This window comes from Scomber scombrus, chromosome 20 (assembly GCF_963691925.1).
Source record: "Scomber scombrus chromosome 20, fScoSco1.1, whole genome shotgun sequence".
NCBI lineage: Eukaryota > Metazoa > Chordata > Actinopteri > Scombriformes > Scombridae > Scomber > Scomber scombrus.
The window spans coordinates 8,842,259-8,914,347 of NC_084989.1; the positions used below are offsets into that span (position 1 = coordinate 8,842,259).

General features: G+C 39.0%; 2 protein-coding genes across 2 annotated transcripts in view; one reads left to right on the forward strand and one right to left on the reverse strand.

The window, feature by feature from the left end:
- Positions 1-28,397: 28,397 nt before the first annotated feature.
- On the reverse strand, positions 28,398-58,696 carry LOC134002310 (receptor activity-modifying protein 3-like). The gene is made up of 4 exons (XM_062441649.1): positions 58,439-58,696; positions 39,306-39,335; positions 38,715-38,874; positions 28,398-30,774 (listed from the first exon to the last, which is right to left on the reverse strand). The coding sequence occupies exons 1-4, from the start codon at positions 58,488-58,490 to the stop codon at positions 30,519-30,521; spliced, it is 498 nt and encodes a 165-aa protein (XP_062297633.1). The 5' UTR covers positions 58,491-58,696; the 3' UTR covers positions 28,398-30,518.
- A 2,417-nt stretch (positions 58,697-61,113) lies between these two features.
- zmp:0000000991 (mucin-2) overlaps positions 61,114-72,089 on the forward strand; it is a 14,226-nt gene continuing 3,250 nt past the window's right edge. The window contains exons 1-5 of the mRNA XM_062441638.1: positions 61,114-61,322; positions 66,162-66,235; positions 66,366-66,507; positions 68,494-68,554; positions 69,284-72,089. The exon at positions 69,284-72,089 is cut by the window's right edge and continues 3,250 nt beyond it. Coding sequence (XP_062297622.1) covers positions 61,216-61,322; positions 66,162-66,235; positions 66,366-66,507; positions 68,494-68,554; positions 69,284-72,089 — 3,190 coding nt within the window. The 5' untranslated portion in view covers positions 61,114-61,215. The remainder of the gene's footprint in view (positions 61,323-66,161; positions 66,236-66,365; positions 66,508-68,493; positions 68,555-69,283) is intronic.

Below are 72,089 nucleotides of genomic sequence, written 5' to 3' on the forward strand. Positions count from 1 at the left end.
TAGGTACATCATAAATTCACAACAAGGCATGACATGTATGGCGTATCAATTTAGTGTGGTGCTGGTGCTTAAATAATCATTGAAATTAGACAATGAACTAAGTGGGCTCTTTAAATTTGACCCCTGTAAATGTGTCTAATGAAGGTTTTTCCTTCAAATGCTGCCTGCTGCCTCCTTTATGAAATGTTATGTTAATCACACTCATTTATTTTCCATTTGAAAATGGGCAGACTTTAATTAAAAGTGTTTGGACTGATAGTCATTACATTTTCAATTAAACACACTGAAGTAAAAATGACAAATGATGATGACAAATTAATCATAAATATATCAGTCACTGAGGAGCACTCACTGGAATATTATAGATAGATAGATAGATAGATAGATAGATAGATAGATAGATAGATAGATAGATAGATAGATAGATAGATAGATAGATAGATAGATAGATAGATAGATAGATAGATAGATAGATAGATAGATAGATAGATAGATAGATAGATAGATAGATAGATAGAGAGATAGAGAGATAGATAGATAGATAGATAGATAGAAGAGTAATAATCAGGTACACAACAAGACAGAGTGACAATGAATATCAATACAATTAATTCATACAATATAAGTGATGAAAGACAATATGTAGTACAATGGTATGTTCACCTGTCACACAAAGGTGAGCTGCAGTGTTATGGTGAACAGAAAGAATGATGTCCTGTATCATTCTTTATGACAGCAGAGCTGAATGAGTCTGTTGGAAAATGAGCTCCTCTGTCTCTGTAGTGTGTCATGGACAGAGTTGGATAGATTGTTCATGATGGAGAACAATTTGTTCAGTGACCTCCTGTTCCTCGACAACTCATATGTCTCTGGGTTTTAACCAATGATAGTTATGGCCTTGTGAATGAGTTTGTTGATCCTGCTAGCACCTTTGGCACTGATGCTGCTCACCCAAGCAGACCATGGTTCTTGTCCTCCTAAAATGTTCCGGTGCTACTGACCACAACATCAGACAAGGAGCTCCCCAGCTGCACAATCTAAGGCTTATCTGACCAATAGTAAGCAACCCAGGAGACATTAGGCACACTGACACCCATCCCGAGCAGCTTGTCACTCAGTAGAAGTGATTACATGGTATTAAAAGCACTGGAAAATCAGAAAAAAATATGATTCTCACAGTGCTACCACTTCCATCTAGGTGAGAGTGAGCTAACATGAAGCCACACCAACATGAAGCTGTTTAGAAAACTGAAGAGGGTCAAGAGAAGATTTCACCAGTGGTCCAATGTGGGCCAGAACAAGTCTCTCTAGTACTTTAATGACATGTGACATTTGGACAACTGGTCTGAAATTGTTGAGGCCAGATGGGCTGACTTTCTTATGTTTTGGTACTTAATTAAAATGTTATCCAAAGAACTGGTCTCCTTTCCTGCATCAGACTCAGGTTGAAGATGTGATGCAGGATACCAGACAGCTGGGTAGCACAGGACTTTAGGTTATCCCTGTGGAGGCTACAGTTGAAGGGATGCAGGCAGGGGTGCTCAGCAGTAGGAGGTGGGAGGGGGGAGCAGGGGTTGAACTGGTGTCTGAGAGTGTGTGACTAGTCCATGTGTGAAGGCCCAGCAGGGAGTCCTCTGCTGAACCTGTTAAAAACATATTCAGCTCATTGGCTATGTCCAGGCTGCATCCCTGCTGTTGGTCTTTGATGTTGAAGCCAGTAATCTGCTTCATACCCAGACCCTGTCTGTGCAAGTCCTTGCACTACCTCAGCCTAACCTGGACTTCTTGCTGTACCCTTTTCAGCTCTATCCTTGTCACCCGACCTGAAGGCTCTCTTCTTTTTATTCAGTAGGTCCTTTAGGTCACAGCTGATTCATGTCTTATTATAGAGAAAACAGCGTACAGTCCTGGATGGGATGGTGATATCCTCACAGAAATGTATGTGGTCAATGATGCAATCATTGATGTTATTTATGTCATCCTCATGTGGTTGGCAGAGCATGTCCCAATCTGTGGTTTCAAAACAGTCCTGCAGAGTCTCACTGGTCTCCTGACTTCACTTCTTCACAGTACGTAATATTTTCCCAAAGTACACTTAGGGCCTGATTTACTAAAGGTCTGCATGTGTAAAAACGTGTGCAAACTTTACATCACCCGCAAAAATGTGCAAGCTGATCTACTAACGCAGCGCACTGAGGTTTGCATCTTTCAACTGTGCAAGATAATACACGCTGTTCATTTAGTACGTTTGCCATAATGAATATGTGATATGGGGCGTTTCAACCCCAGTGTGCAAAATACAGGAAGGAGAAAATGCAAATATGTTATTTAGCACGCGCATTGTGATTTACCAAACCTGAAGGTATTATTTCTGACGCTAACTGCGTCTATAAATAATACCTTTGAAGGGCAGGTATTAACTGGCTGCGCACTGGGCACAGATGACTTTTGTCACAGTGGAGAGGAGGAGACGGAGGCACAATGACAGAATACGCACAGGATGGACTTTTTCTACCTCTGTTAATATTTTTGGAGTGGAATATTTGTGGTTTTACTAACAGCTTTGACTTCGTCACAAATACTCTCCCATATGTTGGTTTCTCTGGTAATATTTGTTTTTGTTATAACTCAATATATTTGTTAACCTCTTCTACTAGAACCTGATCACATTTCATTTTGCGCTTGCAGCTTTCTGCTCGTCCAAACTCTCCATAAAGACACGCTAAACCCTCATTTAAATACTGCTGTCTCCACCCTGTTGCACCTGTTTTCTTTTAAGCAGTGAGTAGATCACCCACAAAACGCACGCAAACAAACGCGCAATCTATTGCACTGTGCACGCAATTTAGTACCCACTATTTGGGATCTTAGTAAATCAGGCCCTTAGTCTGTACCTGCACTTAGTGTGTTTGCCTGTTGAAACCGTCTCTTCATCCCATTCGCATCCCACATTGTTCAGTGTAGTCTTCCATCTGCTGGAACAAAGGCATTTTTTGTCTGGGCTCCTGTAATTAAGCATGTTGATCATAGGGTTATGAGTGCTGATCCTCACTCCCTTTGTTTCCTTGGGGTTAGACTGCGGTCAATGCAGTTAATAGCTTTGCAGCTTTAATGTAGTAGCACTGTACAAGCGCGAAGTTGCCACAGTGGAGATCTCCCTGAATGATGTTCAACATGGTCACTGACACAGTTTGCAATTACACAGCAGAGTTAAATGAACAGAGCTCTAACTGAGTTCGATTAAATGTCAGATACATGGTCAACCAGTTTGGTAATGTAGAGGGAAAATATATGTTTACAAGTACTGTGGCATCCAGCTTATTAGGTTTTTGGAGTTACGTTTGGAGCCAGTTTAAAAAATGTAGCACAAGCCCTTGTCCTAGTTTTTAGAGGCCAAATTCAGTTCAGTTACTTATAAACCCACTTTGATACTGGGTCATGTAAATTGCTATCTGCAAAGCTGTCTCTTTGAGTCACGTTGTAACAAAATATGGTGATAAATAATGCAATGGTAATTACATGGAAGATTTAACATGGTGCAGCATGTTGAATATTGCTTGTTGCTCTGTTTTGTTTTGTTTTTAGTCACAATTGAGGCTATTGGGTAGACTGCCATGACATTTGGTATGAATATTAATATCTGCCTCAGAATGAATTGGAGTAACTTTGGTGATCCAGTGACTTTTCCTTTTTTAATGACTGGCATTATCTGGTCAAAAGATAGACTTTGTGTTAATGCTAATTAGGAAATGTTAGCAAGCAATCTCACCAAATCCAACAAACTTTCAGACAGCAGCAGAGCCCAGGCAGCCATAAGCCAAAGGAGGTCAATCTTCAACTTTCTGTAGTGAGTGGGAATTATTAATAGGAGTCAAAGATATATCATCACAAATATTAAGACCAGGATATTGTATGATGCATATTTTTGCACATTTTGTATCCTGAGTTTCAGTGAAGGCTGTGCAGCATTTATGTGAAGAATATATGCACGTCAAAAGCTGCATCCAGCATCCAGTTTAATTGTGAAGGCTTTACGTTTCCTCCATCTACACATATCTTGTGTCTGGTACATGTGCAGTCATTCAAATTTCATATCAGCAGCTCAGGAATTGAGTGAAAGCAGCATTCAGTAGGTCAGATGGGAACACACACACCTATACAGGTGTGCACACACTGCCATATATTTAGTTTTCTTTCTGTTTTTCCATCTGTGCTGGCAACCCCACTGTGTTGTTTGGAGCAGAGACACATCTGGAGGTTTGATGCTGAACTGATCTTAAGCCACGTCAAGCTGAAAAAACAGCATTCACACCATGGGCTGAGCGTGTTGTATACACACATATCTTTGGCAATTTCATCAAAAGGAAGAGTTCTTGTTAAAAGTTCAAATGTCAAAGACTTTCAAATTGTCCTTGATTGATGTGGCTGCTTAGCCCTTTAAAGGTCAGTTCTTCCTGATAGCCCTTGAGGATGAGAAACCTACAGTCACTGTACAGTAACAATGATTATACTGTATGCAGTTAGTCAGCTGAAGCACTCTCCAGTCTGGCTCAAAAATCTGAATGATAAGGTGAAACCTGACAAATTGGATTTGTTTCGCCATTTTCAACTCTCCGACCTAAACATGTGTGCATCCACATTGCTCTGAAACAACTGGAGAGAAGGGAGAATATTTTTACCCAGCTTTGATTTTGAGATTTTGAGTAAAAGGATTATTTTTTATTTGCTTTTTGTCCTCCTTAATTCATTCCAGTGTATGAAATGCCTTATCGTCTCCTTTCAGTAGCTTTCAATCCCTCACAGTAATTTCCGTCCGAGTGTGAGGAAAATCCTAACAATGAATCAAAACCAGTGGGAAGCAAGGTCCTTTCAGCAAAACATCTGGCCAGCATCCCAACATTAAGAACCAGGCGCTAACCCTCTCTGCAAAGTCAACACATTGTTGATACCCTAAGGTGGAAACTGACCAAATTAACAACTCCAGGAACTCTGCACACACTCAACAATCAACACACATAATCAAAACTACTCAGCACAGTATCATTTATAATATAATCAAAAAGCTGCTCTGCTCAAAGATCTTGGGACAACAAAAAACTGGATGGTGTCTTTTTCCATTTTGGCATCTAATACACTGTCTTGCTGTAATATCCTACTGTAATGTCCAACCATTTAACCATTAATCAATCTTCAATGCAACTTTGCCTCCAAACAAAAAATAAAGAGAGGTGTTGGGGTTTTGATGCCTTAAATTACTGTTAGGTTACCTCGGTGTGTTGGGAAGTGTTTTTGGCTCATTTTTTGGGCTCATTTATCAGGTATTTGTTTATTTTTTAAAAGACACAATAAAGAAAATATCTGGGAACTTATGTTATACTGCATATAATTTTCATATTACATTAGATAATTATGAGAGTAGTTTAAGGAACTCCAATGCTTATATAGAATCATATTTACAAATATGCTTTGCTGTAAAAATGTTCTATAGATTAACTGGATGCTGCATTTTGTTCTTTTTTCACTTTCTTTTGCAACAAACATACAGTAAGTCTTGCATGGAAACATACAATCCAAAAAATTTAAACTACTCTGTTAGGGTTTTTTTTAAGGAAATGGGTAAAAATAAATAAAGATTCCCACAGAATCCCAAAACCGATGTCAGAAGTATGATGAACGACACCTCAGGTGACAGCAGAGGACATCTAAGATCTACAGCAGCATCAGACAGACAGCCTCCTAATCTAAATGCTGCACAGTTGACAGAGTGTGAGTGTGTTTCTGGGGTTATCAAGTGGTCTCCTCCCATCACTGATGCATACTTGACATGTCAGGAACTCGACAGTGATATCTTGTTGGAGCAAAAACAACTGCCCTCTGTGCCAAATATGGTGAGAGATGCTTCCACTATCCTGAACTGAAACCTTTACCCTAGTTTGTCAAATTCTAGCCTAACAACTAAAGACTGATTAGACAATTACATCAACTCTCATTTTACAGAAGCTAAACAAATATACCTAAATCCACGTGCAAATTACGTTTTAGGTCACTCAAAATTGACCTTTTGGAAAACTGGGTTAAGATGTTCAGGAACTAAGTTTTCAGTTCATGTACAGTATATAAGGATGTTTTTTGGCATGTCAACTATCTCCTTTGTTTTTGTGCAATGGTTGACGTGGCCAAAATAGTGCTCGAATACAGGACTTTTTATATGTTCAGTTACTCTTCCACTATATTGAGGAACCAGCATCAGAATGTGCTATGGAGGTCACTGCTACATAATCCAACACTCTACCTTTGATATTGAGCAATAACTCCACTTCGCTGTCACACTAAATTCCCAGTGTCCTTGACGCATCATTGCAGGTACCCTAACAGAAATACCTTTTTTCAGGCCCATCTTCCTTCAAATGAATGTCTTATATGGACAGGATTTATTTTTTTTTGAGAATGAAGGAAGAAAAAACTCATTTTCAAAAACACCCAGATACAGGTGGACTAGGCCTAAATCATGAATTGCTACTCATCATTGTGAACAATGACAACACGCAAGACTGCAAGCACTGACAGCTTGAAAAGAGCAGACACACACACAGAGTCCTGACCCCTGTCATAGACTGCTGACCTGTCCGGGTCCTGTAAATCCCTTTCGATTCCATCTGCCCCTGACCCTGAGCGGTATAAGCGGATGTAGAAAATGGATTGTTAGATGAGGGGAACATAAGCACAGCACCCATTTTGATACACAGAAATACACACATGTACACACACATACACCAAAAAAATAAAGAAGACCCAAGGCATTTCTGGGCTGCAAATGTAATAATGTCAAGTGGTGCTTGGCCTTGCATAAAAACTAAGACTATCCAGGATTTGCTGTGTGTTTATTTATGTGTGTAGCATATTGTGTTGAAATGCATCACATCCTACAGACAAGCAATGAACTAACAATTTGTTCTTGTTAGTTCATTTCCTCCCACTGAAATAAAGATCTTATTGCATATATTTGATCCCTTCTCTGCTCATCTCATCAGCCTTTTGTTTGTTGTTGTATCCCTTGGGTGTCTTCAGTCCTCCATCTTCCCTTAAATGAGTGCCTCATCTCTGGCAACATTTCCAAGAAAGCTTCTTTAAAAGCTCTGGGAAGCCTTCACACACACAGAGGCGGTTTCATGGTTGACAGAGGAATACAAACACACATATACACATCACAGGGAGTGTATCCCATTCAATTTATTTATCTTCTTCTTCTTTCATTTTACCGTGCATGTCATTTATTTCAGTACAAAGAGGAGTCACAGGGATTCATATGTAAGTCAGTAATTTTTCTCAAAAAGAAAGCTCTATGATATTTTCCCTGGTTTATTTACATGGAGGTTATTATTAAGGCTCTACCTCAATGTGTCGCCCTCTATTTGCATTGAGGCTATAGCTTGTAATGCATTATGTAGTATAATGTCATTGCGTCGGAAGGGAAATGAAATGGGGATGTTTGCATCAGCTTGAGCTCTCTGCACCTATTCTACCGGGATTTTGTGTCCTTTAAAGAATATTAGTTTTACTAGGTGGACATAAAGTGAAGAGTGATTGTAACGGGTGGGGGAGGGCTATGGCATTAAAAAAAAAGCTGCAAGGTGAATTAAAAACAAGCAGTCCACTCTGTGATAGTGAATTGAACGAGTGCTGCAAAGCAAAAACAGGTTGATTGTCAAGATTCATTTGTTTCCACCACCAATGTAATTTAGGTCTAGTTAAGTTTAGGCAGCCAAAACTAATTAACTAAGGTCAGAGAACGACTGTGGTTATGATTCAGAGAATTTAAGACCTGATCTTCCCTCCCTAATCCTGAGAGCTGAGTGATGACACGGCCTTCAGGTAAGAGATCCAGTACCTGATAGAGTGTAGCATTAACACCAACCTTGACCACAAAGAAGACAACTGGCAGAGGGAAGATCAAGGAGCCTAAATCTAGAGAAAGCCAGATCACCAATAGGATAATGGTGTAAGGAGGAAACAGCTCAAAGTTCCTGTGTCGGCTTTGACACCACAGCTGATATGCATCTCTTAAAAAATGTATATACATATCAGGGCAATGGTGCTGATGTGTTTAAAATGTGCGTAAAAACATTTAATGAAATTCAACCAATACTTCTGTGAGGTATTTCAGTCTGGACCCAAGCAGTGGATTGACTGTCCAACCAATAATCATCCTTAGAGACAACTTGCTAAAAATGAAATGTCCATAATACATTACTTCATATTACTGAAATAAACTTCTTCTTGTATAACAGTTTACTTGTGCAACAGTCCATTTATTACTGTAGTCTATATACAGTCCAGACTGTAAGTATCTGGACCATTACACATGTCTTATTCCTCTGGCTGTGTGCTTTATTTGAAATCAAATAATGAATACTACATTAAAGTGCCAAGTGTCCACAAAAAATGTTGTCGTATGTCATATTTGACTGTTTATTGCCTGTTTCAAGTTAGTTTAACCAGTTGATATAACATAGCAGGTGTGGGTGGGGTGGTCTAGGATTTTTATGGTATAGTGTGCTATGCATTTCCTGGCAGTCCAATCTAATTCAGTGCAACAGAACATCTGTGATTTGTCATCATGATAATCCCAGTGATATATATTACAGTATTTATGTCAAAATAAAGATCACACGCTGGAGAAATATGTAATGTTTTAATGCAAAAGAGCACATATCCATGTGAAGACCAATTGAACAGTTTTAACTTCTATTATCACAAATCATTTTCATCATCTTCAGATATTATTCCAGCACCATAAGTCCCTTTTATCACAAGCTTAGTGTTCTAAAAATCTCATAATATACAATGTCGTGTTGGACTCATAATAACACTGAGTCATAATCTTTCTGGCAAATCTCCCTATTCACAACACAATAATCCCCACAGCTCTAGATTGAAGCAACATGAACGATGATGTTTTAAATCATTGGATTAAAGAGTAGTGCCGTTCCTCTGATCCCCGCGGGTGTAATGGACGTCTCCGTCATGACGTTTTGGAAAAATGAGCAACAAGGATCGACCTTCGGAAGAATCCTATAAACTAAAACATGTTCGGTGTCCAGATGTTTCCACGCACTTTGTTTATTTCTCTGTGTGAACAGCATGGAGCAAAAGCTCAAGGGGCTACAGAGAGGGTCCCTGGAGTTCTACTGCAGACATATGTCTACACCACATCTCTTTAGAGTGTCTGTAGCTGCTATTTGTGTAGTTTCTCCTCTTGTGAAATGTGTTTAAAATATACATCTCTCTTGTAGTTGTTGCATGCTGTCATACAGCCCTCTCTCTCTGCCAGCAGACCTTTAAGGCATAGCACGCATTTTTTTCGGAAGTGGGGTTGTATGAGGTTCTTATCCATGGTCAACGCCTGCAGTACTGCTGTGGACGGGTCCAGCAGCCAAATGTATTTTAGCAAGTTAAAAAAAAGGGCCACTTAAAGAAATGAGTATCAGTTTAAGTGTGGGCTATAGAATATTTTCACTTCTTCACCTTGCCATCAACCCTTTCCTTTGGCACTACATTTTCTCAACCGTACAAATTCCACACTCAGCTGTTTGGATCAGAAAGTGCTGTTGTGCTGTAATACAGTGCATGGCATGGGTAGTAAGGATTGATTTTTTAAGGTGGGCCTTTAAGTGACTAAAATACGTTTTGCTGCTGTCCCCATCCACAGCAGTCCGTTGCTTAGCTTCCGTGGCCGTACTTCTGCTTGCTTCTCTAAACTGAGGGGGTGCCAACCCAGATCTACTGCAGGTAATGCACTGAATATGGATAAGCACCTCATACAACCCCACTCCAAAAAAATGCAAGCTATCAATTTAAGTATGGACACACAGCAGAAGTCACAATCAGGGAACTGACATGAAGGTCAAACATTCTGCGGAACGAAGACAAATTACAGAGACAGCTAGAGATGGTATCTTCAATATAGTGTTAAATAGAAAAAGGGAAAACATTTGTTTAAAAAATATATCTGTTGTAGCCTGTGTGTATCCAAATAACATTATATGAAGCTGCAGTTTAATCCACAGTCGATGTCCAAACCTCAGAGTTTATCTTAAATATCACATTTTAAAACTGTCTTTTACATCTTCCAGTTAAAAGGTAATTTTATCTTTTGACAGATAGTGAGATGAAGCTATTTTCTGGGAAACTGCTAATGTCAAACTGAATTAACTGATTTAGGAATGATAAAGAATTGTGTGTGTGTAATTTTGAATGAATGTGGCCCAATTATATGTTTTTTATATGTACATGTACAAGTCCACTGTGTCTAATTTACTGTATTTGTTTTGGGTTAGGGTTTTATTAGTTGTATTATTGCAGTATTATTAGAAGTATTATTGTAAGAATATCCACCCCTGGGTTTTCCCATTGTTGCACTTTCCTTCCTTTTACCACTCCAGTCTACTACTATTTAAAAACAGCATTATGTGAAACTAGCGCACAATGTGGCCACATGAACTGTACATACATAAACTCACACCAACACAGCCCCATAAGACCTCCGTGGCAGGAGAGGAGCAGACAACAGACTGCTTGGGACCCCTGAGGACGATCCATGGGGATCCATTGTATTCCTCTAATTTCGTCATCCACAGGCAGGATGCAGGACAGTGGTCAAACCAAACAGCATTATCTGTGTGTATAAACAACAAATCTCCACAGGACCTTAAGCCCAAACACTAGATAACGCCAAACATCCTTCCCAAGAACTGTAATACTGTAGGGAGAGGGGGGGCAGGGGGGTATGGAAGTGTCTAAATAAATTAGGATCCAGTTTAGGACACTTAAAGTCCTGCAAATCTGTGGCATGTTATAGAAAACTTTCATAATTATTGTGTTTGGAACATTTGAAATGTGGCTTGGTGCATACTGCAGCTGTAAATAACATAATAATGACACCAGATATGAGTCATAATACGGTTTCATTGTTGCAGTGAGTATTTGGTGAAGTCAGAAGGCAGATGCTGTTGTGAGCATTATTGTGGGGTCACATGAGTATTAACACCCCAATAAGCTCAGTGTAATCACTCACTCACTAGTTATTTGTATTTGCCTCAGTTCTGTCTGACTGCACGTTGACCTGTCAAAAATAACAGAACTCACCAATGTTCAGCCAGTTTCAGAAAGTGGAGGTTGACTTACCATTCAAGAAGTAGTTCTCTAACAAGCAACAGAGTAGAAGTTATGTTAGGTATGTCTTGTCTGCTTTTGTCTGCTTTTGTCAAAAAAAAACATCTAAGTAAAATTCTCCTTGCCCGTTCTGGGCTGGCATTTTATGAGGATACTTCTTGGAACCACACAGAGAAGGAGGCAGGAGCCTCATTTACTGAATCATACATTAGGCCTCTTGTCCTGAAGCAATTGTGATTTGTCCCCCAACAGGAAAAGTCTGGGCCAGCAAGGTACACCGGCTCCTGTGATCGTCTTAATTGTGTCTCTTAACACCAACAGAGGTCCAATTTCACACAATCCTAGAACATGAATGACAGTCCCCATCTCGGTTTTATATCTAGGACACAAAAGTACTTCTGCTCATCCTGTTTAGTCTTTCTGGTGTAAAATAAGTTCTGTGGAGGATATTAAACTGTACGACTATTATAAGAAAAAGACTGTGCCTCCCTACAAATCTATTCCATCTATTTACCATCTGTAGAACAGACATTAGGGCTGTCAAAGTTAATGGCTATTTTGAATGACAAGTTCAGCTTCAAAGCCCTGTCAGAAGAGTCTGCTGACAAGACCAAAATTAATTTTTTAGTTACTGTCGATGTGAACTCAGTTACCACCAGAACACATCTAGTCTAAAACACGTTAGTTAGGGAAACACACAGCTAACATTTATGCTAATGCATCTGCCTTGTTAGCCCCGAATCATCCTGCTTGCAGAACACCACGCTTGATTGAGTGCGAGTAAAACCCATGAACAAACCAACAAGCAGCAAGCTTTCAACAACAAAACATGTGTGTCTACAGCCTGCAGGCCAGTTAACATTTTGGGTATGTGTGAAATAATTTGGATCGCATCCGACAACTGCGCTTGAATTGCCATCGAGAGCAACCACCGTATCGAAGATAAACAAACTGTATGATGACCAAAGAGCAAATGTAATTTTCTTTTTTATACTCCCTCTCCACTGTTTCCTGCTCAATTTATTTGTTTTCTTTTGTATTATCCTGTTTATCCCATAGCACGAGGGGATGTTTTTGTGAGTCTTTATTTTTCCAATGTGAGGTTGGACACAATTACATCCAGGGAGTAATCTTTCACCAACACTGAAGTAATGGAACATTTAGCTGGCTAAAGCGCCTTTTTGTTGCCTGGTGAGCTTGAGTTTGCCTTGGGCATATTTTTAAAAAACTAAATGTTCCACCTGAGAGTTTCTTACCATATGTGTCACTGTTTTGTGATGTTAATTGATTTCCATCACGAAATTCATACATTTAAATAAAGCAAGCATATCGTATCCACTTCCAGCACTTGATAAGTGTATTAACACTTGAAAAATTTCTCTTTACAGTTAATATTAACAGAAAGAAAATGTGTGATTAATTGCGATTAACTATGGGCAGTCATGGGATTGTAATGAGTTTAGGCATCCTCCCTGTGGTGTACAAATGTCGTGTCTAGCCTGTAAATACTTAAAGACGTGTTTGGAGAAGAGTAACTGTGGACCTCAAACACTGAAAGGAACAAAGTGACTCATTCTTATGCAGGTTGCTAAATGTATGGACACCTGACCTGAACCACATCATCATAATCCCATCACGGAGCGCAGCAGGGAGAGAGGGATTATAGTGAAAGGAGGTTTGTTTATATAACCTCGCTGCATCCTGGAGATATCTCAGTCCAGATTCTAGAGAGGTTGTTTATGAGGGGATGTGAGGGACTCCTGCTGTCATCTTGGGTTTGTTTTGTCATTCACCTGTTTGTCTGTCCAGTCCCTACAGGTGGTCATCAGCAAAACTGGGAACACCTGGGGCCCAGTGTACACATATTATAAATTGGTGGCTGCAGCTAACAGCTCTCTCTCTCTCTCTCTAATTCTCCCCACAGGCACCTGTTTTAATTTTGGTTATGTTGCCTGAGTTTCTTTTCCTGCACCTTACAAAATGCACATATCCTTCACCACACACCACTGACTCTACTGACATCCACACGCCATTATTTAGTTAAATATTTAGTAAAGCTCTTAATCGTTTGTGAGTTTCAGCCCTCCATGTATCCATGTAGCCTCTGAAAAAAATAATGCTTAATCTTAAAAGCAATCTATCTCTATTTGAGAAACACTGGAGTGACTGCAGTGGGAAAAAAAAATCTTGATGGAAAAAGTGTGATGATATGCAACAACAAATAATACACCTGCACTGGAGATTAGATGTGAGAAAGGGAAGGAGAAGATATGAAGATGGGAGGGATCTAGCAGGTTTTCTGATACTATCAAGTATTCACGTATTTAAAATTTCTGGTGTGGTGTTAGAAGCAGGAGGGAGCAAATTTAACGGCAGCTAATTGGCTCAGAAGAATGTCAGGCAGGAAAACAGTATTTATGAGGTGATCAGAACAGAACGTGTGTTACTCTAAATTTAAAAATATTGAAAGGAAGAGAAGCAGGGAAATATTTAAAGGGACAGGAAGCAAATGTGAAGTATAAACACATGAATTCAACTTTTTCTAAGCTTCAGACCTGCCAAAATACTTCTAAACTGATTACAGTCTTGCACCATTTTCCTGCTAAAATACAAGATCAAATTAAAGCACATACCTAATCATTATATATATATAAGAGCAAGAAATATTATTTTTCCTCAACAAAAAATCTTCCCCATAAAAGTTTTCCTAATTATTTGTTGCACATGGATTTTCATTTCTAACATGACTGAGATAAAACTGTGGGAATTGGAGTGAGCAAATCCTAAATCCAAATCCTTCCTACAGTAAATCATCCACAGAGCATCCATTCGCCAAGACAGAAGCTCTTTGAATGTTATCAGTGCTGATATGAAATGCTAAAATGTCTGTTTATTGTACGGGGAATAATAAAATGCACAATTCAAATAAAACTGCTTTGCTGCAAAGTATGAAGAATATGGGAGTCTGTAGTTATATCAGGAGCAGTCGTCGCTTACTTCTTTCGAGATAACTCACCAGGACCAAAATCACAAAAAAGGAAGCAGAAATCCTGTTGAATCAGATTCTTCAACACATACTTTTACTATAAAAAGATGAAAATTGCGGAAAGACTACAGCAGTGTTTACCATTTACTCGCTTGTTGAGGTTTAAAATGATAAATGGACCTTAAAACAAGGATGAAAGATAAACATGACTGTGTCAGCAACAAGAGGTCGATGGCAGTGGCGACTTTTGGCCCTCGGAGAATTTGCGTCATGCCTTCAGACATTATTACTCAAATGGACGGGGAAAGTCCAATCAACATGCTGGAAAAAGGAAGCTGTGTTTATCCAACAGTATGTTGTTGGCCTTCAGCTGTATTTTTCCACTCTTATTTCCTGTTCCCAACACGATAAAGAGGATTTTATGCTGAACCCTGTCCATAAAAGCAGTCTGCAGTGACTAAGGTCTGTTATGATGTGAAAGGCAAAGTGAGGGCAAGAAGCTTTCCATTTTCTGTTATTGTTGAAAGCAGCTCAAGGCCACTGTCATAGTGCTCAGTCCATGCAGTGAGCTTAAGTGATGGTACAGATGTTGTATATGTTTCTCAGAAATGCGCAAACTGTAAGTAGCTCTGATACAAACTAACCTGACTCTGAATGTCAGTGTGTAAGTGAATTCACACTTGGATGTTGATTGTGCAGCCTTGTGAATCCATGTGAAAATTTCCAGGCTGTTCATTGTTTATGCACATCTTCACATTTTAACTTTAAGAGGATAAAAACTGCTGCTGAGGATAAAAATGAAACGAGATTAAAGCAGCTTCCTAAAAGCTTCATAAATCGTTCTGTTGGCATCAGAAAGTGGATTCATGGAAGCAATGATACGTCCTTAAAACTACGCGGAAAAAAACAAAACACCACTGAGACAGTTTTAGAGGCCACGGGATGAGGAAGAGATGACATTTGTGTTCACGAAATCACAAACGTCTCTCAGATATTGCCACTTAAATGTGACTCATCGCAGAACTAAATGACTATGTTAAATTATAGCTCTCATATGTATTCATGTTAATTGCAGGAACACAGCCGAGAAAAGACATTTACATGCTGAGATCGATTAAATACAACAACACCAGATGTTGAGGTGGCAGACATTTATTGAGGCTCTGGGGGGCAAGAAAAAGAAAAATGTATCAGGCAATTTACATAATTTGAAAATAGTGTACAGTAAGGGTACCTTTTGTTTCAAGGGCAAATGGAGGAGCTGGAAGCGACAGAATGTAGATAAATATCCTGATTGTGAGAAACATGAACTGTGGAAATGGGTATTATCTGTCATTGTCACTCATTCCTTGATGTGTAATTATTTATTTATTTTTGAACTTATTTTTTATTCAAAAAACAAAAACTACATACATTAAAACATATGAGATGGAAAATAAAAATATAAACCCAACAAAAAGAGGTGGTTAGAGTCTTGGTATTGCCTGTATCAATGGTGACCATCTTTCAACAAATATGTCTATTTTCAGTTGTAGTCTTGCTGTGTTTTTTTCCATGATAAAAACATTTTTTACTCTGTCTGTCCACTGTGTTATGCTGGGGGGCTGTGGCTTCAGCTAAGAAACTTTTATCATTTTCTTTGCCATTAAAAGCAGAATTCTTAGTAATGTCTTCAGGTTTTTATATGTCATGTTGTCAGGAACTATACCCAGTATGTAAAGTGCTGGGTCTAAATTTATACCCAAAATTTGTTTAATTTTCTTTTGGACTTTTTTCCAGAACTCCAAAAGTTTTGGGCAGTCCCAGAAAATGTGAGTAAAATCCCCCACTGCTCCACACCCCCTCCAGCACAGCCCAGATGTATCACTATATTTTGAGGTGATAAATGGAGTTTTAATATATCGCATTTTCACCTTCCAATCAAATTCCCTCCATGCAGGGCTGTTAGTAAGTTTATGTCCAGCTTTAAATGTATCCTTCCATTCCTCATCTGTAATTATTATATTTGTTTCCAGTTCCCATTTTTCTTTAACATCCCTATTTTCATCCTTAGACGCATGTTGCAATGCTTTATGCCCTTTTTTTTTTTACTTCCTCTGTGAATGCAATTAGCAGTTCCTCCAATTTGGACGATGTCTTACAAATATTCTCCCATTCCTGGTGTTTCTTCAGGTAATGTCTTAATTGTAGGAATTTGTAATGGCCATGAGCCGGTAGATTAAATTCCTGTCTGTGTAATTATTTTTATAATTAATTTTACAGTGTTGACAAATGAAGATGGTCCAGATTTACAGTTTGACTGCCTGTTGTCTTCTCTGAGTTTGCTCAATAATTCAAGGTGCTGTCCTGCCTTCACACTGTGTCAGAGAGGGAAAGTAGATATTTCTTTGTCATGAACACTGTAAAGCCATTTAGCTGTCAGGTTTGGTTCAGTGGGAAAATACATGATGCAAATGTACACCTTCGGAGCAGCTATGGGATAAAGAACCACATATTTAATTGATGTTTTTGGTGTAGATATGTTATTTGTACCCTCATTTCATTTGTATTATAATTGTTTTTTTATGTATTTGTATTTTCAGAAATATTTAAGGTCAGCAGCTCAGTTCACAGTCCTTGACCTGTCTGCAAAACAGTGTTGAGTACTTTCTGTCTTTTTCTCCCACAGATGTTCACTAAAGCAAACACACAGTGAAAGAGAACTAGAAAGGATCCCAGCTGTGGAGACAAAAAATAAAAGGGAATGTGGCTTTCTGCCAACAACCATCATCCATAACAACCCATGATATCTTCCATTACGAAATCATCCATGTGTTCAATTATTTTGTATTATTGGCTCCTTGCAACCACTTTAGCATTTGCTTTGCTGAGTAACAATGGATGATTTAGCATAAAGTGACAGTGATGATCTTGAATGGATTACTTTGATGTCTTTGTTTTGATCATTTAATGGAACAGTGTCCAAGAAATGTGAGGGATTGCTTTGCTTTTGTGGACGTGCATGTGATATGATGCCTGAAAACTACACACACACACACACACACACACACACACACACACACACACACACACACACACACACACACACACACACACACACACACACACACACACACGTCTATGCATTTGTTGGCCATGGGAGCACCTCTCCTGAGGGTTTTCACAGTAATCCTCTCAGTATCCATTCAATCAATGCCATTACCTGCAAAACCCACGACCACGTGTCCTGCATGTCACTCAAACTAAGTTGCAGTGGGAAGTTCGTTGGTTGCCATGGTGAATGACAGCACTCAGGGATGGATTTCTGTCTGACTGACAGCTCTTCAGGCAAAGAGGACTCCAGCCACTATTGTGTGCCCCTGAACTGAAACTGACATGATTTAATTTAAACGATTAATTTACAAATAGACATATTCAGTAACCTATTTTATTTCAGGTCACAGTGGTGGTCTAAATTATGGTGTGTGATGGCAGCTGTTGACATAGTACAGGTTTTTCCAATAATACTTAAGGCATAGTTTAACATTTTGCTCATTTTTTAATTGCTGTACTCCACCTTGTTTAAAAATCCTGCATAGTTTTACTAAGATATTAAAAAACCTAATTACTTATTTCTTCTTCCACTAATAGGCACAGAAACACTCAGCTAGTGCATGAAGACATTTCTATTAAAATAATCTTCCCGACAGAGAAAATTAGATATAAAACCCACAGATTTATTATTCCCTCTGCACCTATTATAAGAAAACACATCATATTGTAAAAAAAATCACTTCAAAACATTATCTGTTTTATGCATACAGAAACAAATGTACTCCATACCAGTGTTTTTCGATGCAAAACCACTGTGAGAATATTTTAACATTCAAACACTTCTACTGCAGGAATGTGTTGAATTTCAATTTTCGCCATGGCATTTGAGATATCCTGGAGGGACAGATTCACCTTCCACAACTTTACCCTCTGTGACACTTGATTGTATCTCCTCCTCCCGGCGTTGATGGCTCAATAGAAAGGGTTGCCAGTTATACAGACAGACTCCCTGAGGGGAGGGGGGGATGTGTTGGTCTGTGGGAGAGATGGAACTAGTGCTCCTTGGGGGTTTCATTCCTTCACTCTCACCAGGCTAATATGCACACCTCCAGGTGATGTTCTACCTGCTCTCACGTGCATTCACACCACATTTGTTTCATCATATAGACTGTGTTTTGCATGTGTTTTTGTATACTGTGAGTTCTCGGAGGTCAGGGCAACCTGTTCTGTGTGTGTGACACATGATACGCATAGCAGACTGTCTGTCAAAGCAGCCCTTAAAGCCTTCATAAAGATACTAAATGAAAACGCCACAGGGTGCTGCTTGCATATTGATTTTAACTCATGATGACACTGATACATGCACACGCACACACACACACACACACACACACACACACACACACACACACACACACACACACACACACACACACACACACACACACACACCAAGACCTACTACATCTAAAAGCAACAGAACAGATAGTCTGTTTTATACAAGTTCAAGTGGACTGTTTCGCTTTGATTTCAACTACAACGCGCTTTCATTTAATGTGCCAACTGGATGGAAAGAAAACCTTTGTTTGTGTATTAAAAAAGCTTTCAAGTAGAAGTAGAATTTTTGCTTCACAACTGCTGCTGGTTCATTCTGCAAAACACGTTTTAAATAAATACATGCACTTCTGTCAGGCTACAATTGCTCTGGAAAAAACCCCAGCTACTGTTTGAAGAGCTTTCTGAGCGCACTTACACACACTTACACACACACACACACACACACACACACACACACACACACACACACACACACACACACACACACACACACACACACACACACACACAAACACACACACACACACACGCAGACACTAAGTGGTATTTAACATCATATAGTGACTGTTTCACTCTATAACTGCTCTGGTTGCTTGGTAACAGGCGTTTAATGAGGTTTTTATTGGACGGTAATTAGACAGGCAGCACCCAAAGAAGTGACAGTTGGACGTGTAGTTTTCTCTGAATCTTCACCTTAACGTTAGGCTCCATATATGATGACGATGATGTGGTTTGCCCTGTGCTCCACTAGACTTCACTTACTAAATCATTTATTAGTCCCTTGCACAACTATGAACTGTCATTTTTTGCAGTTCTGGTCCTAGAATAAGGAAAAACACAACTATTGTATATAAATGACGTTGAAAGAATGAATCAATTCATAAAAGCTTTGACATTTGATGTCCTCAAAGGGCTGCTGTCAGCTATGTCAGCACACAGCATAATTCTGCCATAACGCGTGATGCATTTTATGTGTGCAGCAGCAGCATTCAACATTCAAACTTTATTAACAAAAAAATCCATCAACGAGGAAAAATGTGGGCAAAGATTTTTTGAAATGTTTTCCGTGTGTGTGTGTTTGTGTGTGTGTATGTGTGTGTGTATGTGTGTGTGTGTGTGTGTGTGTGTGTGCATTGAACACTGTACTTTTTATGACATAAAACAAACAATTGCACAGTAATTACATCAATCATGACAGGATAACTAATCCAGCTATTTCTATGTGATACTGGAAGAACTCTACTAAACAGATTGTTCAGGGGGGGAAAAATCCTTTTGATCGGATGAAAGAATTTCATCTTTAGATCTTGGAACACCCGACTCTCTGTGACTCCCCTTTTCTGTATAAACAACCTGAAGAAGTACACCTTGGTGGTAAATTGTAAGAGAACATTGATAAAAATGTTAAAAAGGACTCTCCAGGGTTTTCATCATCAGCCTCCACTTTCTATTTTTACCTGTTCAACCCCATCCTTCACTGGGAGGTTATGTAACAGAGACTGAAGCAATCTTCTTAAAGTTTCTCCTCAACTGAGAAAAACCCCTCCTCAAAGCTGGAAGTAACAGCCTTATGTGGTGCAATGGGATTATTTTCCTGGGTTCAGCATGACTCGTCTGAATCCATGTCCTCCCTCAGATACTATTTCTGTCTCCCGCCCCTGATCCAGTCTGTCCTGAAGCCAGATGAAGAAAGGTAAGTGTGTGTGTGTGTGTGTGTGTGTGTGTGTGTGTGTGTGTGTGTGTGTGTGTGTGTGTGTGTGTGTGTGTGTGTGTGTGTGTGTGTGTGTGTGTGTGTGTGTGTGTGTGTGTATGAATGAATTACTTATTTAGCAACGTGCTAATAAATGTGACTTTTGAATCTGCAGCGTGTGTCAAGGTGTAATTAATAAAGCTCCATACAACAGGAGATACAGGCGCTGATGATGTCATGGGAAATCCTGTTTGGAGACAGTTCATCTGGTTGACTGGTGCATTGTGGGAGGTCACAGTAGGCAAAATGACGTGTAGGCTGTGTAATACAGAAAGTACGTAACACAGTATAACGTGTGTGACTGATAAGTGCATGTTATGTGAATGCACGTGAGATTTATTTTTATTTTATTCAAACTGATGATTGTGTGTGTGTGTGTGTGTGTGTGTGTGTGTGTGTGTGTGTGTGTGTGTGTGTGTGTGTGTGTGTGTGTGTGTGTGTGTGTGTGTGTGTGTGTGTGTGTGTGTGAGGGAGCATGCGTGTACAAGTGTGAGAATGGGTGTAAACAGGAAAACAGAGCTGAAGGGAACTCTGCTTTTAGAAAAAGGCTCCTTTGAATCCACTTTTGTACTCGCAGCAGCAGGATGCAACACCCAAAATACGACAAGGCACAAACACGTCACCGGAAAAGTGAAACTGACTTCTGAGGTTACAACCACTGCACTGATGCTTCTCCATTTAAAAAAAAAAAAGATTAAACACTTCCTACTCACAACTTTTATGTCACCAGTGATCTTTCTTACATATTTTCTTATAGTGATCCTGTAGTTCTGAGCGTTCTTTCATCATTATATGCTGGCTAACTTAGCATACAAAGTGAAATATCTTCATTCTTCCTTATATGTATTTTTGGAGGAAAGTAAGCTGTATAAGTGATTCTATGAAAAACCCTTATTTCCATAAGCTGCCATCCCTGCATTAAGATTTGACAGACAGATGCAAGTCTTGCAGTAAATTTAATAGCGAAAGGTAACAATGCATAACGGTGCCTCTGCTATGTAGATTTATGCACTAATATCCAACCATTCCCATGCACCAGGGAACTTCTTCCTACTAAAGCAACTACCCAACAGCAACTATAAAAGCAGGATATATTCTCAGCTGAGCGATTATGGTGTCACATCAACACGGCGAAGGAGTGACAAGATGGACACTCGCTCACGCTTCTGCGAACTCCAAACATCTGACAGACTGTAAATCTGTCAGGAGAGGATTTAATACAGTTTTCTCTCAAACTGACAGGAAGTCTGCATAAGCCCGGTATATTTGTCTTTAGCGTCTTCTCTCCCATCCACTTCCGATTCCTACATCTGTGATGACCCACTTTTCAAGTAGGAATCATTAAAACTAAACTTCATCTCATCTCATTTTCGAGAGTTTGACAAATTGGGATTTACAAATTCAGCTTTTACATTTACATGCATGCAGACTTTGCTTTCAGCTCTAATGGGATGCAGAAACAAAACAGCAAATCATGCTGTCATTATAATATTCATCTGAAACTGAATCAATAGACATTATGGGTTCCTGCCGAGCAGAGAGGTTTATATGAGTTACTTTATCAAACTCCTTCACATCTTTTCTGTGGGGGATAATGAATAAAAAGTGATAACAGCAGCAAAATCGACCCTAAAGCAAGTTTAAAAAGATGATGTTGTAAAGAATAAATGTTGAAATAGAGCCAGACAAACTGCTGGAAGAAGTCCCCAGAGCATGTTAATGATGCTGTTGGAAAACTGATGCAAGATGTTGCAAAAGTTGGAATAAAGTCCAAAAGTGGACCCACTATTGCAAAGATATCTGTTCTCATCTCGAGGCAAAAATGAGTTTAGTAATGGCTTCTCGGATTGAGCATACTGTGCGTGTAAGTGTGTGTGTGAGGGAGTGTGTGTGTGTGTGTGTATGTGTGTGTGTGTGCGTGTGCGTGTGTGACACAGTCCAGCTGCATGGTGATCTGGCCAGCAGCGAGGGAGTTGGACAGACCAGGGCAAACGGATCACTGGGGAAAAGGAGAAGGGAGGAGGAGGTGGGGGAGGCAGGGGAGAGGGGGAAGAAAAATATGAGAAAGGTGAAGGCAGGAAAGAGGATTATAGAGGGATAAAAAGAAAATGTCAACACTGGGTGATGAGGAACAAGTACACTGCCAAATCACACTAACTACAATTTTGGTCAGAACTGAATAATGACTGAAATAAAGCTTTTAAATGTTTGTTTTATCTTGTGACAAAAGTCTAAATTCAGTCTTGCTCTACCTTAGAGAAAAGACGATGTAAAAACTGCAATAACGACAAAATCTCACCAAAAACTGAATCATTATGCAGTAAGTGAAGTTACAGCACTCTGTGGCAGCCCTCCAACCTTTTAATGAATGATCTGTGAATACTGTAGTGTAGCCCAATTCAAGGACAATTCAAACGGTAACTGGGAACTCTTACTTACTTCTCAAGTGTATTATCAGCTAACCCAATCATAGTAGATGGTAATAATAGTCTGGATGTCACTGTGTTAGCTATAGCCAGCTAGACAAGACCAGAAAAGAACACTGACATTAGTTTACAGACTGATAGCCCCCTCCCCCTTCTCTCTCTCTTTATTATAACTTATACAACGTGTTATCTATACAGCATGCATTACAGCAATGTTAAAGTTTATTAACTTGGAGTTGAGTGATATAATCATATATTTTCTGATTTCATTTGTCATTTTTCTTCGTAGGACAGCACAGGGGAAAGTGAATTATCTGTCGTTGCTAATAAAGACTAATTTGAAGAAGGTGGCTACAGTAGTCTAGAATATTTGAGCAGTGGCAAATCCGTTCTACAGGAAGCTGTAAGCTCACTGTCAACATATTGTGTTTGTTTTACCACAGTATTTGGTTCAAGCAGATACGGCACAATGAATGTTTTAGCCATGCTAGCAGTGTGGGCTCTAGATGGCAGTCAGTCTACTTTTTTGGTCCAGATTGAACTGTCTCAACAAGTATTTGATGAATTGCTTCGAAATTTTTCACAAATATCCCCGGTCCCCAGAGGATGAACCCTAATGACTTTTGGGGATTAGAACATCCCACCCACATGATGAAGGACCAAATCCACAGTCCTCATTTTGAGCAACAATATATTTAAAGTATGTATTTATCTGAAGATAATATGAGGCTTCAGCTGTCTGAATCAGTCAAATAAAGTGGATTTCTTACACCATTACGTCTTTATAGTAAAAGTCCCCTCTTTGTGTCAGTGTTTTCCTCTGGCACTAACTTTGAAATATGTTAAATTGATTTGACTAATTTGGACAGCTGAAGCTTCGTATTTCTGTAGCTTCAGATAAATTCTTAAATACATTTTTGCACAGACAGACGACTCTGGATTTTATCCCCCATCACTTGCAATGAAAATGCATTATGAAGGGATCTTAATGGCCAGTATGAACAGGGGGTACGGTTACAGCAAGAAAAACATGAGTCTGTGTTAATTTGGGAACTTGACTACTGTTTCAAGAGACAGACTTGAAAAAATAAGGAACTATCCTATAACTATCCTTTAACCATGTGTCTTCATAAACTAAACCTACTGTAACAACACATGGGACACAGGACCCAACCTGACCTCCTCATTATGATTTCTAGTAAGCGAATGTAGTGAGTTTGCAGAATTCAGGTAGAAATTCTTTCCAATGTTCCTGGAAAGTCCCCAAGCTAAATCAAAGAAAAGTACAATAACTTACAGGATACCTTAAATGATCTGCCACTGCTGAGGTGATGTTACTGTAAGAAAGCACAGTGAGCTCATTCAACTGTCAGGGTAACACAAAAAAAAAAAGTTAAAAACTGGGAAAGAATGGTTTATGGGGGTGGAGGAGGGGGAGAGTGGGAACTTTAGAGGGTGAAAGATTGGGAGGATGTCCTGTTTGGGTCATGTGCTTCAGAGCTTTTTACTGTGGGAAAGTGTGTGTGTGTATATATGTATGTGTGAGGTCTAGTTCAGCTACTTGTGAGAACTGACTTTTTCAGCAGGCCCACTGATGGCCATCATGTAAGCTTTTAGTAATGGTAGAGGCCGTGGTTAAGTTTGGTCATGTAGCATTTAAGCCCTCATTGAATTTAAGCAAGTCATTACAATGTCCTTACAAATATGGAAAGACCACAGTGTGTACAACAATACAGTCCTTATGTGTTTTGTTTGTGTAGGAAAAGCTCTCTCTGAGTCTTCTGTCCGCTCTTGGGCCTCCAGACATGCACGACCTGCGCAAGAATTTTACCATTAATCACAAAACCAAAACATACCACTTGACCTCTATAGAGATCAGTCACACTGTGTACATTAGATCACAAATAGAACCATTTTTGAAAGCATGATTGCAGCATGAGTGTATGCTGGGATCAGGAAGGACAACAGAGCAGGGTACAAAACCAAAACATGTGTGTCCGATTAAGAATGTGTATTTTTCCGATATATTGTGTGCAACACTGAAACATCACATGCTTTGTTATAATATAACAATAACCAGAGATGAAGCCAAGGTATGATCTATAATTATATAAAGTTATTATTATTAGTCATTATTCTAATTAGCAGCCATCATACAAAAACAACCACCAAGTAAGTTAATGAATAACATTTTCAGAACAGCATTAACTTTTTATTTCCTAGAGAGGAGTCTCTCCTCATATGGCCTATGATGACTTCATTATTTTTATATATCATATTATATAATAATATCATTTCTTAATATACTCTGCAGAGCCAGTGAGAAGACTGTGAACATGCATTGCTTTGAAAAATATTTTCACAAGAGAAACACACATACATGAGTGCATCCCTGGGCTGCAAGTGTGTTTGTGCATGTGTGATAGAGTTAGACTAAATACATATTTAAACATCAGTCTTAGTGTGGTTTTGTCTGAAATCAGGCCTCTTTGTCTTATAATTACCTAATTTTTAAATTTTAATCAGATATTATATAACAGATAAGGCAATCATGTGCAATAAGTAGCCAACAGTCTGCAGGCTTTTCTTCCAACGAGAGGCTCCACCAGCTGAATTCACTGATTAGTGCTCCTTCAGACTGAGGAGAGGAACTCATCCTTGAAATCACCTGCTGAGGTGATTGGCTCGAAGGGAAACCTGCAGACTGTTGGCCCTCCATTGCACATAGTCTACATCCCTGCCATACACTGGAGGCATGCCAATGTTTAGATTTTTTTCAAGTAAAGATACCAAAAAAATGTAGCTTCAAAAAATAACAAGAATACAATGCCAGAAATCAACCTTGAAAAGTTGCAGTTGAGTGTTTGCTCTTTGTGCTTTGCCAGCAATTCACCAGTCACAACACTGCAGCTCTGCATGGAAGCATGGCACTCTCGCACTTCCTGCACCGTTTTTGGTCAAAATCACTGGGTCAACCCACTTCCCTGTATTCTTCTATCAACTCTGGGAAAAAGCTTTAATATCCTTCCTGCCTCCAAGATGCTTGCCATGGAGGCGTTGTGAAAAGCCATCCTTGAGAGCCACTTTACTGCGACGTCTCGCCTCACCGTAGAGTGAACTATTGTCTCCTATGTTTGTGTCTCTAAACTCTGTTGTTTTGCCTCTTAGAAACAAAAAACACACTTGCCGTTTCCTGGAGAGTTTCAGATGGAATAAATACTCCCTGGTATCTCACCATTGTTTGTTTAGGTAGTCAGTAATGATGCTGCGATTGTTTTGTGGTCATTGATTTTGTCGTTTCCAGCTTTGGTCCTCAGAGTCCAGCCACTGGAAGATTAGACTGAGTGTCGACAACAATGTCAACATCATTGACAGTCACCCACTGACAGGGATGACTGCATTGTTAGACTCTGAGTTTATTTACACGATGCAATGATAAGATTTGAAATTGCATGGCCAGGTTTTCTTGTATTGTTTCAAAGGTTTAAACAGACACGTAGCAGATCTGTCATGGATTCAACTGTCTGGATGTTTGTATAGTTTGAGATAAAACTGTTGTCTTAATAAAAGAATAATGACTGAGTTTGAATGCACGCACAGACACACTTCCCTGAGTAAACTCTCCCAGGACCACAGTGTTCTGAGGTGTCGTGACTTAAGAATAACAACGCATTTCCCGAGAGAACATTTTCTGTGGAGCGTGAAAGAAGTTGTTCGCTCTCTGTCTTCCACATCATGGAAGGACAGAAGAAAAGCACAGGCAGGACTTAGATTGAAACAAACAAACAGAGTCATCAAGCGTATGATTCAAGCTTACACTTTATAGTAATAGTTTGTCATTTTTTAGATACTTATATGGTTTCTTGCTATATGTCATTTAGACCTGAAGCACAACCTGTGTCAATACTCCTTCTTCTCAGTCACCAAACACATCATACACATGCTGTTAGATCCAGTGTGACTTAAGCTTCCCACATTGTCTGATGTGAATTGCAAATGAACGTATCTAAAACTTTTTAGAAATCATTTCTAAAAATACACTCCCCCTGAGAATCATATTTTTACATTTTCTTTCATATCAAAGTACTGCAGTGATAGTTGTGTGTATATCCATGGGTGGACATTGCAAACATGAACTGGTAATAGCTAATTCTGCAATTCTTAAATCATGCCAATTTGCAAAAAAAAAAAGAAGCATTATGGGAACTGTATTTCCACAGCTTATTATTCTCTGAATCAATTATATGATATTGTTAATGCTTACTCTTCTCTTTCAATTCATATACTGAATATATATTTTCCTCGTGTTGCCTTCATATGACTCGGTTGCACCAAGGCCTAGTGACAGAAAGTGAAACAACAAAATCCATCTCTCTGTCCTTGAGAAATAGGCAGTGCTGGAGGCTTGGTGACTGAAGGACTACTTGCAGGACTACAGTAGTTGCTGAGCTGACAAGCTATCTCTTCCAGACTGACTTGTTGTCACAAAAAATACTAATTCTAGATGTTTTACAGATCAGTAAATGTGACACTTTTCATCATACACAGCAGTGTTACCATGTCACTTTAGATGTGCATTTGTTGCTGCCCATGGAGTTTGATATATGGCTTAATGGAGTTGAGAAAAGCTTAATTTCACGCCCCTATAGCACAGTGGAGATTGGTTAGATCAGAGACTGGATGTGTCAGCACCTTTGCGTATCTGTGCCAGTTTTTCTGTAACAAGGTCTGTTCTCCAGTTCCCTTTGTATATTCAGTAACAGTGTTAAGATGAAGCCATATTTAGAGATAGCAAACTGGGACAGTGAGCACCGTTCTAGCATTGAGTTTGATTGTGACCTTAATTAGTATCTGTAGTAAATAATTGAGCGAGCAGATTTTCAAATTATACATTTACAAGGCCCCTTCAGGATATGACGATGTAGGGCGGTGGTGATTGCATTTCCTTATAACAGTGATGGATGGTCAGTTATATATACACACACACACATTTACGCACCTCTCAGATGACAGATGACAGGAATTAAGAAGAGGAATTAGATAAGCAGGCAGGTTTTATTTGTAAGAAGGAACCGCTCAGTCACTCAGATGGGTGGAGCAGTTTCTGGACAACTTTAGAGCGGGTGAACTCCGAGCGGATTTGTTCCATGGGAGGAAACACCTGTAGACCTTGTAATGATTCATGAGACTTATTGAATGCGGAGCGTGTGAGAGTTTGTTTTTAATGACTTCAAGAGAGTTTTTTAATCAGACAGCATGCTTAATCCACTTCATGAAGTCGTTGAGAGGAGAACAATATACTGGAATTACTCCCCAGGGAGTCACGTCTAAAGAAGTCTTCAGAGGCAAAGCAATGGGGAGGGTTATGCTTGGTTCTTAAAGGGGACACAACATCCACATTTACAGGTATATATTTATAATCTGGGTATCTATTAAAATATAAATAGAATGATTTATGGCTTAAAATGTCCTTATTTATCCTACACTGGCTCTTTATGCATTCCCACCTGCCGTTTTAGCTCCTGTCCCTTTAAGGTGCCCTTCCTCATGAGCCCACTCTGTTGTGATTAGTTAGCTTCAAGAAGCCGACCCTCTGTAGACTTCCAGCTGTTTGGGACACCTCATCAACAAACCATGAAACAAACTATAGCAGTAATATTTCACTACTTTTTCTTTATTCAAAATGTCTGTACATGTTTGAGCCAAAGTCAGGGCTGAAATATGAGAGTCGACAACGTGACCAACACATGGAAAACGTATAGCAACAACCTTGGCAACCAAGGCTACTGAACAGACCATTTATGAGCATGTGTGACAAGCTGATGTTAGCTTGTCAGAAAGGCAAAAATAATAATACTGCAAACGAAGCATTTAGAGCAGGTTAAAGCCTCAACTTTTGATTTGTAAGGAGCATTTCTACATATGTTAACCTCAATGTTTGATATCTGACATCACAACAGTATATAAATTACAGAAAACCACAAACAGAATATGTCTCCTATAAAGTTGCTAGGCATAGTAATCTTAAATTATTTAAAATTTGGTTGGTAGCCTTTATATCAATCCAGAGAGCAATGTATCAAGACAGAAGAGCCTTGTTTACAGTGAATATAACAATATTCCAAAGAGAATGTCATAATTATTTAATGCAGTGATTTAACTGTGTGATTTTCAAATTTGTTGAAGAGAGCACCTAAATATTGAATTGAAGATTCTGGCTGTCTGCCTTGGTTTGTATTTTTTTTGGTGTTTCCTGTAATGTAAGTGGTTTACAAGCAAGACTAACACTTTAAGCAAATGATAATTGACTAAAAGCTGCACGGGCAGTGTTTGGCAGACAATGAATCAAAGAAACAGAAGACAACAGATTGAAGGCGACTCAAAAGATTCACGATATGAGCTACAATCCACTGCATATCAATTTAAAAATGTGTTGGAAAGTGTTTTCTGTGTTTTCTTTGTTCGCATAATGAAAAAGAGCAACCCATTATTCTCAGAGAGACTTGAGATTTAATCAAGGTATGTTTTGCTGAGTTTCATTTTCCATAGCGAGAGACACGTTGTGCGCAATGAGTGCTGACAAAAAAAAGCAGTGCTCGGTTTTGTTTGCCTTGTGGCTGGTGAGGACAGCGGTACAAAGAACCAATGAAGTGCGTACATTAAAGGCTTTCCCCAAAGGAATTAATTTCAAAGCATCAGTGTATATTTCCCACTGGTCTGAATAAGACAGGAGAGGCAATGCAGATACAGTAGACAGCACAGACAGAGAAGGATAACTGTACATTGTGAGGTCTCAATGTCGCTTAGTTCATGTTTTTTTTCCATTGAGAATCCTTCTTTGTGAGTATTAACAGTATTTTATTCAACAGTATTTGATAAGTTACACTGTTATAAAACAGTCCCTTGGGGCTCAGGTAGTCACACAAGAAATTCACGTCCCAAAATATAATAATCATAGTGTTGCCTTGTCTTTGGGTTACACACCAGTGTATCCTTTCCAGTGGCGTCTGTCCATTCAGTAACTCAACAGAATCAATATTTTGTCCAAATTTGGCTTCTTTTTTATCCTTCCAAGCCATCATACAGTATCATGTTAAAATATTTAACAAATAGCGTGCTCTGGGAGTCCCTATTTCCCATCAGTTTAGAGTTCAATCACTGCCTCTGATGCTTGGTGGATACTTTGGCCTTCAGCGACAATACAGTGCTCCGACAAGAATCTTCGAGGTCAACGGTCCGGATCCATGAGCTTTAAAGAATGCACTGAGATTTGGAGGTCCACTGTGCAGCTGGTCAAGTTACCCGATAAGTGACATTGTCAAACCATCATAATCCTCCGTCTTAGGTTGGATCATTCTCTCTGGTATTTATAGATACACATAAAGCCCTGGATGCACATATTCCTCCCCGTGGCTTCAGGCAAATAAAACATTTTCACCAGGAAAAAAACACATTAGTTGAAAATACACCCACTTGACTTCTTGCCAAGAGCTAGATTAGAAGCTCAATACCTCTCATATGTGTATGCTAAATATCAACCTACAGCTAGAAGCCAATTAGCTTAGTTTAGCATTAAGACTGGATACAGGGGGAAATTTAATATATTGAATACTACTTTATACTACCAGAGACTAGCTGTATGGTTTTCACAGGACATGTGGGTGATTTGTATTGCCATTTGTGGATTATTTTGACCAACTGAAACAATCTCCCAAAACCTTTGTACACTCCTTCATTGAGTACAGTATTGTTTTAGTAGAGAAGTTGAGCTCCTCTCCCCTCTTCCTTGATCCTCTTTAATCTTCCTTTCCTCCTAGGCCAGGATGTCACTCCTCTTACTGCACCAGACCACCAGGGCGATCATGGCCAAGGTAAGAAAAACAGGGACGAGGATGAGGATGGTAAGCGTGTCGTCCGGCGGATCCACCCATACCACATGATCCATGGTGCAGTTGGAGAAAAAGTGCTTGTGTATGCGAATGATGTAGCTCTCCACCAGCGGGTTGGGCCAATAGCAGTTGGCGATGTGGGACTTTGTCTCTGTGCAGAGGGTGAAGAGGTGATACTCACTGGGGAGAAAGACAGAAGGGAGAAAAGGACAGGATTAAAAGAAAATCATCTCTAACTCCTTTTTTAGAAGAGCTTTTCCTGGGGTCAAATGTTCAGCTTTTTATCTCTTTTTATCTCATTTACTATCTCGCTATTCATCGGTGTCAGCACACTTTCCAAAACATGGACACAGTTCAAAATGTTCAACTACCTCTTATGCATATCGTGAAAGAAATGGGCAGTTTCCCATCTATTAAGACTAAAAATTACCTTACTTTTCCGTCAGTGGGCTATTTGAAAGGCACACAGTCATTATAACCCTCCTATGGTTTAGCTTGTATAAGTCATCTAGTAGCTCTTATAAGAGGTTTGTAAGTAATCCATCATTGTGACTTTGTATATAGCGCCCTTTACTCGCTTTTTTGGCCCACTACTGTCTTCTGTCGCAACAGGCATTCAGGGCCTTTCAGAGCCTTAATGGAGCTTTTCAGGCTTAGAGCTCTGCTTTGATGAGTCCATTCAGCCAGCCCTAATCCCTCTTTCTCCATCCTGAATCCTAAATCTTCCAGGTCCAGCTTCTTTTCACATATATCCACTAACTATTGGTATTCTCATCAGACAAACAGTGAATTGAGCAACAGTTAAATTGTCTCCGAATCTGCTCACACTGGCTCCAAATCAGAATATGAAATATGCTGTTTATATCACAGTGAAGCTCTGGACTGTGACAGTCTGAGATATTCAAACTACAGAGAAGGCGCAGCTCTCAAAATGCATGTGTTTGTTCAGTGGATGACAAAAACATGATGGGTGAAGATGTCAACATAGTGAGAAGTGGGCCGCTTACTGGGAGGTTGCTAGTTTGATCCTCTGCCCTCATTAACAGCACTGAGGGAGGCCGGCATTGCACATTATGATGACATAAAAATGCATTGCACATTGCTGTGTTATGAATGCACTAACCCCACTTAAAATCACCAGAGACTAATGAAAGCTAATGTGGTATTTTTATTTTTACTACAAAGAGCCCTTCACTGTTACCCTTTATTTCAATTGTGATGTTAATTTAGGAGAAGACGATTATGAATAAAGCTAAAACAACTAGTCTAATCTAAAAGACTTAATTGGCTGCTATTTTGATAAGCAATAAATAGTTGTATTTATCAAGCAAAATTATTTGGTTTCAGCTTATCAGGTGTGACAATTTACTGCTCTGCTGTGTTTTATATCATTTAAATTTGAATATCTATCGGTTTTGGACAGTTGGTTGAATTAAAAAGGCAATTTGAAGATGCAGTCCTATTTATAATAACACATAGTCAACTGTCTTTCTCCCAGAAAGAAACATGCAGAGATGGTTCCACTCAGATGGTTAGGGAAGCATGTATGTAGCCTGAGGGGTGAAACAGAGGCCAAAATAGTCCACAACGCACTGCCTGTTGTGAGCGTATTGTTAAAACTGAAGAAAACCACACACATAAACATTTGTGTTGAGAATCCATCTCTGAATCACAAGATAACATCTAGAACATTACGTACGCTGCTGTTAGTATTCACCACACTTTTAATAAACAGCGACCATTACCAGCTGTTACAGGCCATTATGGCAACCAATATATTGGACCATCCTAACCCATTGCCCTCTGTACAGTATATATAAGTTACCCTTTGGCGTCAAGCGGTAGCCATTGTTTTGAAAGACCTTTGCTTAAGTGCTCCAAATCAAATAAACCCTGCTGCTGTCTGTAGGGGATACTGTATGTGTGTGTGTGTGTGAATGTGTGTATGCTGCATATATACATGTATATATATAGTGTAGTGCATACAGGGCAAAAAGGCACCAGATGCCAGTGATAAGAAAAGTGTTTTGCTGAGAAAAGCTTCCTGTCAAGTCTGAGCTCAGCAACATTATATTATTAAACCAGCGGAAGCTCATATGTTAGTGTGGGAGCTGAAAAAAGAGTTCTGCACTGATGCATTTTAGATAAATAAAGGGAGATGCAGGGAGAAGGAAAAGCCATCTTAACTTAAACTATCAACTGGAGATTTTTATAGCTGTAAGTTAATGGTTTGTTCTAAGAAAATCAAATAAGGATCTTTAGAGGTAGAATTCATGATTAACTTATTAAGCTATTCATCAATTTAAAGTCAGAGTTCATCTTTCTTTATGGCAATGATTTGAAAAACTGAAAGTGGAGGGAATGTTTGAGATGCATGTAACAGCTTTCAGGCAGAAGTGATCAAAATGCAGCATGTAGGACTATAGGGACTTTTGAAGTTGTTTCCCAGATGTACACACAGCAGTTAACAGGTTTTCAAACTGTCTGATGAATGCAATCAATCAGCTAGGGAGAGTGAAAAATAGCTTGACCGTGTTCACAGTCAATTTAATCCCCGTGTACACACACATATACACATAAGTAAATGTTTCTGAGTGCAGACAGATATGATAGTTTTGTACTGCAACTGCAGATGGCAAAACATTTGTGTCTTTTTTTAGTATTTGCCAATAAGTAAAACTTCCCTCAGGATGTAACTATTATTAAGATGCTTAATGTCCACATCCAGTAAAAGAATAGGCCAATACAAAATATGTATTTAGCCTAACAGCAGTTCTATTATATCAAGATGATGATCACAATTATAATATCAAGAATTAGACTAGGACTATATGATAATACAGGCAGTTAATCCTCACATTTGGCCATCCCCCCTGTTGAAAAATGAACAAATCATCTACTGCTGATAGCATTTAGCATTGCACTCATGTAACAGTTCTGAAAAAAGGATCAAAACCGAGGCGGCCGGACTATGCATTCTTCCTGCTTGTTAAACCTGGTGCCTACATTACCCACAAGGAAACTCAGCTACCGCAGTTCAGTCATTCAGGGATTCAGGTGTGTTATGCCGGTAGTGGTCAATGTAACGTCAAGCCACTAGCTTCAAGAAGAGTTGATGAGTTGATTAACCTCACTGTTTTCTAACTTCATACTCCCAGCCACAATATTCCTTCATTATTTTTGTGCACAAAAGGCTTCACACAACTTTATTCACATATGTTTTAGTACTCCTGTCCTGTCTTGTCTTTGCACAAAAAAGAGAATCAATAATCAATAAACAATAATATTCCAACTATTTACTTGGTTCGTCTAGTGATTACACATACTGACTGTCCTCTCTCTCCATGGATGGCAGACAGTTGCAGTTAACAGTCTCTTGCCAGTTGTGTAGACCACATAATCTATTTAAATGAGGCCTTTTGGTCATCTAAATGATCAGTTAGGTGCCATTAGAGACTACAGGAAAATGCTCTGATGACTTTGGAGCAGCATCTGGTCCAACCAGATGCTGGACATAATTCCAAACAGTGGATATATTTGATTAAACTGGCCAGATAAACCAGCTCCACTGTTTCTTTGTACATAACATCAAGGCCGGCTGCTCCTGTAGCAGTAAACCACTCAGGGCAGGAAATCAATATGTTATTAGAGGTAAATGTTTGAAGTGCGTAAGTGCATGCATAGGCACACTCAAACAAGGCCTACAGCTTAGTGGTTGGTCTATACCCTTCGCTGTGTGATCCAACAAGCTCGTACCGCCTCATTCCAAACAATAACAGTCATGTTGACTGAATGTTTGGCCAGCAGCTATCACTGCAGGGAGGCACGGCTCATTTGTCAAATAGAGGAAGCTCTGCAGGGGTCACAGCTTGTTTAAACATGAGGCCCCTCACTCTCCAAGCCTGATCCTTCTCACCACACTCTGGTCCCTCTTGTGCCTTCGCTCTCCCTCTTTTTCTTTCTCTCAATTGCTCTCGCCTTCTTATCGCCCTCCTCCAGGCTCTAAAGTAAACTGTTAAGCAGAAAGTCAGTGTATCCTTTTGCAGTCTTGTAAATTAAATATCGCACACAAAACAACTAATGAATCATTTGTCTAATGAAAATGTGTACTCATGCAGGCGGAGCTCTTAGGAAGGTAGTCACGGTAAATTTGACATATTTGTTGTTGTTTGGTCCACAAAGGGACATAATAATAATAATAATAATAATCATGATAATAATAATAATAATAATAACTTATATAGCAACTTACATAGTGCTTCACATTAAAAAACACAGCAATAACAGAACAAAAGTACAAAAAGAGGCACATAAAAATGTAAATAGTAAAACCTATAAAACTATAAAAATGAAAACTAGATTTCAGGTGAAATCAGGGAAGGTGGTGTGATAAAAGTATGTTTTGAGCTTAGATTTAAAAGTTGTAACCGCCTGACTTATTTCTTCAGGCAGGCTGCTCCAGAGCCTCGGGGCTCTGTGCCTGTTAGTCTTCCGCCGAGGGTCTGGAACAGATAAAAGGCCTGAGGATATCAAAGTGCAAGCAGGGTCGTACATATGGGGGATAAAATCTGAGATACAATGAGTCAGACCATTTAGTGCTTTGTAAGTAATAAAAGAACCTTGAAATCAATTCTAAAACGTACTGGAAGCCAATGTAAAGCCAGGACAATGTGCTCAAACCTGTTTACTATGGTCCGCCTGGCAGCTGACTTCTGTATCTGTAGCTGCTCTACATTTTTCTAGGTAGGCATGTTAAGAGGCTGTTAGAGTAATCCAGGCATGATGAGATAAAAGCATGTCAAATGCTTTCTGTATCTTTCAAACTTAAAATAGGTTGAGTTCTGGTGATTTTAGATGATAAAACATGCTTTTTACAAGATGCATCACATTATCTTGCTTCATCAGTAGCCACAACTTCTGGGAAATCTGGGTGACATTTGGGATTTTTTGCACTTTTTACAGTCTGATCTACTCACAAAACATGACTGAATATTATAAAATTTAATGTCTACCAATTATATAATAAATAATGAATGGATACACACACTGTACATATTTGAAATGCTCAAAATGTAGAAATTCTGATAAGTAGTTTATCTTTAAAACTCTCTATGTCCATATCTTCTCCATATCTTTTTATCAGTTTTTTATATGTATTGCTGGTAAATGAAATAAATGTGAAAAAAACAGAGACCGGACATTACACCACCCATCCTGCACTTCAGGTACAGACGAAAACAAGTGAGCCAGCACATGAAAGGATCTCTTGACTATTTATAGTCACGATGGACAGTCCTGTGTTAAGCGGTTTCTTCTAAAAGCAGCAGGGATGGAAAAGAAGACACAACTATGTTTGCTTCTCACGGTGAGAGAGAGACATCACTGGACCATATTTGTACGCCTGTTCATTAAACACACAACCAAACCGCCTGCTGCTGGCTCGTTTCCTCTTGTGAAACTCACTCGATCCCACGAGGTTATGACACAGAGTGCAGCCAGCAGAGCACTGCCCTCAAGTCATCCGACTCGGACTCTGAACAGAGTCCTGTCACAAATTTGGTGACTTCAGACCTGACTTGACAACAATTAATAAAAAGAGTTACAGAGTGTGACTGAAGTGACTCGATTTAAAAGAGTTGATTATCATATTCAGAGACAAAGTAGACAAATATTGCAGTTGATCTATCTGAATTAACTTTACGTGACATCATCTTACAGTATACAGTATATGTAGAGGGACTGAGGGAAAAGACATGGACATCTGACTTTAGAGTTTTGCACTGATACAGTCTGAAATAAAGGATGTCTGTTGTAGAGTAAATGCTAAGTTCCCACTCATAGCTACACTATATGATTTTTTTGTTAAGTTGTTAACAGTAGCTCTTGTTTTCACTCAAATTAAAGAGAGGAAAAGCATCTTTTGTGTGCTCAGATATGTAGTTTTAATTTTCAAACCATTGGTCATTCCCATCCCACAAATGTGCTCACTCATTATTTCTTTGCTGTCATTCCTCTGGGTGTAAAGTAAGGCATCAGCTGTTCACATCAGCTGGTCACATCTAACCAACAGAACAGTGACACATTAACTGTTAGCCTATCATCTCCCCCCCTCACCATCTCCCCATCACCGTCCAGTCTCTGCAGATTCATCAATGCATCAAACTCATCAGCCTTATCAGCCCAGATCAGACTGAAGTCCCTCAATTCAAAATCTCCCTGTAGAGTCTAACCGCCAAAGACTTTTGACAATACTTAATAAATCATAATATTAATCAATATTATCTGTATAATAAACAATTCAATTCATTCACACGTGTCTCCGGATTGAACTGGCCATCAATGCAGTTGTGTTTACTTTTTCTTTTTCTTTTTTTGCATTTAAAGTGATGAAAAAAACTTTACAGCTTGTTTAAGGCTCTTTAGTACATTTATAGGTTACTGCATTTTTAGGACTCAAGACTGAAGCATCTTACATGAGTCTTGACTGTGACATACAAAACAGTGAATTGGTCTCACCGCTGACCAACAGATGTCAGTTGATTATTGTCTAAATGGAAGTGAAAGGCATTCATTAGCAGCTCAGATGTTTCCCCTGACTGTCATCGCGCCTAAAGTCAAACATCTGGCTTCGTGTGGTTCACGTTGGGTTGAAAAGGTTACTCTTGATGTGGCTAATTTTATCTTTAACTGTGTGAAACTGTGTGTTGCTGGAAAGCAGCATGAATCTCTGACAACATTTTCCTGGAGAAAAATATCAGTTAGAAAGAAGAAGAAAAACAGAGAGAGCATATGACCGATGGGTAACAATGGCGATCCCTCTTCCCAGAATTTTGGGATTTTTTCCTGAAATCTGTGACTCAGATGAACGTCTTGATGCTGTTTTTATCTCCCATGTGCATGTTATTGCGCAAGAAACCAGTCTCACAGTCTCCCTCCCCTACAGGCATGACAGTTAAAGTAAAGGGGCAAAAAACAAGATGAACGTGAGGGGCCAAAGGTGAGAGGAAGGAATGAGGTGAAAAGCTAGATAAAGATAGATATAGATGGGTGGTCGGGGCTCGGATGCCTCTTGGAAACAGCTCGGGTTTAGGGGAGCAAACCTCCATCTGTTCTCCCACACACAGTAATTACAGCAGCTGCGGGAGACTGAGACGAAATACAGTACAGCCTTTCTATCAATCCAAGTGTGTGTGAGAAAGAGCAACCGTGCAGGATTGACAACCTCTTAACTAAAACTACAAATATAGAGCACTCAGACAGGAAGACAACACTACTTGAGAGTAGTGGTTAGATAAGAGCTAAAAAATGTGGGGTGCTTTTCAGCGTCCAGATGTGTTTTATCTTTCGCAGATTTCCACAGGTTCTTAAACAAAATGACTAATTCTACCCCGTAATAACTCGTAAAAACTGCTTCAAGGGAAGTTTCCTCATAACTTGTTTACTCTTCCATCATTGTCAAATTACAGCTGCATCTAGACATCTTGTCACATCCTGTGTGCGATGGAGACTCCCCACCATTCTCGACATCAACACATCATTTTGGGCCAGCAGGGTGAATTTATGGACTTTGAGGGGGAAGAGATGCTTTTCTCTGCTGCAGGCCAATTTTGTAGTCCGAAAGCATTTCATAGGAAAGGACACCAGCATCTATTTTAAGAAACAAGCAAATAGGTACAGCTATTCCCTGCTATTCCCTATGTTGCCCTGAAATCTCCTTAACATAAAGAAGGAGTAGGAGTGTATGTCATGGCTGATAATCCATTTTGGGAATATACAAAATCAGGTTAGTCAGTGATAAATCCGTCAAAATGCGATTATAACTGAATTGATTCTGTGTGTGTGTGTGTGTGTGTGTGTGTGTGTGTGTGTGTGTGTGTGTGTGTGTGTGTGTGTGTGTGTGTGTGTGTGTGTGTGTGTGTGTGTGTGTGTGACTGCCTGCTGTATGCCACCTGTAATACAGACAAATGCACAGTTATGAAACTAAGTAGTTCCGTATTTTTTGGAAAATGCGCATATTTGCTCTCTTGCAAACAGTATGATGAGAAGATTGATACCTCTCTCATATCAGCCCGTTAAATATGAACATGCAGTCAGTGTAAAACCTCCACACATGGTCGTACCTGATGAAGTGTGTGAGGTTACACCAGTGCTGTGGATCTATGTGAGCCATGTCCCGCTTGAAGTCTTCACCACAGACCTCCACCTCCCACTGCAGGCGGGATTCGTTGCAGGGTTTCCTGGGCCGGGGGGGAGTGGGCTCTATGTTTAAAGTGTCAGTGGCTGAAGAGAACAAAAAGAAGAAGAAAATGGAGTGTTTATAGGTCATGTGTCCTGTTCTGTGTGTGTAACCTCTGATAAACATTCATGCAGTGAAGTAACTATAATGAAACAGGACAAAGATTCATGATTGTCTTACTTGTATTATTGCATTATTCATGGCCTGCATACTGCATGGTTTTTCATTTTGACATTTTTCTTTTTTCCAATCATGTTCTGTCATAGAGCTGTGACTTATATTATCATACTGTCCATTGTGATTTTGTTTTCCTCCCACTTTGTTTTTGAAAAACTGGAAATGCCTCATTTCAACCATCTCATTTTTGTCTGCTGTTGATATTTTTCTGCAGCAAGGAGTCAGTTTTCCCCAGAGATTATTCAAATTTAATCTTTTTTTATATCAAAGGAAGGGATGGATTTACGGATATGCTTACCTGACAGTCCTCCCATCATCCATGCATTGACTGCAAAGAAACAAATAAAGGAAGACAGTTAGAGTGAATAGATGGCTGAATACATTTGGGACGACAACAAGTAATTTCATTTTCTAATGCACACATCAGCTCCATATTTCTCTGACCTTTAGCCCTCCCAGCTTGTCATCCCCTAATCCCTTCCTGGCTTGTTACATGTTGATCATGGATGTCAGGGCTGTTTATGATGTTCATCATTTTGACTTCACTGAATGCTAATACCTCATATGCACAAATGTACAGAGGAAAATATGACAGATTAAATAAATAAATGGCGGTTAAAGGTTGGGGGACACCCACTGCTCAAAACATCACTCATAGCCACTCACTGTATTGCAGTGAAAAAAACATCTTCCCCATAGACTGCCATTATAAAAGAGACATCTATGAAACATTTGACAGGACTCAAACGGTAACAAAAAGGCCAATTTACCTTTGTATACTGGATTTTCAATGGAAAAAACCCACAAGGGTGCTCAGTTCTATACTAATGCTTTCTGAACCATATATATCATTTTTGCATATGAACAGAGAGCCAACAGCCAAGGACAACAACATCCATACAGACCTGAATGTTGTTTGATTGGTGTCAGCAGATTATTGCTGATGCATCAGAGGTAAGCAAGATAATCGTGTCTTTGTTTATATAATCCATTTGTATGTGCATTATCATGATGGAAATGGAGGGGGGGGGGGGGGGGGTGAATAACTGGAAAATCCATTATTTGTGACATGCACTATGTTTTTGCAATTTTCTCCATGCTTCCATTTTTATTCTTTTTTTATTCTTTCAGTGTATTTCTCAAAGTTGAGAGGAAGAAAAAATAAAATAAAAACAGCGAGGGAAACCGAATGAAAAATGGCATCTGAAGAAAAGTATATCCCAGTGATATTCCTCGATATAAAAATGCATCCATCATATAAACATTTAATTCAAGTTCTCTACCCTGAACTCTGATCTAAACTCAAGCACATAGCTCTTTTTTTTGGTCTCTGTAGCTGAGCAGTACGCATGAACAGCTGAATTTCACGAATGACCAAAGCTAAAATGCTGCTGCACAGGAAAGGTGTATCTCTCTCTGAAGTCACACTTACAAAGCAGATAATCAGATTGAAAGACGCCCCGCAGGACAATCACTGTTACCAAGTTAGCCAGCTAAATTTAGAGACTTCCCTCTTTGAACATATGGGATGTTTTGAAGTGGATTGTTTGTTTCATGATGAAAATTTTTCATCCAGTATATTCATCTTAACGATCCCCTCCAGACATGAATTAAGCCATGCAAAAATAGTCTGCTTCAAACAATAATGTGTTTCTGATGTGTTTTTCCTACAAAAAGTTACATTAAAATCTAAATTAAAATGACATCTGTTCCCTTTCCCTCATGAAAATTTCCAGAGTCTATGAATATGCAAATTTTGTTCATTATAAAAGTTCAACTATTTGATACAAGACGTCTTCTATTTCACTGTTAAATCAGCTTTTAGTGTACTAATGTGCACTGCAGGCTTCAAGTTTCCACATCACACTTGTGTAAGTTGAATATTGGACCACGAATGGCTTCAAGACTATTTGTGATGTCCCAAATCCTGCTCTTAAAGCCCAAAGCTTGAAATTGGTTTTCCAATGAGCACAGAGAAACTTTCCACTTTCAGCAGAATGTGAAAACAACCTTCTAGTGTCAAACTCTGCACATTCATCATTCTGCACAGTGAAGCTCAAACATTCAGCTGTAGGAGCAAGTAGAAAAAACATATTTTGAGTGGAGGGGACTTTAGATATTATACCTGGAATGATCATTTGAGTAGATTCTAGTCTAGTTTGATTTCAGATGTACTTTGATAGGTTTGATGTTGTTTCAACCTGTCAAGAATAAATAAAGATTTTGGGTCTGCAGATTCTTGGCATATGACATTTTGGGAAGCTAATTTGCTTTCTTGCAAAACAATTGGAAGAAGAAGAAATACACAAAACATTGGTTAATGTTTTCTTCAGTCCAAAAAGTCCCACCAGTTACTGCCAAATCAACCACACCTTCTTTCATTAAGATCTTAGACTCATTGTTGGTTCTAATGTAAAATATCGGATGGATTTTTTTTTAACACAATTTTAACACCACAGAACAAATGAGGTGTTGAATGGCATAGCCCAAACTTCCAAACAGGTCAAAGCAATTGTTAACTACATAAAAATGATTAGCTTCCTTTCAGGAGGCATAATGCACTCCATCATTTAAAGGTCAGGTTAGTTCAGTTTTAAAAGGACAAGAAATATCTTTCTAGTTGGCAAGAGGACTCTGAGGAGTGTGATGACTTTCCTTTTCATTGATCTAAAGTCTGCAAAGTGTTAGAGAATGGGGAAAAAGTGCTCAAATTATAAATATAGTTGGATTAGATTAATACTTTAAAGGTAAAATCCTCCATCAAATTCTGTTAGACATTAGTCTGTTAGGTTCAGTGTTCTGTTCAGTGATGTTTTGGTATTCCAGCAACCTGCCTTACTGACAAAAATAAAAGAAATAGTAAAAGCTTTTCTATTAAATATTTTTCTAATGCAAGATGACACAGACTCCTGAGACAAGCTTTTTCAGGACAAAGGGGCTCAGAGAGTGACAACCTAGTCACCCTCAGCTTTATTAGACCAGATCGAGAGACAGCTAAGGGCGCTGTCTAAGAATCCCCAAGCAAAGAACAGGTCACAAAGTCAAAGCCACACTCTCATTTTCCCCCTGAACGGTTATCTCAAGGTATTAAATCCACTTCCTGTCCTCTCTTCAAAGGAAATTAGAGATTCATAAAGACGAACACACAGACAGAAAATCATTTCTCACAATTTCTTAAGATGCTCTGAGCAGTCAGAGCACAAAAAGTGTGTCCTTTGTGTCTGCTAATTATTACAGAAAATCAAATATTATGGAAAATCACAGAGCACTCCTAAAAATTGCACCCTTTGAAAGTTCTCCATCTCTGGCTTCTAAACTTGGCTTTCAGCCCTCCCGTTCCCACAGGTCTCCACTTGCATTTAATTTCTCCCTCATGCAGGCGAGTCCAAAAATAACATCTCATGTATATCGTCCAACATCAATACATCTCGAGCACATAAACCCCGGCACAAACCAAATATCCCATTTGCACTCTGTGATAACAAACTACTTACAATAGCATGTTCTCTGTAGGAGCTTTCAACAATATTGTTAAAGAAAGCTTATGTCAAGACATTTTACGTGTTATTATGTGTAAAATGTTACTGTTTCAAATAAAACTGAGCAATAGAAAGAAGCAGGTTGCTGATAAGTCACTGAAAGGTCATTCAGTGCAACATATTTCTTACGGTTTTTTTAAATAGCTGACAGGGTGGAAAAGGTAGATAATTGGGATCTTTATTGAAACCTTTTATAATAATCACAGTAATGATTGAATGAGATCAATATCTTACAATTATGGCAGCGCCCACATACACAACCAGTGTAGTTGTAGGCTGATTAAACAGCTTCAATGGCTAGAAACAGGTGGTAGTCACTGATTTCATTTATTTTAATTAACATTTTGATGAGATACTGGCCTTGCATTACTGATTTATGTTCACACTACATGACCAAATTACCAAGCAGATTAACAGTTAGATTAACAAATTCAAGTCTTGCTCTTTATGTGATATGTTATTTCGGATTATGTGTTCTTTCTATAGAAAGCTAATTGTCTCATTTGCATGTGAAGATCATCTAAAAGTACAATGCCTGTTCCCAGAGTATTCCTGGTGGTTTAATTAAAAAAAATGTGTGCAAATTCTGTACAGAGAAGAGACAGAAAAAATATAAAAAGAAAGAAAGAAATTCAGAAATGTGGATATTTGATCATTGCATTCCTATTTCTGTTCATTCTTCATTTGACGCTTCTTTAACAATTTCACTAACATTACATTTATACTGTTCGGGTATGATTCTCATAGGTTGTTGACAAATAGTCCTGCTAAAAAGCTATGGTACAAAACTGTTTGTCTTTTTAGTTATTAATAGACACAAGCAGGAGGGAGGAACTGATGAAAATAACCTGTAACAACAATCTAGCTGCAGGACTCCCCTCAGTAAGAGCTCTGTGCGACAGCAGGGGGGGGACTCTGAAATGAAATCCATTCTGCCCGCTTTATGAACTGGGGAAAAAACAGAGAGAGTGTGAGCACTTTGTTTCAGTTTAACAGCAATTCATGCCAGAGCATAAATTATAGCAGCTTGCTCCTATGGTAAGTCTCTCATCCTGGTGTGTGACAGTTTGCCAAATAAATAACCCATGCTGGATTTAGATAGCAGAGAAAATACCAGGTCAGGGAACTGAACCAACTTCTTAAAGCAGCATTAAATGATTTTTTGGATAGTAGAACGCTGAAGAAAGCTGGAAACAACACAGTGGCGTTATGTAAACTATTAAGGCAAGCGCATTAGCAAACATTTGCCTCATTACAAATCCAGAGCAACACTGCATCCATTTGGAGTTGTATTTCTGGCCACCTGACCCAATATTCACTCTCCTTTTAGATCTGTTTTGGTTGCTGTGAACTCATGAGAGAAATATCTGTCGCTAACTTTGTCTATATATGATTGGATATTACACAGGTAGCATACAGTGGGTCTTTAGAACAGCTGCTTGCTGATTCTGAAGACTTTAAAAGTGAATCAGTAAACAGTTAGATCGTAAAGTGGTCCATAAAACAAAGTTGATAGTGATAATGTGATAATTCTGTTTGTTCGTCACTACAGGCAACCCCTTTATCATTACATCATCATTATCGTCATTTAATCCATTGCTAAAGTGGACATATCATGATTTTTGTGATTTTCTGTTATGTTGCTAGATTTATGTATTAAACATGGTCAAAGGTCCAAAACTTGAGGTGAATGTATGTAAAAGGCTCCCTGCAAGTCAAAAGCCTGTGTTTCAGTCTGCTCTTGACGTTTGGTTATGGTTAGATTTACTTCCTCCTCATGATGATGTCAAATTGTTCGCACATGCCAACAAACAGCTGTCACTTCCATAGCTTTTGTTGCTAAGGATTTCTCCAGATGTTTTTCACATTTGAACATGTGCAAATGTATTTGAGAAATTTCGTTTCGAGTAAACAACAAGAAAAAGTGAAAGCCGACTACAGTTTGTTTACATTGCCTCCCAAACTGGCAGGAGTGATCTCATCGGGAGGAGGGCCTTAAAGAGACAGAAGCTAGAATGGCCTGTTCCAGAGAGAAGCTGAACTGAGGGGTTACATAAATAGCCATATATAAATATATAAACATATTTGTGTAACTATGGCTGTATATAAATATTACTACCGTTATGCAAAACTGAAGCAAAAATATCTCCTTTCTGGGAGCTGCCATCTTGCTTTTGTAATGTTGTTTGGAGCCACACTGCAATACAGTTGAGATGATGGCCCACAGGACACTGCCTGATGGAGATTTGAGAGCAGGGGTCACAGCTGTCAATCATGACGTCATGATTCATTTTTCATCATCAAAGAACTAAAAACAAAGTTATCAGAAAAATGACCTCTTGTACAATCATCAGAATGAAAAGGACAACCCAAAATCACAGAAACCCTCTTTAGAAAACATTTATTTGACGTGTACTTTTATTTTTTTAGTTTAGCTCACGTCCCACTAACGTGGAGGGGACGGGATTTATGACCTATGCTGTGCACCAGTGGGTGATTGAGATGTTTGGGGGAGCTCTCATAATGTCCATCTTTATATACAGTCAAAAGGACAGTATAAATTTAATATATTTCTGAACTGTAAAAGATATGCAAAGATATTCCAGTTAAGTATATAAATACAGACCTGAAAATCTGAATGATTTAATATAATATAATACAAGTATTGAGTAGTGTAGCTTTAAAGTGCATAGAGCATGTGTATGTGCACAGTATCTGTTTATTTGGTCCATAAAAACACAGAGCCCATAAACCTCAAGTATAACAGCAGTACAATCACCACCAAATTGCGAATAACAGCCTTCCAACAGCACCGCTTATCTTTCCTCCACTATGAGGATGAATAGCAGCAATGTAATTTGTCTGTCGCTTCCTCTGCTATCACAAATACCTTATAGACTGTGAGTTGTTGCAATGTCTTGCACTTTACTGAAGCCATGACTGCCCATTTGCCGTAGCTCTAGGTAAAAACAAGTTTTCAAATGAGCTGCGACATGAGGCACAAGACATGACTAACGAGCTTCATGTGGTATTTTCAGTTTTCAGATAATTAAAGTCCTAACCGGTAATTTGTTTCTCTTTAATTCATTCACAACCTCTCATCAATTTAATCTCTAGTACTATAGAAAGCTGAATAATTAGTTATCTCATCAGTCAAATTCAGAAAGTTGCTTCCCTATTTGTTCAGTCATCTAGCCTAGTGGTTCTCAATGTGGGGTTCCCTGACACCCAGGGGTCCTTAAGGCATTCCAGGGGTCCACAGCAAAAAGGGGAATCATGTATTTTCACTATAATCCAGAAGCAACACGATGACAGAATATATAACTATTTTTGATCGTGGGTTTCATACACTTTCTGTTATAAAAGCAAACATCTTATCACATGGGGGTCAGTGGTCTAATTTGTGTCAGTTTAGGGGGGCTCGGTGTGAGGAAATTTAAGAACCACTGAAGTAGCCTATTTTCATAGCATTTATCAGTTAGGTTCCTCTTCACTGAGGTTCAAAGGGCTGTGCCCGCTATTGCTGAGAAACAACAGACAAGTCCAACACATACAGACACACACAGACAGTTATTCTAATGAAGCCCTTCCTGTCCACCGTGGCTTAGAGTTTGTCTTGAATCAAGCCCAGCTTTTCATGATGTAATCAGATCAATTATGATTTTCAAAAGGGAAACTGGCTTAAACATCATAGTGCAAGCAGAGTATCATGCAGGCAAATTAACATTTCATTGCTTATGTAATTCTAGTCTTTGAATAAAATGGTGCAAGTCTTGTCCTAAAGAGACTTTAATGTGAACATAAACTAAAACTGCTATCTATAGCATAATAAGAGACACAAACACAGAAAAACACAGACATATTAAAACCAGCATAATTAAGTCTAATTTTTTTCCTCAATGTATAAAGGAGGGAATTACCAATACTGCAGGATTCTCATTAGATTCTCTGCATGTAGGAGTTTATAATTAGCAAGACACTAACAGGCTGCAATGATAAGCCTCCATAAATAATCCACAAAAAAACAACTTCCACTGGAGCATAATGCTGGTACCTATAAGCAATAATCATTTAGCAGTTGTAATGCCATTACCGCCCACACTTTTTTTAAATTTATGAGTGGATAAGGAGAAGCTTTAATCCAACATGCCCTTCTGAACTCAAATAGAAATGTCGAGTCGGCTGAAATATAGCCTTATCGCTACATTAAAACAGCATTAAATCTGTAAATTATACAGGCCAAGCTGAGCTATTTGAAACAAGAAGTGAATTAAATCAAGGTGTTTGTCAGAGCTACATGGGAACCGACAGCGTGAAAGCCAGAGTATCAGTTGGCACGCTGTCACACTGTCATCCTGTACCTTTTAGGCTCTGGCAAGATGAATATAGATGAGAGGAAATGGAAAATGAAAGAAAGTAGATGAATTGCCAGCAGTGTCCAAATGGATCTGAAGCACACACAGAAGTAGTAGGGCTTGTGTAACAGCCTCTACCTTCCTCCCCATCATTATAGGGACAGGAAGATAGTGAGTTATACTGAGCGATTCAGAAGAGGGATGGAAGTAATAGTAAGATTTAATTAGGGAGGAAAGCTTTTTGCATTTTTCTGCACTTTTGCAGCAACATGTTTAATTTGATTACACTTCCGAATCTTTTGTTCATTTAAACACAAGGCAAAATGGAATACTGTGTCCCAAACAGGATATGAAGGAGGTCTTGTCTGTCTGTGTATCTCTGCCTACAGCAATAAAAAATTAACAAGAGAAATAACTCAAATGGCCTTTTGTGTCTTCCTTTTCCTGCTGCACCATCTGTGGTGTTCTATCAAAGTCTTTCTACACAGAAGCCCCTGAGTAAAGTTAGATGGGATTTTTAGAAGCAGATGGATAGAAAGATTAAAAAAGAGAGAAGAGGGTGGACATACAGTTGGTCAGAAAGAGTGATGAAGAGAGGAAGGTAAGGGAAAGAAAACTGAAGTTGGCTTTCTAAACATCGGAAAACACAGATAGTCAGTTATTCTTTACAGACAGATAATGTTGCTTTCATGTTGAAAGAAATGATGAGAATAAAATGCAAATATGGTGTAAAGATGCATAAATGAATATGAACATAAACACATTAAAACCTTACATTTAAAACCAAACACGTTGACGAATGGTGTCATTTTCCATATCTTTTGAAACTTACATACTTGAATTCACCAGCAGTAATTAGCTCTGACAATTTCCCCTTCTGCACATCCTTTAAGATGATAGCGGCAGCCTATTTAAGAAGATTTTCCGTCTAACTCATCCTAACTTGGGAAACAGCCATCTATACAACATTGTAAGAATGCAGGCCATACTAATTTCTTATATTTCTTGTTTCATCCAAACAGTCCAAAATCCCATAATATTCAATTTACTATATTGTGACACTGACAATATTCAGAAAATTCTTACATTTAAAAACAGGGAACCATCAAATAACTTTTTTTTGATTGATAATCACAATAGGAAAAAACTTCAACATCATTACAGCTTCATGTGATTTAAATGATAGATGATAAATGATCTGATCAATAATCCTAAATACTTTTCAATCACTTCAACTGCTTGTGTAGCTGAGAGATTGGGAAGGTTAGCTGGTAACGATTTGTCATTGGAATATAGCATGATTTGGGATAATTGTGCATTTCTCACAAATTTAAGTTAAACAGGACTGAACAACATCAAAGGCAAAGGTTTGTGAAGCCATATATATAACAGTATCATCAGACCAATTAGATAAGTTATCACAAATATGAATATGAATTACATATATGGAAAGTAGCAATGAACCTAGTAAGGGAGCCTGGGGAACTCCCCTTTAATACAGGAAAGAAGGAAGAGGAACACTTAACCACCTGAACACATTGAGCTCTAGCTGACAGGTAAATGGCAAACCACTTTACAGCTTGCATAGATGAGTCGATATCGCAGAGTTTATTAACCAAGCTGACATGGTTAACTATGTCAAAGGCCTTGGACAAATCAGCAACAGCTTTAAAGCATTCTAAGCAGTTGAGTATCTCAGCTGCTGTAACACTGTGTTACAGAACATGCGACCACAGTGAAGAGGAGAAACCCTGCATTTCTCAATAAATTTCAAACTCAATTCCATCTTTAAACACCAGTCAGCTTTCATGAATAAAAGCCTGACCTTCCTCTGCACCTTGAAGTTACTTTGAAGATGTTATTTTTGGGGATTTTTAAGCCACGCTGTCCCCTGTGTTCACCATCTGCAGAAAAACAACTAGGCAAGCTAGATCAATGGGAACACAACCCTCCAAGGGAAACATTTGTTTTGTTTGTATTTCAGCAATGCAGATGACATCTAAGCGAGTCTGAAGCCAGGAAGGAAGGAACAGGACGGACACCTTATTTTAGAGTAGAGGTCAAATTTAGAGGTTTGTGAGGTATTGACCTTCAGATTTTTGTAGAAAATCTATAATCATACATTTGACAATAATATAACAGCTTAAGGAAAACATGAAGACTTGAAATAGGTCACACAAAAGAAAGGTGAAATGTCATCTAAATATCTTTTAGTAAGATGACCAAAAAAACGTATTCAGCTTTTCCAAGGATAAACTTTATCCTTCCTACTTTGGTATTCTTTCTCCTGTCAGATCCAGGGGAATTCACAGCTTCTCAAACAATGACTGAGGTTATCAGACTGAGGTCAGTGAAGCAGACAGTTGAGGGAGGGCTTGCTTTTAAGGAATATTTTAACTCATCCTGTGGAAAATCTTTTTACTAAGACAAGCAGAGGCAGAGTTAAACTGAATGTCAAGTAAATGCTTCAAGGTTCACGTGTATCCAACGCTATCATTTTCAAATTAGGTGAACCCTGAATATCATTACTGTAATCAAATGAGGCATGCAGAATAAACAAAATCAGGTGATCAGTAGCATTAATCACATTGTTAGCACAACTGTTTTGCATATTCTTCCTGCTATAGGATGTCGCCATTTGTTCATTCAAAATAAAAGATTTCATTATTGTCATTTCTCAGCACTCAGAGAAATTTAACATTGAAGTTAAATTTCTCCTTTGCATTTGACACAACCTCTACACTAGGAGCAGTGGGCACCAGTGGTCCAATGCCAGTTCTTTTTGCTAGTGCTAGTGGTCAGGGGCACTGACAGAGTATTAACCTAACATACATGTCTTTGATGGCGGGAGGACACCAGAATAGAAGAACATGCAAACTCCACACAGAAAGGATCTGGGACGGCCCAGTTTCCTCTTGCTGTGAGGCACCGGTGCTAACCACTGAGCCACTGTGATGCCCTTTAAAGAAGATAGAAGATAGAAGCCATACCATTGATTATACAAGCTCTTCAGCAGTTTGACCTCCACTCACTGTATGACAGACAGGCAGATACAGGCTGTCAGTCATTCCAATTATCAACAGACCTCTCTGACAGGAAAGTGAATGACCTTGTAGCTGAGTGCAAACATAACTGGCGAGTGTGGAGTCCTAATCTGACAGAACAACAAGGAGAGGATGTTGTTGTGATATAAACACTGACCTGTCAGGGTCACATAAGATCACAGTGCAATGTTACATGTTGTTGTTAGTTTATCTGAGAAAGGAATAGAGGGAAAAAAGTTTTGGGTAACAATATTTAACATAATTCTTATGAAATTTCCAGTGCCTGATCTAATTGTGATCATTTGTACAGTTCTCTTTACAACAGCAAATGAAACTAAATCTTGCATTGACTCAAGTGCAGAGTTTTGCCCAGTGTTAATGCCCTTAGTCTAAAACATTGGTCAGGATTTCAAATAATGATAAGCTATTACTGAAGATATATTGTAGTTATGGTCCCTGCACAAACCCATTTATACTTATTAGCTCAACAAACATAAGATTTCGAAGTTCCATTATCTTAGTACTGAAACCACTGATTACATTTTGTGTCCCAGTTCAGTATCTCACATTTTTTCTTTTGTTACCCAGATATTGCAAGATTTTCACTGTTATTCCCCAAAATGTATTTTCTTTGAATTGTGTTTCTTTGATATATTTCCTTTGGGTTGAAAAGCCTCTAAGGCTGCCTTTAGACTCTATGGGTAACACAACTCTTCAGTGACCCTGACTAAAAAAAGTGGGGATTTACAGACTGTTTTTCCTCAGGATACGCCTTTATATCAAAAGTTGATATCGGACTTTTTTTTAATGTTAAGTATTAACAGCGAGAATATCTAACAAAGATGTATGCATTTACATTTAAAGCAACATTTATTCATTTTGGACCATTTAGGGGCAGCACATTGAACTGTAAACAATAACTGCTGCAGTGCCTGCATGGAGATTGTGTTAGCAAACAGTTACCAATTCACACATCCAGCAATAGCATTCACATCTAGTTGTATTTGTGGGCACCTGATGAAATTAAGTTGAATATTCACACTCTTTTTAGCTCTGTTTGGTCTCTTGAGGGAAACAAACTCTCAAGTGAAATACTCTTTATCTACTAAATGCAAGCTTAAGTGCACTGGTAGAATAATGTGGGTTAAAAACAATTAACCTGTTGTGGCTGGAAAACTGAAACAATGAGCTGAAAGATGCTCAAATACTCCATAGAGCTGCAGGGAACAGCAGAGCCAGGCAGATAGTTCTCTGTGTGTTTGTTATTTCAGGTGCATTCATCCACTGTTTGAGTAGTGCAGCTATAATTGATTGTAAAGACTCATATCATCTATTGTAAACTATAGATACTATACATTCACTGGAAATACTGCTACATTATTCTTCTACTGTTCTCTCTACTCTCCCACTCTCTAAAGGAGCCTTTATTTTTATTGTAGAGGTGACTGAAAACATGCTGGTGCAAATTCTTGGATCAGATGGGGAAAATAGTAGATCACAAAGTCGTCTGCACTACTCCTGCAGTTTCTGAGAAATCTTTTTTTTTGTCAGGATCCAAAACTTCATTTATCACTTGAATACTAATTTCCAGAGAATGGCAAATGAAGGGGAGCAATAATATTCTTTTCACAGTGCTACAGCAATCTGCCTGGTTAATTCTAATTTGACACATTTTCAAGAACGTTGACAAGCTCGTATCCAACAAATATGAACAATTGAAAGATTAGGAAATGTCATTTTGAAGCTGGTTTTGTCATCTGTCAATGCCTGAGAGTGTCTTTATTTCTACGGTACATGTTAATTTCTCCAAAGCAATCAATCAACCAAAGCATGGACAAAAGCAGTCACTTCCCACTGTAGATGAGAAAACCAAAAAAGGAAATGTGATCAGCTTCTGTTCACGGACAGTCCCCGTAAAAATAAGCCTATGGGATTCACGGTGAGAAAAGGCCACAGAGATTGACTGCTGAGCGTTTATTATTCACCTACCAGCTGATGTGCCAGGTGAAGCGAACCGAAATTAATTCAGAACTGCTGTGGAGGAGACTGAACAAGAGATAGATTGGAAGTAAAAGCCACTCTGAAGTTGGGAAAAGTGAGAATGGATGAATATTGTATATTAAAGTCAAGTCAAACGTTATGTTGGTATAGTTAAGTGCATATTTCAGCTGATTCTCTTTCAATCGACTCTCAAGGATTAAATTTAATCACAGTGAAGAAGAGTGTCACTTCTTCACTTACAGGAGAGCTACCTTTCCCTTAGGTCTGACTGGTAGTATCCTGCCTGTTCTAACGAAGTGGAGACTTCCATGTAGGGGAATCTAGGGGTCAAGAAAGATAGAGAGGAAGAAGAGACTGGAGAATGACACAGATGTGCAAGACAGAGGGGAACTCTGGGTACTTGGCAAACAAAAGCAGGAAGAGGGGGAGGAGGAGAGGAGGAGTACTGGATGACCATGACGGAGACGGACAGAAATAAAATGCCAGTGGCAGTGAAGAGAGAATCCATGACGAGGGACTTTCCGGATAGATTAAAAAAAAAAAAACCTATTCCACTATTTGTATGCATATGGAGAGACAGCAGCTCAGGTGGTCCAGCGGGTCACCTGATGATTGCTAGGTAGGTGGTTTGACAGCATGCTGTAGGTGCATGTGAGGTACAGCAAAAGGTTTTGTGTGGCTCTGGGGACAACATCTCTATATAAATGCAGTCCATCGACCATGTGGAGAGGAAAATTACAGGCAGGCTTCAGTGGAATAGGCCCCTGTGGAGCAAATCCATCTGTCTATGAGCCACCATGCCTTGTTTAGGAGCACTGAAGCTGCAGCACTAAAGAATCTCATAAACATTTTGTTTGTTGTGGAGCATCTAAATGAAATCGAGTCATTAAAACATATTTTTTAGCACTAATTTTAGTGTAAAAGTCTATGCATACAGGCGTGAACATTTGAGTGCTCATACAGATGCACAGTGCAGGCTGTTTGTGATAGATAAGGAACATGGATGCGGTTATAATACAGCGAATTGGCAGATTTAGTGGACTTTATGCATTTCCAATTATTCTTCGTTAGCAAAGATAATCAACTGGAAAAACAGCATTATAGAAGCAGTGCAATTCAGGCTTTCATCAGTATTCCCCATTCACTTCTCCTCAACTAAAAGTGTTCAATCCTAAAACATAAAAGCCACAACAGCCTGAAGCCACTCTGTTTTATCCCCCCTTTGACAAACCACAAAAGCGAGCTCCACTGGAACACTTGCATCCAACAAAACCAAACATTTGTTGTTTGGAATAACATCATGGCAGGCATTAATTATCCACTTTATGTAGGCTTTTAGAAAAACACCAACTGCCTCAGACAGCAGTGACAGTTGCATAGTTACACACAAAAATACAAAGCTGTAAATACAGGAGTTCAGTTTAAATAGGCTTTTTTCTTCTTAGATTAATAAGCTGTTTGAATTCCAACTTGGATCAATGACAAATGCAGGATGCCTGACATCCTGTGGTTTCAATGAGTGTTGATGCTGAAATGGATACTGTGATTCATTTACCTCCATTCTCATCCTTCCTTTACTGAAAGTGACACATATGTCAATTTCCAAACTTGCTGAGACATTGTGATGCACCGCCCCACACAGCCAATCAATGATAAATATGTCAACTTGTTCTGGCCATTAATTACAGTCCGTGGTACAATCTATGTGATAAAAACCAGACCACAGCGCTGGAATGCATTATCAACTCCAACGCCAAAATCTCATCAGGGATTTGATGGATGGACAAATCAACAGATAAATTAACAGGCAGTGGAGGTTACGGTAATGTTTTATGCACATGGACAAATCTGTTCACATGTAATATCCTCCTCCAGCAAATGTGATATAAGCCATGCAGTGGATCAGTGTTTCATCCTCCAAGTTTCTGTAAAAATATATTCAGTGGTGCAATCCTGCAAGAATTACAACAAACGAATGTACAAATTCAGATTGACCTAAAGCCCTTTTCCTTTAGAGACAGATTGCAAATAAGGAATTGAGCAAAATCTGGCAATATTCCTGTCAGCTGTCTGACCAGTGACAGTGCCAAAGACCTCTGCCTCTGAGATACTCAGGACATCGCCAACAAGCTGTTCATTTGCCTGTCTGTGAGACAAAGGAGCGGAGGAGAAGAGACAGCAGTGGAGGGAAAAGAGGGAACGTTTTAGTGATGTGGAGAAGACCCAGAGACACTCTGACAGAATCACAAATTCAAATTGCAACACTGAGTCAGAGGCTGTGAGGACAAAGAGGAGTGTTAAAGGGGTATTAATGAATTTTAGACCACTGCTGACATTGCTGTTAGGGGCCAATACAAGACAGCACTGGAAAAAACACTGGCAGAGCCCCTCTGTGGAGGTCTCTTTGCTCTTTTTTCCTACTGTATTGATTTAAAACAAACAAAAAAAAATCAAATTCTGACTCAAGTTTATCGGCTGGTGCCTCAACTTGTATCACCCAGGTGATATATTAGACCTATGTGAGAATAAATACACTGTCTGACTGCTGAACCATAAAACTAAATGTGTTGGGCAAGTTTATCAACTCCTCAGCAGAAAATGTGCTTTTAAATAACTCTAAAAGCCTCCAAACCTACAGGTCAAATCTTCCATTTAACACACGTAGAAAACAAGACACTGTGGTTTAACAAGCCTACAGTTTGGAGGTATTAACTGAAACCACTGGGTTCATACAAACCTCCAAATCTCAACTAAACCAACTGAATACAGGCGTATCAGTGGGTGGGCAGCAAGATCTCCTAACGACTTAGTTACTGAAAGTTTTGGTAGGAACTGGCTGCCTCCCCCACCTCCAGTCCCTGGGCCAAGCTAACATGAACCGCACAAGTCATTTATATCCAAGAAAAACTGAGCACTCTACTGTAAGATCATAAAACTTGCCCAAGAGCTTTATGAATCATCCCTGTAATGTTTTGACACCAGACCATAGCAGGCTATTTCTGTGCGGAAGAAATGTTAACAAAAGGCTTTCCTCTTAACTCCTATGTGAGTGCAGGATCTGGTTCTGAATGTAAAAGTAAAGGGCAAGGTGTAAAAACCACCCTGAGCGTTAATTAAATGTTAATCTCAGCACGCTTAAGTATGGAGCAACAATTGATTCAAACAGAGCACAGTGGATTACAGCCTAACAGACTGAGAAGGATACCAAAATGTTTATTTAACTCACCTGACAGCGTCAGCTCATTAAGATTTGTCTGCTGTTCTCATCTGAACTGGGAAATTACTTTTTGGCCACACAGCTATAAATGTTTTATCTTCTGTGAATGGTGTCATCATTAACAAATTTCAGCCTACCGTCTATCAGTAATTACAGTCTGTCGTCAGTCATCATTCGAGTTACACATTCAATTAAACGCTCTGATTGATAGTGCTCAATACCACTTATTCTGTCCTGTGATTGGAAATCGGACAATGTCAGCAGCCTATTGTCAGAACCGCTATATTCTGATATAAAGAGACAACTTGCTGCCATCCTGCTCAAACTCTGCCCTCTTGCTGCTCCTTTGAGAAGCTAGCACCAGTGTATGATGGCTCCTGCAAATTGATCTGTCCTCTTGCTGCTTCCTGGGATTATTTTGATGTGCTCTTACAGTTTGTTGTAAGGCTGTGAATAATTATTTCCATTACCTTTTCATTGATTCATTATGCTGATTATTTTCTCAAGTAATAAAGTAATCCTTCGGTCTATAAACAAACAGCCCTTTATATTCTCAGTTTACTGTCACAGGACTCAGCAAATATTCATATTTGAGAAGCTGGGTCCAGTTAATGTTTGGCATATTAGATAAGCACTGAGCTAATAGAAGCATCTATAAAGCTTAAAACACCTCTGCAATCTGCTGACCATCTGGTGCTTAGTCAGAAACGCACTCAGTACGCTGCACAGTGACTTGGAGTCAGCAGGACATCAGCATTTTAGACTTTGATATGAACAGGATGAGCAAAGAGACAAAGTTCAAGCCCCTTCTGGTGCATGAATCTTTAACAGGCCCCTGAAAGATTAATAAAGCTCTTAAAATACTCTCACCGCAGTTGGGCTTTAGAGAGGGCTGAAACATAACTATGCCTGGGGGAACAGCAACCACTGGCTTTATTACACTAAGCATGAACATCTAGAGTTCATGCTTAGTGTAATAAAGCCTTTAGGTATGAGAGAGATGTTGACATCCAATAACCAGCAGCCTCTCATGCTTGACAAGCCTGGCATGACAACCTGCAGTATATGCTGATTCTCACATATTCTCACATATTCTCATGATATTGAGCTGTTCTTTTTATGTTTGGATGTGCAGAGAAGACCAGAGAATGTGCTTTAGCATCAAGCTCAAGCAGCAAGAAACTGAGATTTTTAGGTCTCTCAAAAATGTCACCTCTCCATGTGACATTTTTAATTTTGTTAAAAATGGTTGGAAAAATCCAAAATATGAAGACACAAATTCTAAACTCTTCCAGTGATAAACGTGAGGATTTGTAAAAAATGCAAACAGTCCCTTTTGTCTTCCTTTATTTTATAATTTTAAAAGTTACTTGTCTTAATTACTTTAAAGCATTTTATTCCTGGAATATGCAGGTGATACACCCCACTGTGCATATCAACATCCATGTGGTTTAAAAAAAAAAAAAAAAAAACAGCCCAGCATATGGACATCAGTCTCATGCACTGAAAAGAGCTCAACACGCTGAAATCTCCCCACAGCTCTGTGAATAACATATTACAAGAATAGCTTAAAAAACATTTTTTTTCACAACAGTGCTTTTTCAGATGGCGGTGGAACAGAAGAACCCCAAGGCATTTTTCCCTTGCTGTGAGAATGTATGAATAGCTGTTTATTGGGGTAAGCAGATGCTTCGCAGTCAGTGGGAATCGCTCTTTTTCTGTGGTGCAGATGGGGACCTTGTACTACTACCTAGGTTCTGCTGCATCAACCAAACTGGCTTTAAGAGTAACACATCAGGGTGACTCAATGTGATTTTACTGCATTATGTTCTGGTTTTCTCTGAAAACCCTTTCTTCCTCCCAGTAGGGCCCTTAATGGGAAAATCTTTGAGTCTAGACAAGAGTTCACAGGAAGCCACTGCTGCATGTCTTTACAGGGCATCACAGCATGGGAATATAAGCACCAATTTGATAGAGGCAGCTGCAGTGAAATCACAGCATTTATCATTTTGGGATGCACAAAACATTGATGAGAGTCTATTTGATCACACATGAATCATTATGATCAGTCCCCCTTTTCTATTACACTAGAATCAACATACAGCCCTGCTTCAAGTCAGAAAAGACTCATCTTGACGCTAGTTTTCTGTTCTGGCCATACAGCACAGAGAGGGGAGTCTGGGCTGAAGGTCTTGGCCAAACATAGACTACATCCTCCTGTCTGTGGTAAGCTTAACTCTTTGTGTTGGACCCCTGCTTCTATCATTTATCTCCCTGCACCTGAGCCAAATTGGGCGCGTTAACCCCTGTGGAGGCTCAAGGAAAAAAAGCAACACTCTGCCTCTATGAGCCTGACTTTTGAAGTCTTACTGAGCCACAGACCTTGAAATTGAAATCCCATATCACCTGGCTCATGTATGCACATGGTAGGAGGCCAGGTAATTTCAATCACAGTCGGCAGAATCAGCTCAGCAACTGCTTTCAAAAAGCTCTTAGTCCACTTAACCAGCTCCTTAACAAAGTCACTGCACCACAAACCAAATAAATATCTGTATTCCTCTTTATCACTGCCTGCAATACCGCTTACTTTTTTGATACTGCTGCTACTACTACCACCACCTGACAATGATTATAGCTTAGAATACCCCCTTAGGACCCTCCTTAGGAACATCTAAATCATGACAACAATTACACTGGTGTGTGTATATGAATCCATCAGTTACAACCTTCCACCATGAAACATCATTTCATACATGATTTCATCCTTGCACCACCAGTTAATGAGCCAGATCCAGAAATTCCCATTGGCCACAATATATGGGTCAGGTCTGTCCACTGGGGCATGATGCTGTGGTATATTCTCCATTCAGTGCATGCTCTATGAGATGTGATTGATGTTCCTTATGCCTTTTAACCATGCTCATTACGTGCACTTTGCATCCTGACACACTCAGGCAGTGCTGAGGGACACATAATGTGTGAACAGCATAGTGCATTTGAGAAGAGGCACTACATGCCATTCTCAGCAGTGGATGTACAGTAATAGCCTATGGGAGCACTTATAGAGTAGCATGTAATTATTAATAAGATGTCTGACTATAGTGGGAAAGCCAGCTGAAACATGGGCTGTAGTTTTCAGTGTGATGCTGTGACATTCCTGGCAAAAATTACCACACACAGACAGCATGGGTGATGGAGGTGGGTATAGTAGGGGAAGGTTTCCGTCAACCACACGTGTTCTGTTATTTAAAAAAAGAAAAGACAATAATACTCACCCAAAATCCCAACAACAAAAAGTTTTAGTACTGCGAACTCATTTGTATCCATCACGCTTAAAAAATCTAGTCCGACTTTGAATGAAACCTCAGCTGTAGCTCCGTTGAAATGGACATTTGAAGCGAACCATTATTGTAATTATCCCAAATGTGCAACTTTGAGTCCCGTCATGCTGTCACGAGGCAAAACAAACTGTGAAGGATTTTGGTGGGAAACGCCAGAAAGAAAAGAAATCGGATCCCGGAGCGTGATTCCTGTCTAATGGTAGCGGCCACTTCTCTGCCGTCAGGAGTCAGAGCTCAGGACCACTCACACCGTCCTGCATCCTCTGTGGGAGGAGGAGGAGGAGGAGGAGGGGGAGGAGGGAGAGGAGGAGGACCATGATAGAGTTCCTTCAAAGCATTGATACTGGATTATCTTTTCAGAATAACTTGGCAAAATCCATTAAATTCTCAGACATATAAAATATGTTCAAAAGAGATATAATGTGAATCCAGCAATAATATAATTGGTCACAACTGTGTTTTCTTCTTTTTGACCGTGTCTTTCAATGTTATAATGCATATGTAAACATATAAATATACAACCAGAGTCTTTACTTTTTTTTTTTTTTTTTTTTTACAATGTCGTCACAATTATAGTGTAATAATTATTGTGTACTGAAGGTATCATTCATTGGTAAGACTGAACCAATTTTTTGTCATCCCAAACGCTTTCTGTAAAGTAATACTGACCTCTGTTGGTTTTCTTTCACATTGCACCTCGATCAGACGTTTTGGGGGAATTTGACTGTTTTCCCAGTTTTCAGTGTCAGAAACTAACAATTGCCCAAAAAGAAATGTTAGGCTCAGTTGTTGGCTGTTTGTGGGATCAAATAACATAATCATGAGCCCTTAGCCATCCATGAATTGAGCAAAGCTAAGCAAATAAAAGGAGGCTGAGGGGTCACCTCAAAGCTTTGTCTGAGGGAAAGACACCTCAGACTTGTCTACATGAATCCAACACTGGATATGAATACATTCATTTGTCTCATCTCTATACATCAACTGCATAATATAAGTATGTATATAAGTAAGAATAAAATACAAAAATTGAGTGTATTTTAAATTGTGAGCCTCTGGCTTTCCATTTTAAAAAATGCAGTTTATCTCAAACTTATTAGCTGGTTGTTATTAGGCTCTTATTAGTTACATATCAAATAGACAGAGTGTTTGAAAGTTTAATTATACTGCAGGCTGATATTACTACAGAATAGCTTCCTATTATGTGAACTTAATATGAGTGGGAATCATTTCAGACCTCTGCATCTGATTTTTTTAATCAAAACTTCCAAACTTCTCTCATCTACAAAGTGGATCAATATACTTTTTAGCAACTGTTGGTAACTGTGAATTTATTTGTTAGATTGGTGTTCTTTTTTAGGCTAAATAAATGTTGCTTTTGCCCTGTGTCATACTGTTTGTACATTAAACTGCTCTACAGTGTAGGAGTATTGTTGAGAAATACTTAAAGGGGTGGTTACAGGGTGGTAATAGGTGAGTGTTTTCCTGTATCCCACTCCAAATCATTCCTCCCTCAGCTTTGATTTCCTCACTGACCTGTTTATTTGTTTGACGTCATTGCTGCAATGTGAACAGACAGACCTTGTAACCAATTATAAAACCCATTGTTAAGTTCGTGTATAATATCTCTTGTACGGTTTTAGGGCAGAACCACATGTTTTATTCCTATAGTGAGATTGATACCTATGATTATGTAGTATTTTCAATGAAACCATACTCCCAGAAGACTCAGATTTTAAAAAAGTGAAATCCCTTTTTCATGCTTCATGTCATGAAAAGTTTGAAACAGTCAGTCAAAACAGGAAGAGGGCGCTGTTCTTCCTGTGGAAACCCAGCCAAAGCTGTTCCTGGCAGACTTTTTTTGAAAGGGTGTGGATGACTAATGGACAAAAAAACAAAAAAAACATGTTTATGCTGTTTCATAAAGTAAAAGAGAAAACTACTGACATGTGGTATTTATTCTTAGGAACACAAGCAGAGTTACCTGCTGTATTTTTCCACTCCACTCAAGATACAAACACTAATCTATGTAAATGAATAACCATAATTAACCATGCCAACCAAAACACATATGACCTTCCATCTTAATTTAAAATAAATGTATTTAGATGACAGACAAGACAAAAGCCACCAGATGAACTGCATGCACTGCTGAATATAGGGTTGAGGGTGAATTAAAAAGCACCTGCAGGCACCTGACACCACAGTTTACTGTACCTGAACTTGGTGTTCATGATTACTTAAGCTAATTTTACTCAGTGGTAACATTGCGCAACTTGTGATTTATTAAGAATATGTACACAAAACAACTGTGCAAAACGTATTACTTACTACTTATGAGCAAAAAGGACTTTAGTTAGTACCTTGGCGCATTACAGAAGCTGTGTTTGTAAAATTATAAACAAAATGAGTGTCATATCCAACAGCAGGAGAAGCTGAACTGTGTCCTATTTCCTGAGAAGGAAGTAGTAAAGGAGAAATTTCTCTAGAAAGGGACAGACAGTCAGCAGCAGAAATTGGTCACACTTGTCCTGCTGCTCACCTGTGTGACTGAAAGGCAGTGTTGAACTTTGAACTCCACAGTGACATTACCATGGACGCATACTACTCGGCTGGTTTACAGCTCAGTGGGTCTAAATTCTGCACTACATTTTTAAAGATGCATCGTCTCGACAGCATAAATGTTGAAGGCTTACTGAACCGGTTAAAATAGGATGTCAACAAATGACGCAGGAGAGTTGGAGGAGCTCTCAGTTGTAGGAGGAGAGACAACTACGCCTCTGTACAGCACAGCACAAGCAGCAGCGACACAGACTGCAAGGTACGTTTAAACACACTTTAACACCCATTTCTACCGTCGTTTGTAACTATTCTATCTTTGTCATACTTCGTATCGAGCTGGTGAGGGTCTCTGAGCACTTTTCATGCCTTAATTCGCTTGCTGGAAACTTATCTGACGAAGGGGAGGAAAGCTGCGCCGGACTCCACTTAAAACATGTGCATGTTTAAAGTAGCAACGCTTGTTTGGAAACTTCTACATCTCGATTAGCAAAACCAAAATAGCTCACGATTCATGACTTAGTTTAAGGCAATTCGGCATTAAGATATTCCTGTTATTTGGCATTTTAAATGTGGTTCACAGCTGGGGTCTGGTCACCAAAATGTATTTGACAGCAGAAGAAGACGGGAATAACTTGGATAAAAGTAAATATGTGCTTAAAAGATGTTTTATTGGACGTGTTTACATACATTTTGGTGTCGTGCCTATTAAAAAGATTCGTATAAGGCTTGTTTTAGTTGGTCGTGGTTTGCGGAAGTTATTAGATTTTTTAACAAGGTCTGGTAAGACGTGGGCTTTTCCCAACTCATGAAACGTTAGCCTGCAAGGGTTGATAACTTTCAGAGACCGAGTATAGGAAATACCCAAGCAGTTTTTGAACCAGAGCTGGTCAATATGCTTAAAATAATTTAATGATATTGATCATTAAAATCATAAAAGTCAAATAATTATTGCTTTCAAGTTTAAAGACTGATTTATTAATTGTGGTTTTAAACTATTCTTTATGGTCAGAAGAACATGACAAACAAGGCCTGGGTGATATGAATAAAATCAATTATCTCGATATTTTTTACCAAATACCTCGATTTCAATATTACAACAATATTGTAGTAGCCTATGACTGTTGGTGCTTTCACTATTACGCAATGAGATTTCTGATAAGTAATCATCATGTGGATATAAGTGTGTGCAATTAATAGAAAAGCTTGTAAGTTTAGATAATTACATCACTTAACTGTAATGCACCCTTTAAAACCAGGAAAAGACTACAGCTATATCATCATATTGTGATATCCAACATATCTAAGGCAATATCTAATCTCATATCATAGTATCAATATAATATTTATATATTGCTCTGCCCTACTTGGAATGTAGGTTTGGACTGGGTTCTCTATTCGATCACTATCCATGTAACTTAGATACCTGAACCTGTTGGTGTGAGTAAATGTGTTCATCAAGTTCACTGTTGCATTAAACTGGTATCATCAGATTGAAGTTGTATTTTGAATAAGATTCAATGGTTTAACAGACAAGCTCATACATGCACATCCAGGCCCACATTTGGTAAACAAAGCTGCTGTCTGTGCATGTCCAGAGCTCTACCTCTGTTGATTATCTGCACATCCTCCTGTCAATACCTACTAAAGCTATCTTCTTTATACTTATCTAATGTATACTGTAGGTTAAAAGATAAACAGCTCTCCTGGAAGTCTGACAGACACTGAAAGAACAAGTCTTAAACTGTAATTGCCACCTTTAGTTACCGCTCATGTATACATTGCAAAATCATTACGTTGTCTTTGGATGAATCTTGAACAGAAGTTAAGAGTCTAAATCATTTGCTGTTGGAACATTAGGCTTCGTTTGTCAGCGTTGGGTACACGCCCACACTTAGTTGAGGCTAGATCCTTGTGGTTATGTAAGCGTTAGCTGGCAAATACACACCCACAGTCACGCTGACCTCAAGTGAAGAATACACCAACATGCTTGCATGAGACACTCTGCACACAATACTGAAGCCCAAAGAGGCTTTCAAAGATAACAATTAGTCATCCGCTTTCAAACCATCAAAACAAACTGAGACACCGTTCACTCAGGCCAGATAACGTGCATGTTACACGGCCGCAAGACAGACTGAAGGTAACAGTTTGATTATGTTTCGTCAACACAGGATTAGAGGTCACTGATGCCTCTGTAGAGATCAAGTGGAATTATATGGATTTTACCCTCAGTATTGGAATTTTGAAATAACAATCAACTTAAACTAAATTTGTACTTGCCTATGATCTTCAATTTCTGACACATTTTAAGAAACAGTCATGTAAAACTGATTTTTTTCCCCCTCCAAAATAATCAAACTCTATAGAGATGCTAGAAAAAAATGAAAAATACTATCACAATCTCCTTGAGTCCAAGATGACAGTGACAAATTGTTTGTTTTGAATGACTCAGTCAAGAATCCAAAGATGGTCATTTCATAATAAGAAAAGCAGCAAATCCTCTTATTTCACAAGCTGGGACCAGAGAATGTTTGTAATTGTGTTTATATTTTTGCTCCACTGAAATAAATCAATTAATGAAGTTGTTATTGATCAGATATCTTATTCTAGTCCAGATTCCTTTCTTTCCCAGAGTAACTTGGAGGCATCTGGAAAGTTTGTGGAGTAGCTCAGCTTATTTAAAAAAGTAAAAATGTAATTAATATTTGATTAAAACAAATAAAAAGAGTAAAAGCAATTATTCGATTAGTTGATGGGTCGAAAATTAATTGCCAGCAATACTGATAATCGATTAATCCTTTAAGTAATTTTTTAAGCAAATCTGCCCAAAAGTTCATTGGTGTCAGCTTCTCAAGTATGAATATTTGCTGTTTTTTGTGTATTTTTTGACAGTTACCTGAGTATATGTATGTTGTACATGTATGACAAAGAAAAGCATCAAATCTCCACATTTGAGAAACTGAAACCTGAAAATTAAATTCTGGTATTTTGGCTTAAGTAATGACAAAAACTATTATTTGATCATCAGAATTATAGCTTATTCATTTTCTGTCGATCGACTAATCAATTAAACAACTTATCATTGTAGCTCTACTAATTGCTCCTTATTGTTTTTGCAGTTTTAGATACTTAGCTGCACATCAGCAGCTAAGTATCTACTACTCACAACAATTTGCTGTAAGATAAATCATGCTCCACCATTACAAGCCACACATGATTTACTGGTTAAACTATCCAGAAATGACTTGATACAGGTTTATTAGTAATGATATTATGGGACATGATACACTCCTCTTGCCTGTGGGAAAGTTAGGATCAAAAACACTCAGTACCATCATAGAAGGCATGTAAGACTTGGCACTGGAATAGCTGTTGAATAACATAAAATCTTCCTCCCTTCTCATTTATCTACCTGCTTTCCCCTCATGTCATGTCATGTCAGGCTTTTATATTAGCGTAACAATGAGTAGATCCTGAGGGCAAGGCGGGTAAGGAGAGATAGCGTTCTGCGTGATGCTTCTTGTTATTAAGAAAGGTTGGGAGAGAAAAATCAAAATGTTTTACTTTGTGATTACATGAAATGCTTGAGGTTATGTAAAGCCTCTGACTCATGAACAGTGTTGTCTGTTGTCCTCACAAAATCTGCTGAATTGAAATAATAAATGAGAAAGTGATACTGGGACGACCTGTCATAGATAATTGATGTTGTTTAATTTGTTTTGTTTATTTAACAAAGTTTGCAGTGACACAATATATATTTATTTAGATAACCGCCTCATCTCTGTTGTGTTGTCATGCTTGGCAGTTGGCACACTGGCGTGGGTTCAGCACTGGGTTGCAACAGTAAATGAGCATGTTTTAGTGGCTGTGTGAGTGGGTGTGTTAGCTCTGTTCTCTGGTTGTAAGTGAAAGTGTGGAGTGAGCAGTGTTGGAATATTACATAACCACTGCTTATCAGTCCAGCACTGTGGAACTTATTACATGAGGGAAGCATGATTGTTGCATTTTCCTCTGATTGCATTCATTTTAGTTTACTGTCTGTAGAAATGAGACTACAAGAGAATGGCACATGTAATTTGTTACATAAAAGGTTAAAATACCTAAAGTTAACTAGTTCTAGTTTTTAACTGTGCTTTAACAGTGTAACTATGAAGACTACAGAGCAAAGTAACAGTAGTAGTACCACAATGAAAAGTACTTTATTACAAGTAAAAGTTCTGTATTAAAAATCTTACACAAGAATTGACAGCAACAAGCAATATGTATTTAAACCATCAGAACTAAAAATGCTCATTATTCAAAATGGGCCATCATTATCATTATCATGTATCATGCGACTGTAAGAAATATTTTAATGTTGTGAAGGTAGAGCTTATTAATAGCTTATACTGTTATTTTATAAAGATATTTATAAATGTTGAAGCATACAACAGTGATCTGAAGAGTAGCTTGTAAATGTACTTGATACGGGGTATGTGGGGAAAACAATTAGAGGAAAAGCACGATATGGATAGATATCTGTCTAGTGTTGTGATTGATATCAGCAGGTGAAAAAAACGGAGCTATAAATCAAAAGATATGCTGTAGGTATCTACAGCGGGACCCCTGTTAACCCCATCTACCACAAATCTACCACAACATTAACGCTGTTGAAAGGCCCTGCCACAAGGCACTAATTCTCCCAGATGCACCACAGGGTCTGTACAGCAGCTGGTGCTACAAGACTGTTGTTGACCTGGGCCACTGTCAGGGTTTAGGGTGTTAACAAAAACTCCCCCTGGGTAAAAACAAGTTACGATGATTCATCTTCTTTTTCTTTTTTTCAATTATCATTAAATCTATAAAATCTCAAAAGTGGGAAATCACTGATTACAAATGGCTGCTGACAAATTAAGTTGTTTTCTTTTGTCCAACCAACTGTTAAAAATCAAAATATATTGAATGCACATGTACACTGATATAAAATACAGAAATGTGGGATATCCTTAAATTTGAGAGGCTGGCACCAGTCAATCTTTAGCTTTTTTGCATGAGTAAGAGACTTAAATGATTAATCAGTCCTCATAGTTTCTGTCTATTAATTCACTTAACTTTGCAGGAAGGAGAGTCATGAAACCACAACTTGGCAGCACTCTCACCAGTTAACCAAAAGACAGGAGGAAACACACAAAGGTAAAACACTCACACATCTTATGTAACATGCTGCACGCAACATTTAAGATACAAAGAAATATGTCTGCACACATTAAGATGATTTGCAGCAGTGGCCATTAATCAATCAACTATTCTGAATATATTGCAGCACTAATATGTGAACAAAGAAAAGAAGATGCTGTTCAATGTGGTGATTCGAAGATTCAGAACCAGCAGCATATTAGACCCAGATTGACCTCCAGCATCTTTGTGAAACTCTCCAGCAATGCGTGCCTTGACAATCCACAGAGGTGAGCAAGGAAAGGAATAAAGCCAGGAGGTTTTTTGTCCAGGAAACAAATCAAGTGAATTACATGTTGACCCTATTCACAGTTGATTTAAATACTTTTTGTCCTAATCCATAATTCAACCTCCTGCTCTACACTACTGCTGGCTTGATTTGTCAGTTATGTGATATATTTATTGCAGCCTGTTAATTAGTCTCGCCATTACCTGTACTTACTCAAAACTGGGCTGTTCTCTTTATATATTTGTGTCATAGCTGCAGGGAACAACATGTTAGGAGTTGTTCCTAAGGCCTGGATTAGGAACATCTGGCAGCACCATGCTCAGGGCCGCTTAAATCACATGTCTCATCCAACATTGAGTCAAACAGTAACTGAACCACTGAACCTTGTCTGCATACTTCACCCTGTGACATACTGTCTGGAAGAGTCAGTTGCTTGTATAAACAAGCAGGGCGCCTAATGAAGTGACCCCGTAAGAGTATGTCGGACTTGATTGTGTTATGCAGGTTGTATGTTATCATGTGTCTTGACAGTATATATATTTGTTTACTTGCAATGATCAGTTTGAATGACATACATCACGCCTTGGAATCCAGTTCATAAAGATAAGAATCTTTTACCACAAGTTGAGGAAGTTTTATTTCACCTTCTCACGGTTAATGAGTCATAAACTGTCACAAATCATTTACCCGTTAATTACTGATTTTTGTTATTTATTTTTTACAGCAGTACTTCCTTAAGTGAGCAATACATGTGAAATTGAAGTCATTTTTGTGAGTTGCTGCCACTTCCTTATATAATTTGATATGGCATATGGATTGGTTTTGACATGTGTGTGGTGAGTGAGCACATTTTCCCTTCAGGACTTTTGCATTCCTGTGTGTGATGCAATGTGTCCCAGAGATTAAACTAGGCTGGTCAATAGAGGCCATTGATCAAACTGGCTTCAGTGGTTGGACACACGACTTAAACTGCCTGCTACTCACCTGCTGCTCACCTGCTGTCTTTTCTTATCATTGAACATGGCCTTATATAGACATCTTGCACTGTGTGTGTACAGTATGTGCATGATCCGTGTGCTGCCATTTTCTAATGCTTTTCTATGTGTATGAGGTGTGACTGAGAAAACTTGAGTAAAGAGAGAGTGACATTGGATAGGAATGCTGACCATCTTGTTGATCAGCATTGCTGTGGCAAATGTTTGACATCTGATCCCTCAAATGTTTCACACCAAAACATTTCAGGAAACCAGGAATCATATGAAATGCAGCTTTTGCAAGACCAGACATAACACACCATTTACCTATACTATCAAGTTTTATTGCTGTGATAATGTAAAACATTTGACTGTGGTTTATCTCAGCAATGAAACTGTTTATTTTCATTTTCGCTCATACAGTATATGATGAGTGGAGAGTTCAACACATATCACAGGGAGAACATTCTCTGTTCCCACAAACATTAAATGTGTAACAAAAGTAAACCTCACATGTAACCTAGATAATTAACTGTTTTGTCATATTTAACTTTTACCATGTTCATTTTTAATGTGCATAACACGCACAGCAATAACTATCAGAAAACATGTTTGTTCAACCCTTTTTTATTTAACAAATATGTAATCAATAAAGCACCCTAGTAACCATATCCATAATATCAGAGATGTATGACTGAAGTCCAGGAGCTGACCAGTGAACCAGAGAAGTGATGCATTTGTGTAGGGCTTTATTATTTAACAAATATGTAATCAATTAAACACCCTAGTAACCATATCCATCATATTAGAGATATATGACTGAAATCCAAGAGCTGACTGGTGAACCAGAAAACTGATACATTTGTGTAACCCTTATTGATGTTACTCTTCTAGTTCCTTTGTAGGGTAACCAGTGCATGCATACAGTACAGTATGTACTATCTACAATTAAGCAACAATCTTGACTATTACCTGTAATGTTTTTATGTTCCCCCTCTCTCCTGTTCTACCAGTTTAACTGAACCACAGAGGCCCGAGACCGAGAACAGCAGCTGTCGTGGTCTGGATCGTAATGTAAATGGTTTACTTTGTAAAATCTGATACAAATGTTAAATTGCAAATTTTAAGCAAGTTAAACCAAAATAATCCCAATCCATTAAAATGTACAGTACTGTACTTGATATACTATAAAGTTCAAAGTTACCGAAAGCTTTGACAACCGCATGAAGTAGTACATTACGTACTCTTGGAAGCATCTGAGATTGATTACTGTTGTCAGAGAAAGAAGGGGCAGGGTGTATGTGTGTGTGTGTCCTTGGAAATCATGTCTGTCAAAATAACCTGTTTGTCAAGGCCTGAATCTCTTAAATAGCTACACAATGGGAACAGAAGCTGCAGCTCAGGCTTATTCCAGCACACAGTTTGCAAATTACATAGCAGGCCACTGTTACATACTTGCTGTAAATTCCAGTAAGCATTTTACTTTGCAGTGCAAAGAATTTGCAATGGTATGATATCATAAGCTCAAGTTGAGAGAGGTTGAGAGGAGCACGTCTGTGTGTATGAGAAAAAGAGAGGGGGGGGAGGGATTAAATTATGTTCTTCTCCTGTTCAATATCTGGGATATAGAAATCCAGTCATATAAAGTGTTTGATGGTGAAATTAATTCAGAAATGTGCCAAAATAAATTAAAAACATTATTTCCATATCAAATTATGAAAAATGTAAATAGCAGTTGTTTTGAAATTTGCAAATTAACATGCAACATCTGGTTATCTGTACTGATTCATCTTTTCTTTATAGGTTAATGGACAAACATCACCACCAGACATCTTTATAGATGTAGCCAGTGACTCTCCATTACCAGAGAAGACACCATTTCCAGCCAAGAAGGAAGAAGACTTTATCACAGTTGTTTTTAATGGATTGGAGACTACCAGGGACTTGAGTATAACTCCTAGTCTTTCAAATAGTGACTTTGAACTATTAGAACACAATGGCTTGTGCACACCCCTTTGTGCATCACAACCAAGAAGGACTGGGTCTGGATCATTTGAGTTAGATATAAAGGACTATACGAGGCTTGAGAACCAAACTGATTTTGAGGAACTGTCAGACCGTAATGTAAACATGTTGTCTTCCACTGTGGTAACAGTTCTTGCTCCACAATGGAGTGGCCGATTACGACGGACCAAAAGATTTGAGGGGACTGGGAATTTGGAAGCCCATGGGAGTTTACAAGATGTGACAAACATTGAGTCAAACCGTCCACGTGAATGCTTTCAGGGGACTCAGAACCAACATGGTGTGGAGAGGATGTTCACAGATGGATCCCACGCCCAACTAAGGGTCCCTTTTCTGGGCACCCGGAGTAACACAGTGGGCTGGTCCTCTAAGAGTGGTCCAGTAAGCTTGGACTATGAATCCAAGAGGAAAATGGTTCACTCTGCCTCTTTGGATGTAAACTCTGGAAGGATGATCAACAGAAGAACAGATGCAGGTGCATTGAGCCCCGTAGCCACAACTGCATCCTCTGTGTCGCCCCACTCCCTTCATCCAAGTGAACAAAAGAGGAGTCTACAAACTGGTCATCAAGGAGGACTCTCATCTTTAAGCTCAAAACCAACAACCAGCAGTCTTCTTCTGTCACTAAGAAGATTCAACTCCAATAGCAGGAGCTCTAATCCAAACCCCACCGTCTCTGGGATAAGCCCTGCACCTCTGAGCAATGATCGGGATGGAAAACAGTTTACTACACACCTCTCTCAAACATTTCTTAATAATAATGAGCAAGACAGGGTGAAGCCCCTCCACTCAACGTCATCCATGTCTTATAGGAGAACTGAAACTGGGCATATCTTTTCCCCATCATCTTCCAATTACAAAGAAAGAGACGCATCCAAAACATGTTTCCTTTCATCTTCAACCATCAACAAAGTCACAGAAGAAACACCTTATGCCCAACAACATCCAACAATAATTAAGACCCAGTCCAGTCTTTCGTGTTCCAAACAGGCATTTCCAAGTAGAGGACCATCAGAAAGGCATCAGAGCTTGAGGGGTTCAGACAAAAGTACAAACATATTCACAGAGGCCTCAATGTCTTCGTCTAGACATTCCCCATATGACTCCTCTGCCCTCCTAAATTCTCGTTCTATTCCTAGAACCACCCTGACCTCCACTTCCTGGTGGAAACAAGTTACCCCAGAAGGCAGTACCCCTCTAACCCTCAATGATACAACCAACATCAAAAACAAGCCAAACACAATCTTAGTGCCACCCTGTAATGATAATAGTGACTTTGCCTATCAAAGCCCAAATGACAACCACATATGTAGTAGTCAAATGCCTAATAACAGGGAAAACAACAACACAACAGAGTCAGTTTGCAAAGGTAACATGAACCTGGTTATGAAGACACAGGGGGGAACACACCACCTCAAACAAAGAAATACTGAGGATTCACGTGACCATGAATCAGACAGGCTTGTCAAACAGCAGCATGGCTTCAATTTAAACAGGGAGCTACAGAAGCCACATAGTTTTCCTGATTTTTCGTCCAGTACTAAAATTAACAGAGCTACCATGCAAACAACAGTGATTCACTCTAAAGATCTCAGCAAGCATGATGTAAGCAACAGTTCATTTACAGCACATGTAACTGAATTACCACCTACTTTGCTAAATCTCAAGAGCTCAAATACACCCACTGAGAGCAGCATCAAATACAAAAATAATCATTGTCCACTCAAAACCAACAACAACCCTGTATCTTCTCACAACAGGGACTCTCAAATGTTTACCAAACAATCTCTCTCTCTTGAGACCACCGATGTTCTCAACAGTGAAACTATTAAATCTAAATTTGTCTATGGTCTCCCCCTGACCCAAAATACTAGAACCAGTCCCTCTTTCCAATCCCATCCCATCCCAGTTTGTTCTCAGACCAACAAGCAAAATGCTTCATCATACAATATCTCTTCTTCACAAACACCCAAATTCCAAACAGCCACCACCTCACCTCTTGGCTTTGAAAGAAACTATGCCTCCATCCCCAAGCCTTTCCACTCTAAAACTGCATCTAGCTCTATTCCCACAGTCGATACTATCTCTAAAACAAACTACAGCCGTGTATCCACCAGCAGCCGTCCTGAAGCCACAACTGCCCCCAACCCATCCCTTCTTACTCCTCCCATCAATCCTGCCACATCTTCTCCTACCACTATCACCATCTCCCCTCTCCTAACCCCCCCTGCCACCCCAGTCACTACCAGCCCCATCTACTCAGAGACCTCCAACCTTAAGGAAGGGAGGACAATCTCTAGCAGCCTAGAAAGTGACCCTAAGAAACATAGCCCCCGGGCAGAGGGAAAGAGAGTGAGGCGAGTAACATGGGAGGATTCGGTGGATCAGCAGCATTCTGAGCCTGTCTCATTGGAGAAGCCAGATCCATCTCCAACAAGATCTCTATCTCCACGAAGCATTAGGGCTCCATCCATCTTCTCCTTTCTAAGATCAAGCAGTTCATCCACAAGTACATCTCAGCTTTGCAATCCTACACCCAAAACCTCTAACATAGAGGTAAGAAGAGGAGAGAAGTATCGATCTT

What these genes read in the sequence shown, in the direction of transcription:
- LOC134002310 (XM_062441649.1), bottom strand. Translation starts at nt 58,490, where the DNA reads ATGGATACAAATGAGTTCGCAGTACTAAAACTTTTTGTTGTTGGGATT. An exon ending in TTTTGTTGTTGGGATTTTGG is followed by an intron (nt 39,336 to 58,438) that starts GTGAGTATTATT and finishes GTTTCTTTGCAG; the next exon opens with TCAATGCATGGATGATGGGA. An exon ending in GATGATGGGAGGACTGTCAG is followed by an intron (nt 38,875 to 39,305) that starts GTAAGCATATCC and finishes TGTTCTCTTCAG; the next exon opens with CCACTGACACTTTAAACATA.